Below are 72,089 nucleotides of genomic sequence, written 5' to 3' on the forward strand. Positions count from 1 at the left end.
CCTTAGGGTTGATTTCTGTGTTTATGGTTTTAATTAAACCTTAACCCTTATTTGATAAGATGGAAGGGTTACAAGTTCTGAATACCCCTAGAACTGTAATAATAAGTGAAATGATATTTTCTCCTGGTAGGGTCAGCCATTCCATATAGGTCAAAGACTAGGAACCAGATGAATGGCTGTTCACTGAGTGTCTGTTCCTCAGTCATGTGGCAGCAAAGTATCTGAACCTAGTCGGGTAGCCATTGAATGATCGTGTTATGTAAAAACCACCACCTCAGTACCTCATCTCTAAAATTGAAGGGTGCTATGGAGAAAATGAGTCATGGTAACTACAGGACTTCACCCAAATAACCCTGTGTAGTGCCGTGAAACATGGGAGACAAGCTTCCATGATTATCATCTCATGAAATCCTTGCAACACGAAAGTAGCAGCACAGAAGACGAACAAATTAGTTACAATAGAAATTTTGAATGTAAGCTCATTGTTGATGACAGGAAAGTTTTGAATAAAAAGCAAGAGATGGATAGAGGAAATAAGTTGTTTTAGGCTGTGCAAGGTGAGATGGAAGAATAGCATGGATTACTGGAGTGATAGTTATAGAAGTAATATACAGTGGCAGGGAAGAGAACCAACGAGGGGTTGCCATAATATTGAATAAAAATGTAGGAAGAAGCATAGTCAACATAGAGCAAGCAACAGATAGAATATTTATAGTAGAGATTAAAGCATAACTGACAAGCTTCGCCATTGTCCAGGTTAACATGCCACCAAGCACTCATAAGGAGAAAGAAGTCAATAGGGTACATGATCAGTTAGAGAACATAATCGCATGTGCTCTTAAAGGGAAACACTTGATGGGGGATTGGAATGCGATGGTAGGCAACAGAAGACATGGTGGTGAGGTATGAGACTATGATTTAGGTAGAAGGAATGGCCATGGGAAAAAGCAATGGAGGTCCTCACGAGACAGGGGTTAGTTATCACCAGCACTCGGTTTAAACAGCACAAAAGGGGTAAGTATACATAGAAAATGTCAGGTGACTCAAAAAGGTATCAATCAGATTATATAATGTTAAGGCACAGACTTGAGAACAGTATGGTCAATTTGCACAGCTTTCTGGGAGCAGACGCGAACTCTGACCACAATTTAGTTGTCATGAGGTGTAGCGTCCATTTCAAAAAGATAAGGCATGGGTGGATTAGAAAATGGAATGTAGAAGCATTAACTGGATTGACACGGAAGGAGTATCAGCAGGCTGTAGAAAAAATTATGAATGAGGGAAAAGAGTTCAGTGCTATCTAGGAAAAATGAAAATACATCATAATATGGATATCGAAAGCCACAAAAGAAACTATTAGAACCATTAATGGGAAAAGGACAAGAAACCATGGATCACGGATGAGTTAATTAGACAAACAAATGAGAGAAGGAAATGGAAGAATTTAAATACAGAGTTAGGTAGAAGAAGGTAAAAGGAGTTAAATAATAAGTTGAGACAGGTAACATAGAGAGCAAAGGAAGCATGGTGGAAGATGCACTGCAAGGTTATGGGAAGTTTATAGAGAAAGGGTGGAATTGGCATGCTATACAAGAAGTTTAAACACTATCGGGAAGTAAACAGAGAAGATCTGTGATAGCAGTTTTAGCTAAGCCAGATAAGATAATAGTTGAAATAGATAAGATCCAAGAGAGATGGAAGGAATATATAGAAGAACTGTATGGTAAAGAACTTAGGTTAACAAGCTTAGACATAGAAGGGGAATATGATGTAGACACCTTAGGTCCAGGCATACTGCCCAATGAGATAGGCAGGACATTAAGGGAGATGAAATCAAAAAAGCTGGAGGTGTTGAGAACATTCCTATGGAACTACTGAAAGGCTTGGGAAAATATGGTAGGAAGAGACTATATGGACTGATTAATAGCAACTATGACGAAGGAATCTGTCCGGAAGACTTAGTGGGATGAGTGTTATTTCCTATTCCGAAAAAGGTAAAGGCTACATCATGTGAGGACTATAGAACAATAAGTTTGATTTCCCATGCAGCTAAAGCGGTTTCCAGGATCATCAACTTGCAACTTGGGAGGGCAAATGATTGCTTAGTGGATGATCAGTTTGCATTTAGGAGAGGGAGAGGCATGTGGGATGCCATTGCCAACGGGTATGTTGAATAAGGATGCTTAGAAAAGACTCATCAAAACTTTGATAGGGAGCATAATTATATACGACCTGGAGACTATGGTCACTGAAGCAGGATGATAGACATAGACTGAAGGTTTTTGAAATGTGGGTGCGGAGAAGGATGGAGACGGTGAAAGGACTTGCAGTCACCTAATTAATGTTATGGCATTATGTCCACCTCGCCCCTTTTGAAAAACAAGTCTTTCATCATCAAACCTATGCATTCATTTTCAGTTATTTTTACTTTTGTCAATGGCTCTGAGTTCTACCTTACCCTCAGGCAAAATCATATTTATCATCCTATATACCTCACTTATTATTATTACACCTTTCTTTATGATGAGGGAATGCTAACTAATGTAACAATGATTTCCAGTAAACTTCTTCAGACGAATTATTCAATAAAACTATAACCTAAAAAATTTATTATTAATTAAATTTATAAAATAAATTAAGAATTTCCAATTAAAGTTATCTCTACTGCTAGAGATACTCTAATGCATAAGTAATGCCACTAAATGTATTGCTAGCACCAGATATCACAAAATTGTACAATTAGAAAGTAATGACCATGAGCACTCAAGTCATATTGTTGAAGCCAGAGAGAAAAATACAGGGATAGGTCCATTAAATGAAGAACACATTGTATCTTTCTACTGTTCTTTATTTACGTACAACTAGTTTCAACACTTAAGCGTCATAATCAGGTACAGAACAAAGGAAAGATACATTGTGTTCTTCATTTAATGAACTTCCACAAGTTGATCCGGGAACAATTGAATACAGGGGTAGGTCTTCTAGCAAACAGGAAGACTAACTACCATTTTCTTCCATGTTAGGCTTTAGATTAATAAAAATCGCATGCACATTAAAAATTCAATAAAATTTTACCAAATCACAGCGTAAGAGATCACCTACACCATGTTTCCAAGATCGCAATAATCACTGCATTATGTACACATACAGTATCAAGTAATATACCATCGAGTAAAATGTTTGCTACTTTTAAAATGATCCTAATGATACTATCTGAATAAAAGTACTATAATGAATACATTGCGGAAGGAAAATGCTGGCAAATAAAAGCTTACCTGAAACGCGTAAGTTAACATTTAAGAACATGGCCACAGCAGACAAAGAATTCTTTCGGTCAATTTTCAAAATATCATCTCCAAACATCGCCAATCAATATTAATAGGAATCTTGAAATGAAAATTTTCCTTCCAGACTCATTTTTTCGGTATTTATCAGAGAAACGCGTCGCTACATTTCTTCAGCAGCTTGAATTACGAATTGTCTAATCACACATAATTTCAAACTTCTTAGAACCTTCCGCACGAGTGCCACCCCATTGGTCGACACGATCTCACACATGATTGGTCTTGACGAAAGAGAGAGGTCTTCCAGTTTTGAATTGAAGTTCTTACAACAATTGAATACCTTAATCCAGGGTAAAAATGACTTTTAACTATATTAAAGTTTGGTAATAATATGATATAAAAAATCATCACAAGTGCTATTCAAAGTTATTTTCGAGAAAAGCGAAAAATTCTTTGCGGTCGTTATTTGTCTTTCCAAAAACAAATTAAAAAATTTACAGAATAAGAAAGGAACTCCGACATTTTGAAAATTTCCCTTAATTCCCTTTCCCCTTAATTCACGTTATTTTTACCATACGCATGCATTTATGGTACATGCGATTTACATATTTTAGGAAATACATATAGGTATACATTACCCACTTCTTTACTCATAGAAAACGGTAAAATAATTATCATCAAACACCCAGAATATTTTATACATACAAAACCAACAGTTGCACACAAACGGAAAACAGTGATAAAAAAATGGTACTAATTTGATGGTCTAATTAAAATATTACCATTTTTTGGCTCATAGTCATCCATTACCATCATCTTCAAAGAGAGAAATATAATTTGAAATTGCTGAATGACTTCAAAAAGAAACAACATTTTTACAGGGCTTAAAATAATACACTCACTCCATTTGGTACTACAATGCCACACTTATACTTCCACTACCTCACTTTAATACATTCTCCTCATGATTTCAGTCTTTAACATTCCCTCCCAATGAAAATATTCTGCATCCACCTTTCCTGCCTCTCAACAGTCCTCTCACACCATGCCTAGCACTATTTCTATCCATCATTTTCCATATCAACGCCAAAAATTCCTCCAACCTATACCTGCCATCTTGCTTCAACATCATATAAATTCACACTCCATTTCAAAATGTTCATTATTGTTTTCTGATATCCTTATTAATTGTTCCAGTCATCAACTCCCTTCTCCTTGGGAAAGTTTCTTCACTCTTCTTCTGATGCTCCTACTTCTTTCACCAGGCACAAAATACTGTATAGCGGTATATGGCTCCACCCTCTATAATTTAGCAGTTAACTTAGGCTACCTTCTCCTCAAAAGCCTCATAACTCTTAATTTTTCATTGATTTTCCTTTTGTACTGATCATGGTCATCCCACTCTTTTCAGACAATGAGAAGTGAAGCTCAGTGATCTAGGAGAGACGAAAAGAGAATTTTGCTAGAAGAAGGGTGAAAGTGGTGATTATCAGAGTAAATTTTGTGGTGTACAAGGGAATACCACTACTGAAGTTAACTGACCCATGATGAGCCCAAGTAACTATTAGCTAAAACCAATACATTCCATCACACACCTACCAAATCAATGATTCAATAATTTTCTCCACTGACTACATTGATCCCAATCCCTCCTAATGAGTGTCACCCACATCAAAATGGTCAAAACTAACATATCCTCTTTTACAATTCCATGTTCCACAAGGAATGTTTAAAATCCCAGAGGAATCACTTCACCCAACACCACTAGCCACACATCCCCTCTACCAACTTCCTATCAACCAGACCAAACTGGTCTTTTCATGCAAATTCAAGGAATGAAAGGAGTACTCAAATGACTCTGATCACTAATATTATTAACCACTTTATGACCTAAAACCTTGATGTGATGGAAAAGCTTGCAAGGAAATATGGATGTTTTAGGTCCGTATGAGGTGAGATGGATGGATATTTTGGATTACTGGAGTGATATTTGTAGAGCAATATACAGAATATGGAATGAGAGCCAGTGAGGAGTGGCATTAATATTGAAGAAATAGTAAGAAAGAAGCATAGTTAACATAAGAGCAATGGAAAGAGCATAGAGGATAATATTAGTAGAAGTGAAATCTGAACTAACAAACTTGGTCATTGTATACATGTCACCATGCAATCATAATTGTTAGGATATACATACAATCAGTTAGGAAGAATAATTGAAGGGAAGCATCTGATAGTGATGAGGTAATAGAAGGAAATCATAGGTGAAGGAAGGGATGGTATATAGTTGAGGAATATGGTTTATTAACATTGAATGACTTTTGGGAGAAATCAAACTAGTTCTGCTCGAGACAGGGGTTAATCATCACATACACATGGCTTAGACAACAAAAATGTTGCAGGTATATGGAAAATGCTTATGGATTCAAGAAGATATCAGCTAGACTACATTCACACAGTTACCTGGGAGTGGATGTGGACTCAGATCATAATTTAGTAATAATGAACTGTAACATGATTCAAAAAGATAAAACAGTGAAGATGGTATAGGAAATGGAATTTGGAGGCATTAACAGGAATAGCAAGAAATGAGTACTTCAGCTTTATAGAAAATTGTGTGAGGACAGGGAATACAATGTACTATATAGAAAATCATGGGAACAAGTAAAAATAGTTACATCGAAAGCCACAAACTAAACCATAGGAACTATAAAAAAGAAAAGGACAAGGAAACCATGGACTACAGATGAGTTGCTAAGAATATCGATAAGAGAAGGAAATGGAAGAATGTAAATACAGAATTAGGTGGGAGGTATCAAGAGTTAAATAATAAACTGAGGCAGGTAACAAATAGATATGGGGAGTTGGCAGATGAAGGTTGAATCTCAGTCGGGGGGCAAGAAGGGAAATCTGTGTTAACAATCAATAATAAGTCAGGAGCCAGAGGTCATTAGTTGAACTAGGAAATAGCCATGAGAGATGGAAGGAATATATGGAAGAGCTATTGTATGGTAAAGACATTAGACCAGGGATGCTGGATATAGAGAGAGAATATGATGTAGGTGATGATAGCTTATGTCCATGCTTACTTAATAGCAAGAGGAAGGGTGGGAGGAATGTTATGTGAGGGGAAGGTGGGAGGAAGTTTGCATGAGCTTATTGGTAGCATTTATTAGGAAGGAATTTCGCTGGAAGAATTCATCAGATCAGCATTAGTCCCTATTCCAAAAAAAGTAAAGGCTACTGTATTCCAAAAAAATATGTGGGGACTATAGAACATAAGTTTGATTTTGCACTCAGCTAAAGTGGACCTCAGGATCATCAACAAAAGGATAGAGCAGGGCATATGATTACTTTATGTATGATCAGTTAGGATTCAGGGAGGGGATATGCATATATGATCCCATTGCGGCATAGATGAGAATGGGATTGAGCAAAGATGTCAACAAGAGGCTCTTTAAATTTTGATATTGAGCATAATTACTTACAGCATACCTCATCGTCATTGAAGCAGGATAATAGGTGAAGAATGGAGGCTTTTGAAATGTGTTTGGAGAAGGATGGAGGTAAGTAAGTAGAAAGGAAAACAAATTAGGAAGAGCTAGGTATGGCGGGATAGGGGAAGGTATTGTTCAGATAAATCAAGGATACAGGAAAAATGGATGCAAATTATGTTGATTAGCAATGGAATGTTAAAGACAGTGATAAAGGGGAGAATGGGGAAGGCAAATGAGGAAGGGGTGGGCTTAGGAGATGTTGGGTGGAATGAATGGAGGAAGGTAGCAGATGAGGATGAAGAGGGGCTTGTTGTAGAATAGAATGTTGGGTTGTATTTGTTATGAGAGATAAGAGACTTATTAGGTAGTTTGTGTCCATCAAAGACCTACCTTAACTGGTAGATTACCTACAAAAAGAATATACTGAAGGCAATAGCACAAGATACTAAGAAAAGAATAATGAAAAACTTTAAATAGGGAGTAGTATTGTATCGCTCAACTGTATTTCAGTTGAATATCCATCTATGCCCATGAGATGAAGATAGCAGAATTGGAACATTAATATTTAACGACAAAAATTCCATCTATATGAGAATATTAAATAACAAAATGAAGTTTAAGGGCCATACAGAAAAGATGCACCCAGGTACAAAGAGGAAAATGGCTGACCCCTTGATGCCTCTCATTAAAAGTTGGCTAATGCCGATGCCAGTTTTCTCTCCACCCTTCCTCCTCTCACATCCATCCCAAATGGCACAAATGACCTTAGCTGTTGGTTTCCTCTCCTAAAACTACTACAGCTACTAGGAAAATGTTGACTACAGGGAAGTTGAATAAAAATATCATACACATGTAGAATATGTAGACAAAGCAGTTATGGCAATACTAAATAATGGCAATAGTGCTACTTCTGTCCCCAACAGCGTTCTAATGAAAAATTCCAAGAAACTGAGGGAGATGCCACAACAGTAACTATAAATGGAGTCACCCATTAATATGCATATCAATGGAACAATTTCAGGGAGTAAAAATCATTTGCCTTGACCTGGATGTGAATGATTTTTACACTCACTGCATTGACAAGCATTCTAATGCCTCAGTATTTTGATTGTTTGGTTTTTATTTTGAATACAAATGAAGTACCTGTAGGAAACCTCATCTATAGACCAATCCACTCTTTAGTAAACTAACACCTTCCAGGCCTAATATTCACTGTGATATTTTTTTGGATACCTGCCAATGCTGAAATCTTTCTTATTTTCTAAACTATAACAATGGAAAAGTATTTAAATTTAGTAATTATTGTACCAGTCAAGCAATTTATTTTCACGCAGGTATGTAATTAGAATGTGCATGGACCTCCCAATGAGTTGGGAATATGGTTTACATGCTATGGACCTTTTTATGATTAACTATTTGTTATGATTGTAAATTATACATCAATTGGTCAGTTATTGAGCAGAACTTAGAAATTCACACATACATGTAACATGCTGCAAAGTTAGGAAGCATCAATAACATGTGTATAGAGGAAGTTTTTCATCATACTGACAAAATGAATGGTTTTACCATGTATTATCACAAAAGAGTTACCAATGGAATATTTCATTACCAACAGTAATATGTCATTACATCAGGTACTCCCTATTCCTAAGTTATGATACCCACATTATGATTTGCAACTTGCCACTGAAGATCAAACCTGGCTTGCACATTTTCCTGGACATTACATTCAGATCTCCTGGTCCCTTAACACATGCTAACAAGAGCTTACTCTAAGCATTTTGTACTTCCATTGATATTAAAGTCTACTACACATATCCCTGGACATTCCACATCAATTTCGTAATAAGATATTTTGAAACTTCAGACACTTTTTCCCATGTTAACAATTCAGGCATCAATGTAGAATCCTTTCAACAAGGAGTACTAAATAATGGTGCATCAACACCATCATTGAAGTGGCAAGGCACAGAAAAAAATGACATGGCACCTGCAGTTAAATTATTAATATTACAACTTACTAGAAATAATCAACAATATTCAATATGCTATTATTCTGGAAGAATACATCATATAAATGTTTTCCACCTGATATAGGTTGCCATTAATATACTTATCAACAAATTCCAATGCTTCTATCGAAAGTATTATTGAAATAATATATCAGCTCCCAAACTATCTAATTATATAAACCCTCTTAAGGCTACTATACAACCTGTCAAAAAATCATATTCAATAGAGAGTATTTTTGAAATGAGATGATGCCAGATCCCTAATAAATCAATCTAGTTATTACATATTATCTAAATGGGTTCAAATCCATAGGTGTCCTTTCATTTACCAACTCCAAAAAATTTCTATTGCTGTCATTTGTCATGAAATAATTTTTCAATGCAGTAAAGGAGGGAGATGGCTAATGCCAGATTTTGAATTTTTATGGTTAACTTCAAGGTATGGTTAGGAAAAATTTTTTACAGATAAGAAGAACACACTAGTAATAACTAAATTACATTTACTGATGAAAATAAATCATCTTTGACATTTGACCATGAGTGAGTTATTTTCAAATGCCATACAACGAAATTCTAAGCAATAATAACCTAGAATTTTTATGAGGTCACACTTGCAACTGAATCCATCCAAAGTATATGCAGCCAATGTAAGTAATCTAATGTACAAAACTAGATATACACCTATCTTTGCAGATGAAGTAGACCCCATTACAGATTACAGTACTTAATTTTACTTTACAATTGCCACAGGGGAAAAATATTTCGCAATGAAATATTTTTGTTAATATATGATTACATTAACTATAAAAATGCACAACAGAAACTGTGGGCCACAATACACAAATACTTTGGCTTGCATTTGGAATCATAAAATATGTAGTTGACATAATGCTGAATTACATCCCTATAATTCTATCACTTAATCTTCTTTCATCAGCAAAAAATAACAAAGAGTCATAATTTGCCACTAAAAATTCATTAGTACAAATTTGATCACTTTGACCCACATGCTAATCCTTTTCATCTAAAAATAGTGAATCATAATGGCATGTGATGTCAACATCTTAACATGCACTTTTTTAGGAAGAGAAAATTCCCATATGAAGTCAAGCAATATCATCGCTTCATTTCCAGAGCAACACTGGTATGAATTTATAGATCCGTGCAGATGGAAACTGAATCTATTCCACCATTAATCCCCAGTTTAATGGTTCACTTGATGATTGTAGTCAAGTCAAAAATGTTTCTGAAAGGTAAATCCACAGAGAAGCAGCCACTTACAAAAAAAAGTTAACTTTTTCTCTGTTCAACTTCTTTAGTCGGAAAGGAATACACATAAATAGTTGAAAGGCATGAAGTGAACACACAGTGAGACATTTGTGGTACACTTTAGGCACTTCAGTCTTTGCGCCTCCTCTTTTCCTTATCGTCTTTCCTATCCTTGTCAAAGCCACTGCCACTTGGACCTCCACCCTCCTTGGGCCTCTTGCTTGCTGCACGCTTAGCTTGTGTAAGAAACTGATCCAGTCCGAATGGATCTTCTTCCTCCTTCTCAAATTGAACTGGACCACTTCTAGATGCAGCTGCTGCTGACCTGTCTGTTCCACTGAAATCTTTATCCGGAACAAATCTGAAACAAAAACAGTCAAAACCCTTCTTAGATAATCATAAATACATTCCTTTCAAGAGTAATTAAAAAAATTAATTCATTAATTGTCCATAAGAGGTATTCTTCAAACCTATGCAGTATTCACATCAAGTGAAAGGCTTTGTATGGAGACACTTATTCATTTAAAGTACTGCCCTTATCATTATCATCAAAACCATCCAATACCTGTCAACAATTGGATTATACCATCTACAGACATTTGCATCATAAATACAAGAGATATGTAGTTCTGGATTATATCAATCATCAAAAATGTTATTAACTGTGCAATAGAAAAAAAGTGCAATAAAAATCAATGAAAGATGGAGGTAAAGGAAATACCAATATGAACTAAAGGGGGTATTGGTAAACTCTACTTATCTATGAAACCAGCCAAAAATATGATGCTCTGGATTTTAAATTGATATTAACTTAAAAAAAAAGGAAAATTTTAAAATAAAAAGAAATAAATGTACCAATTAATTTTATGTTAAAAATATAATTGTTGAAAATCTTATGAAGCTTAAAAATACTTTTCAAATAATGAATGCAAACAAATGGATGAAAACACATTTGTATGGTTCTATTATTGAGATGCTACGAAGTACAACAAATTTTTGTTACATGAAAGTGAGGTCAAATTATAGAGTATATATTAGCATCCATAGTTCAATTAACACCCTTTCCAAAACACTAAGATGCACAGTAAATAATTTTGAAAACAAAATAAGGCAGATGGAATATAAAAACAAGATCATGGTACAGTTATCATGTCCAATAACCTTCCTGTTTAAATTCTAATACTTTTCATGAAGTAATAACACTTGGACATGAAAATTTGGAATCCGCAAAATACTGACACATTTAGAAAGTTTATTAAAAATATGGAAATTTTCATCTAGGAAGAAAGTTAAAAATTGCTAAACAATAATAAAGTTGGAAATTTGGAAAATCAGGATTTATGTTTTATTACTATTTAAAAACATTTTTGTGGGTCTTGTCAACTTTTCTACTACTCAAACATAAAAACAGCAGATGAACTATCTAATTTCTACTTTTTTCACTACTTAAGTATTTTTATGCAAGTTTTCAAATTTTAGCATTTCCTTCAAAGCTTAAAAGAATATTGAATTATTTTAAAAAGATGTATTCAATGTCATGGATGAACTGCACACTTAGTGGCAGTAATATAAACTGCCAGAATTAAGAATTTAAAATTATGGTACAGTACTAACAGTGCAATTAGGGGCAAAATTTTTTAATTTCAACTCTTCACTCATAATTGCTGAATACTCTAGAATATGTAATGGGTGAATGTCACATTTATATTGAAATGATGTTGCATATGGGGTCTTGATATGGAAATACAAAACAATTGGAAGAGAATATGAATATTATTGTAAACAAATTAACACTTGCTTTGAATCAGGAGAATTTCATAGTATAAAAATCATTTGCCTCCATTATGATTGGAAATCAGTCGTTCATATTAATAATATACACTAGTATACTTATTACTTCATTTACTGAGATTTAAAAACATCATAAGAATAAGTGTAGACTTAAAAGGCAGTTATTACAAATAAAGGAAGTTATGCCAATATTTTAATGACCCAAGTCCAATTTTCCGAGTAAAAATTGAAAAGGTTTCATCACATTCAGAATAACCTACATCATGAATCAATTTTTCTGAAGCATGACATTTGAAACACTAATTTTACAATGTAAAAATGAATACTAATGGTATGCAACAAAAAATACGGCTAAAATTGTGAAAAATATCATAGCATGTTAACATGAAATATATCAGGGTAGCCACTTGATCAATGATTTTAATTTCCCTGGTATATGTTGTTTATTACTTGAAATGCCAATGTTTCTTAATGGAGTCATCTTAAGGGCCATAAAAAAATGATATATTTCTGCTTAACATGACATTTCAATTATTTTTGAGTAATTGTCAGCAGGGAAAAGACAGTTCCCAAATGAATACTTTATTTTGAATAATACTTAAAACTCCATAACTTTTATTTACAAGAATCAAAATTTATTTAACTAATTTGAAGGAAATATTAGGTTGAAGGTACTGACATTTTTTTCCTAATTATAAAAATTTAGGAACCACGTAAATTTTCTTGCAAAAAAATGTAGAGTAATTCAAAGATTTATTTAATTATCTCAGCTGTCTTTCAACACTAGTTAAATTGTCCCTCGAAATTTTGACCAAATTAATACACCAGCTATTAACATTGGCATTTAAAAAGTGAAAAACATTTAATGCATCTTAAGAGTGTATGATTTATCTTCTACAGTTGATTATCAATTTGTCCTTGCTTTCTCTTAGTATTTTACTATCAATACAAAGGTCAGCAGCATATATTCAACATCAAATCTTAAGGAGAGCAAATTTTTCAACAAAATTTTTTATAATCTTACTAGCATCAAGATACAGCATGAACAGGCTTCACATAGAGGATAAAATATTACCAATTTAATGCCTAACTCAAAATGCTGTAAAACAAAAAATACCACCAAAAATGTTACATATACATCCATAGAGTTTATACAGACAAATTTTGAATTTTATTGTTCTTTAAAGTTTGGAAATGGAAAGGTTACTAAAGATACCAATTTTCCATGCAACTGTGGTCTACAGAGAGAAAAATATATTTTTACCTGCTAGTTTTGACCAGCTTCTCCAAATCCTCTCCATATGCATCCCGATCTCCAGCATTCCTTGTGGGGCGGTAAAGATGCTGGCCAAGTGAACCAGCCTCCCTCCATGGTCTATCGTAAACATTATAGCTCTCATCATCCCCAAATCCACTGTCCATTCCCCTCGTTTGATTCAGCAGCCTCTGATCAAACTGAGTCTCACCCGCAGCACCTCCTTTGGAAGGCATACCGAGTGCAATCTGTTCACTAATATCACGTTCACGCTCCCTCTGCAGTTTGGTCCTGAAAATGGTTTTGGTAATAATGAACAACTAATGATGAATTCTGTAAAGTTTACTTGATTTACAGCATGACAATGTTTCTGCCTTTTCAATAGAGATGAAAAGATTTAATGCCAGACTCAAATGATTATAATAATTAGAAGATTAGATTAAATTAACATGGTTCAACCAATTATTCATTTCTCAAATTAAGACTCATAAATATGGGGAAAAGACAAAAACATAAAGCAAATACATGATTAGAGAAATAGGTCCCAGAATCAATAGAAATTAAGCCCTCTTTTACTCATATTACATGTTACGGAGAGGTTTTAATCCCAATTCATTCCCCGTTCTAAATCTCTTTTCTTCAAATGTTTTTACACTATGATAAAAATCACCAGATGTCTTACGAGATATAAACGTAGATAGAGGGAACATGAACTCACCTTTTATCTGGAGCGGCTCTGGCCAGATTTCTATCCCTCTGCCTATCCTTATGCCGTTCATACCGAAGTTGGTCTCTCTCCCTCGCTTCTTCATCTTTTTCTGGAATGAGTGAATATGTATTAATTCACTTGACAAAAACAAATGAAATTTGCAGTCATGAATCATTATGGTAAGTACTTTAATTTTACATATTGGAATTTGAAATTTATGCATTTAATCATTTCTGGCGTAAATATGTGGAATAGTTCCATGATGAATAATGTCAAAATAAAATTTTGTTAATCACATGAAAAATGAAGTGTAATGCAACCCAAGTTTCACTGCCATTCAGTGTCATCAAGCCAGATGATGCTGCACCACAGTGAAACCTGGCTCACATTTAAGTTTATTCCTCACTTGGATTTACAAAGTTTCATTTTGGCATTATTCATCTTAAATTTTATGCACCACCTCAATACCAATTAAAGAAAAGAGTGCTGCAGTTGTGGAACAGTGATGCCCTGATGTAACTGGGATTGCATATATTGACACTCAAATGCATGGAACAGTTTATTTCGCTATGAATTACATGCCAAGGATATTAGTAATAGTATGGCATACATATTTTGCCAACAGTAAAAGTAATTCAGCATCAGTGCTAAATCTAAATCATACTATTGTATCAACAAATTATGCTTGAGCACATGGTAGTATACTACTGTCTCCGCGTGTTTAGTTATAATTTCCCATGACATCTATCAAATTTAAATGAGCATTTAAATATTAAATTTAAAAAGGTGAAAAGCAAGAAAAACTTTAGCTGTTCCTTCATCATCCTAACATCCACAACACATTTTTGGCAAAAGACCATTGATTCTCTGAAATTCTAACGTTTTCAAGAATTGAAGGATTTATGGCCACCCTGATGTGTATAATGAGAGCTGATTTCAGCAAAAATTGAGGTGATAAAGCATTGCAGGCTGGATTTTGGATTTATACCTCTCATTTTTCAAGGCATGTACTTACCAACAGCTGCCAAAGTACGTATTCCTGCTCTTTCTTCTCTGGCCTTTTGAGCAAGTGCCCTGAGATTTTCTTCCTTCTTTTCCTTTTCTTTCTGAGCCAGCTTCTTTTCCAGTTGTGCTCGCATTTCCACAGCTTCCCGAGCCTAATAGGAGAAACCAAGACAACTACAGAGCACAGGTAATTTTCCTATTTGACACATTAAGTAACTCCCCTTTGCTCAGCAGAAAATTTGAATGATAGTCTTTTATCATTTTTCAGGACAGGCAAGATTTTGGGCTTAAACACTAAAATGAGAGGATTTTTACTATGATATTTAATTTTTGGTTTAATTTTGATTTTGAACACTAGCTGGGGTGTTAATAAATTTCTGATAATCATCAAAAGAATTTCACATTAGAGAATACAAATTAATGATAGTAACTTAACTCTTAATAAGGGAATGTTAACCATGCAACAGAAAAAATCTTTGTGAATTACACACAAAAAGAGATATGAGCTCTCAAGTGATTAAACTTAATTGGGATTATATAAAGTGATCTTCTACAGTACAATCCCACCCTTAGATATTTAAATTAAATAACCAACCCGGATTATAAACAAAAATTTCACAGAAAATAAAAATTCAATCACCAAATCAGTTCGACTTTACTGAAAATTTTTTGGGCAACAAAAGACTGAAATTACCAGAAAATCATAATGAGTCACAAGGAGTATGTTCACTAATTTGTAATTGTATTAAGTTAAAATGCAAAATTATCACTCTTTAGTGACATAACTCCTGATTATTTTTATTTTAATGACATGCAAGAGTTAAAAACATGAAATTTTACTTCGTCACTGTCTTTTTCAAATTTCAGAAATTTTCAAATAAAAGCTTGATCATTGCTGAACTCAATACAGAGCCTGTTATGGGATGACAAAAGAAAATGAAGGGAATGAGTTTTGCAAGAAATAGGCTGGATAATTTAATTAATGAAATAGGAGGGTATGAAATAGGGCAAGTAAAACACTTCATTTTTGCATTCAGTGCTTTTGATAAAATTGGGTTGCAAGAATAACATTAAAAGGAGAATCGCATTAGGTAAAGAAGCTTTCAAAAAGAGGAAGTAATTGCCGAGTGTTCTGAAAACTCCTCAGCATATATGTGCAGACCTGAAATGAATAGCCTAAAAGTCACGTTGAATGTTAAACTAGAGGAAAAGCAATATTTAATGCTAATATCTAATTTCTAAACTGTAGCCATACATGATTTTGAACAAATTGAGGAAAATGAGTGAGGAAATCTCACAAAAATATCTTCATAAATAGCTTCATCAATTAATGCCCAAAATGCCATATCCTTTTCTCTCCCCTTATTTATCAAGCTTTATATCACATCTTTATGGTGATAGAATCATTAAAATCATCCTAACTACCATTAATTCTAAACTTGGTTACAATTGAACAGATATTTATTTAACATCCCTGAATGTGCCAAAAGATTACACTTACTTTTCTGTCAGCAATATAAAGAGCTTCAGCAAGTTTTGCAAAATTCTCATTGATATGGACTTGCTGCAATCCTCTTCCATCAGCCGCCAGACGTTTATCCAAAGGGATGGTGTATCCCTGTAAAGAATCACAAAATGATCTGAGACAAATGCTGTTAAAGCGTTGCTAATATAATATGGCAAAATTACCTTTTCATAAGAGAGCACTTATCCTATTTCAATTAAGGCATTTTACCAATGCAGGTTTTGGATAGTCCCTAACCATTATTACGTTCCACAATCATACTCATATGCACATTCTAGGTTGGAATGAGTTGTAAAAACATGAATAATAAAAGAGCATGTAATTAGAGGATAAGAATACCAAGGTATCCTCTTACACTCAGTGTACACTTTGGATTGTAAGAGGATGTCTCAGTAGCCTAATTGGCTAAAATACTTGGCTGAACATCAAGGAATCCTGGTTCATATACCAATGAAGGTGAACAATTTTTGAACTTTAAACTGTTGCATTGGGTGATTATATTATCGAAGTAGTGTACCTTGTGTTACTAATAGCACAAGAACATACACATTTTGTTCTTTTAAATATATTGCATTAGGTAAAGAAGCTTTTATGAAGAGAAAGGAATAGCTGTGTGTTCTGAAAATTTATTAGCATATGTGTGCAGACCAGTGGTGAAGTGCCTAAAAATCACGTTAAAGCACCCTAGATCACATTTATTATAGAAGTAATTAAATAGTATAAGGTATGATTTTTAAAACAAATATATCGGATCACTACATAGTGGATTTGAAACTTGCAAAACAAAATACTGTTTTGCAAAATATGATAATGAGATCAAAGAAATAATATGTGCCAAATCAGTTACTAGTTTACTATCTCAGTATGATTGTGGTGAATTGATATTAAACTCAGAACCTGACTCACTCCATGAGGGTACTGTAAATGCAATGCAGGAGTGGATGACAAATAATCAGCTAGCAATGATAACATAAAAGGATCAATTGTTCAAAAATTGGAAAAACTCACCTCCTAATAAAATATATAGAATAAACTACCGGAAATGTAGCAACAATGTCAACAATGAAATACGAAAAACTAAAATTAAATTTTATAGAGATAAATTTAATGAAAATAAGGGTAGTCTAAAGAAAATATAGAGAGCTATAAACAGTTTAACAGGAAGAAAAATCGGGTGCAATACAGATCGAGACCTAATAAGATATTTTGGTCACATAAATTCTGTTAAAGAGAACACTTCCAGATTCTCTAAACATTTCGCCAAACAAATAACTTGCCCGAAAGATCATGATAATTCCACTGAGTTCGGTAAATACAAAGAACCAAGTAAATAGCATAATAATTAATTTAGCAAAAAGGATGACATACATAAGATTATTAACAAAATGGATAGAAACCAATGGGTCACGGTGGTATTGGAATACTGGGCCTCAAAAGGTGCCCTATCATACCAGTACTAAAAAATATTGTAAATCATTCAATATGCAATGCAACAATCCCCAATGGATTAGAAAAAGCTGTCATTCGACCAATGTACAAAGAATCTCATAAAGGCTTGCATAATTATCACCCAAAATCAATACTACCTGCCATTTCAAAAATCATGGAAACTGTTATTGCAGACAAATTGCTGAATTTCCTGGATAAGAATGAAATATTATCAAAATTTCAATTTGGTTTCCAAAAAATAAAGGAGCCACAGAAGCAACTGAACTAGCTGTGAACAGTATCAGAGATGGAATGGATAGAAGGCTTAACAAGGTATTAACATTTATAAATCTTAGAAAAGCTTTTGACAAGGTAGATCACAATATATTGTTTAAAAAATTACACTGAATAGGAGTTCATGGACCCAGCAACCTTTGGTTATCTAATTATTTAAAAGATAGAAAATTAGTCCCTAAAATAAAAAATGTATGTAGAGAAGATCACAAGATAGAATCTACTCATAATTAATATAAATGACATGCAAGTGCTGTCATTTCTGCAAGTTGATCTTGTATGCTGATGACGCAGTACTCGAAATATCGAAACATAGGGAACTAATTGCAGCTATTTAGGGCATGAAACTTGACTTAAATGATATCAGTAAACGGGTACATTATAATAATTTTGCTATCAATGAGAAAAAATCCAAAGTCATGTTTGTGAAACACTAAACCTCTTGACATCATAGATATTCAATTACAGATTCATTCACATTACTGCCTACATTAAACTACCAATAACTGTAATTACCCCATGCTGGAGCAAGTAAATAAATATAATTACTAGGGGGTAGTCATTGATCTATCAACTTTGGTGAACTAATTTAAAAATGAATTACAAATTAAATTACATCCTTCACCAAGTTCACTACATTATTAGTTTAGTAGTTTGAAAGTCATCAAAATAGTGTGTTTGGCACAGGTTGAGAGTGCTTTAAGATATGGTATAACCTTTTGAGGATCCATTGGTTCTACAAAAATTAATTTACTAAAAGATAAACAGCAAAAAATCCTAGAGAAAATGTCTGAGGCTAGATAAAAAAATACAAATATTCTAGATGAAAGAAATATCTTTAAAAAATTAGGAATTCCGCCTGTACACAGGCTGTATGGACATGCCATCATAATAGGAAACAATTTTTATGACAAATATAAAATACCCGATTTAAACAAAAAGGAATTACCATTAAGGGACAATTTTAAGTATATAACAAAAAATTCATACAAATCAAGGTAGAAGAAAATTGGAGGTTACTGGGCCTCCAATTTTTAATGAAATACCTAAAGATTTAAGAATATTACAGTCAGTAAATGCTGTGAAAGGGAGAATAAAAGACCGACTATTATACAGAATGGATTAGGGCTTGAAACAAAACATGACACAAATGATGTAGCTTTGTCATTGCAACACTATAAGCTCTCATTTTTGTTTATGTGGCACCTGCTGTAAAGCCAGAACTGACTGGCTCAGCAGGACCAGAATGAGTATTCCATGTATAAATTTTTCATTTATACCACTATTACATATTATAAAGATCATATCACTATGGTATGATAAATATTGTCTGTAATTGTATGTTGTATTGATTGTCTTAATTATTTGTAAATCATATATGATGACGATTATACCACCATTGTAAAAAATAAATAAATAGCAATTAAGAGATTAGATACTAAAAAAAGACAAGTTCTATGATATCAACTGAAGACATGAGAAACAAGTTAAAATAAAAATTACAACAAGAAACCTTCAATCTATAATTTATGTCCCATTTACCAGCACTGAATTAATAATCAAAAGAAAATAAATACATAAAAAGTGATCATATAAGATGCAGGCATAAAATACTTTAAAATGACAGATTGCCCCAATAAAAATCAGCAGTGAAATAAACAATTTAATTGCTTTTCCGCAATGCCTATAACTGGAATGCAGGTATATTACTTTTGCGTTCTTCCAATTGGAAATGCATGGTGGTATCTTCCACTCCTTCTGTTCTTTTACTGTGACTTTTCGTGTTGGTGAATGCATCACAGGAGCTGGAGGGGAAGGTGGGCCCCTTGGAATCTTCTTGTTAATTCTACAAATTAAGACAGAGTGAAAAGCATTAGCAAGGAAGAGATCAAGAGCACAAAATGGTTGATCATCATGGCATGCATGAACTCTAATAATTAGATACATATTTCTGTAGGATGCTACAGTCTTAAAGACCCTTTTTTATAGGTGAAAGCATTTCAACATTTACAAATGACTATGCTTCAGAAAAATAAGAATGACATTTAACTACTTATTAGAAGAAACATCTAATATGAATATTTTCTGCAATTAACTTCTCCAAAGATTACATTAATTTTATCACGACTCAATTGATGGAAGAAGAGAGAACTGTATTGATAATATCAATACATTTCTCCTTCTTTCATTGAGAAGGATTTCTACCATGTTATGCCCGAAACTGTATAATTTAATTGACAATAGTAATAATTTACAGAAACCCTGTTTTAATACTATGTTCATCATCATGACAATTACTCCTCTTAAAGACTAATATCAATGACATGTAATTCAGGCATGACAAGACTTTTCATTGAGCAGTAATAGCATTCACAAAAAGAAACTTATTTTTGCTTGTTATAGATGTAATTTAATGGAATGAGAAATATTTTGAACATCATTAGGACTGATACCACGGTTACACTACATTAGCAGAGTGACACCCGTAAGCCTCACATTGAAACTTATGAAGAAATTTGTTGAATCACAGATATATTATTCAATTACATTCAGTTAAAAAGAGTTCTCCATTCTTTAAGGATTGTAACAGTATATTGTGAAATGCCCAAAATCAATTTTTTTCCAAAGATAACAAAAATGCATTTTCCTTCAAAATATATGTAAAAAATAAATAAATGTTTAATGAGAATTTCCAAATTATAATCCATTGACATTATATGTACTGCCTTTACCAATTGTGCAGTCTTCCCCAGCTCTTGATACATAGAACACATCTCCTAACTATAAAATTTTCTGCACAATCATCAAATTCACCGTGATAATAATGTGAAGTGAACCTTATCTACTGTACTTGTATTATGATCACAAGTTTCAGTAGCATAAACAGAATTCTACTTGAGATTTGTTATGAACACGAGATGACAACATGCTTCAACCTGAATTACAAGCAACTGAAACATTGACACCTGCTTGTAATTTCAACTGTTTACTTATTTTTACAAAAAATAATGGTTAATAATAAGGTACCTAGAATAAAAATGACCCATTTTTTAGAAGGTGAAAAGATGGACATGACTTGGCTGATCTGCAACTTCAGACACAGTGAACACAGATGTGATTTTGAAAACTTTCACTCTGAGGGTGAAATGCTAATCTGTTGACTTGAAGCCCTGTAATTTTTACTAACTTTAAGCAGCAAACAGTTGGAAAGTTGTCATATCTCAAAACAGTGGAATGCAAGTCCTAATGAGTGTTGTAGGAAGCAATTTGTAAGAGGAGTGTGTCTATTTGTGGAGCGTGAGTAAAAGGGACACTCTCTCCTGGCAAGGAATAGAGTTTGAGGCCATGTATGTAAAATGGGACTCATGGCCCTATGGCCCTTGAAACAGTAGGCATTCAAATGTAAAATAAATTTTCTCCCACAGTTGGCCGTTTACATGTACACGTTTTTTACAGTTTAAGGGCTACAATACGCGGAGAATACTTTTCTGTGGATGTGAGATATGGACAATGGGAGTGACAGAGCAAAGAAGATTCCAGACTATTGAAATGGGGTAGTAACAAAGAATGATTTAAATGAAATGGATTGATAGGTAACAAATGAAGAATTAATTTGAAGATAGGGTGAAGAGAGAAGACTGTACAGGGTGTGGCATGACAAAATTCAATTTGAAATTCTCACTATTTTATACAACATGTAGAGGTTACCATTGGTGCCCAAATAAGCTTGACATATGTACTGATCAGTCATCACCTCAAAATGGTTACAATGCTGAGAACAAATGAGGAGAATATTGAAGAGCCATGATAATTAAAAGTGTACATGATGGTCGCTCGCCAACAAAAATTATTCTGCTCTTCAGGTACCCGAGATCGAAGGTATACAGCATATGATGTCATCGTGGAGTATACTGAGTCAGAAAAGGCCAACAATGGTTTGCAACACCCATGAGGAAAATTCACTCAATGGCATTTTGTCAGGATGCCCGACAGCTGTCAGGGTGATGTCATGCCACTGTATTTCTTTAACAAAGGGGAAAATATCAACATAGTTGATTTGCGTGTTCTGACAAATGTAGTGAAGCCATGGAGAGAAACTATCATCTAGAAGGTTGTATGTTTTCCAGCAAGATAATGCACCAACCAATACGAATCATTTGGTGCAAAATTGGTTACCGGACATGTGAAAGTTTTGCTTACAGTTTTCTTCGAGTATATGGGCGTGGTGCATTATGAGTTCTTGCCACAGGGTAGAACGGTAAATAAGGAATATTAACTGCAAGTTATGCACAATTTGCACGTAGCAATCCATCACAAATGCCCGGAATTGTGGAAGAACAAAAATTGACTTTCGCACCATGAAAAACCCCTGCTCACACATTGTTTCTTGTGCGTGAATTTTTGGCCAAAAACAAAACACACTAATGATGCCACAGCCACCGTTTCCCAGACCTGGTCCCCAGTGACTTTTTCTTGTTTCCAAAACTGAAGAGGCCCATGAAAGGACGACACTGCACTACGATTGAGGAGATAAAGACTGCATCGAAGGAGGAGCTGAACAAGACGCCTCGTGAATAAAATGTTGGCACCAGTGTATAATATCTAATAGGGATTACTTTGAAGGGGACAAATCTTATCAAAAATTATTTATTTATTCATGAATAAATAAATAATTTTTGAAAAACCACAAGGCACAATACTTTTCGAATAGACCTCGTAAATGAAGGGTAGAAATTTTCCTAGTGCTTTTAATGCATCATAGTGCTTACAAAATGGGGCTTAGTAGTCCAGGGGTAGTGTGATGGACTACTGATTACTGATGGTCCAGGTTCAATTCCCGGGCAAGCCTCTCTGGACAGCCTCATCTTCACCTAAGCTATTACTTGGTACCAGATCTTCCTGGGAAACCATAACCAGCAAATGGAAAGTAACAGGCCCCTTACCCTGATGTGAGGATTTTACACATTGTCAATATTAGTACTGGGTGTATTCTACCATCACCTTGCAAACTGACCTTCGGGTGATCACTGTGTTTAAGGTTTTTAATGATCATGAAATTGAAAAAATGTACGAAGTATGCGTATCAAATGTGTAACATGAGCTAGAGAAATAAATATATTCATTTCTCTCAAGGTGTGTCATTCACAAAATTCACATTGAATATTTAATTTAAATTTGAAAAATTACAAAGAATCACAATTGTTTATGCAAGAGAAAGTATGAGCTAATCTCATACTAAAAATATTAACTCCTGGATTGATAATACTGTCACATAAAACTAAGAAAAAAGAGAGACTAAAAATTGCATTAAATGAAAAAAATCCTAAATACTATGTCACTTAGGTTTTTATGGTGTCTAATTAAAGATTTTTAAAAATGTGAGCGCCACAATCTGCATATTTTGGCACTACTCACAAACCTCCAGAAGATACACGAATTACCTGAATTTGGGTGGTTCCATTGGATCTTTCTGAGCTTCAACCATCCTTATCACCCTCTGTTTTGCACCTGAATTGAATGAAACACCTTGCTGTGATGGTGTGTATCGGATGTACTGAGCAGGACCCTGAAATATAATATTCAACAAATTAGGCACGGAAAATGCGAAAAATGCAAATATTTTCAGAACAACTTCTCAGCATATGAAATTGTTTACTAAGCAAGTAACATACCAATTTTTCAGCAAGTCTAACAGGCATTGCTGCGGTAATCTTGGAATTAGTAAGTTTCTCCAGAGCCTTTCTCGTCCTCTCAGTATTTTCCTCAATTTCTTCCTCTGATGGTTTTTCTAATGATGGGTCATCTTCTCCAACAACTTCCAAAGGTAGCAGGTCACTTAATTTGGAATATATTATCTGAAATTTTAAATGTTGGAATTAAATCACTCACGGAAAAACATACATTTTGAAATTGAAATGCATCAAAGTGCATCTTTAGAGTACCTTTCTCAAGAAAAGTCCTGAATTTTATAATTTCCTGATACACGAAACATTCCCTAAAATATGGACTGCTCCTGTGAGCCAAGTATCCTTAACAAAGTACCTTTAACCCTGTGAATGATTGCAACTGTGTTCGAGTGTTTGGGTCTGTAGTTGGTCACTGGCGAGGAAGTAACATTCCCACAAAATACTTCAAAGGGGTGTTCTGGTTGAGAGGTTGCAGTTGATTACTGTCGTGGAATTTCTTTTCCCACAAGCCATTACCACAAAAAAAATTGTTTTCATTGCAGGACGAGTGGTGCTAACTTTCATTTTAATTTATCTATTTTATTACTAAACTATGTGGATGGATCATAACTGCCAAACACTAGCGTAAAAACTGTCATATATATGTCGTTTAATGAAATAAACATTTCCTTTTAAATAGCATCATAATGTTACAGTTTACTGGTGAAAACGATAAAATACTCTCACTTTACAAAAATGAATTCCTTTTGCAATCATTTGTTGCTTCAATGATAACGAAAAATGCATCTCACGCAAGAATTATTTCAAATGTCAACAAATAAACATAATAGGAGTTATGGCTATTATTTTGTATTTTGACTAGCATCCTATGGCTTACCCCTGTCAGGAATTAAAACACAATTGCTGCAGTATCCACTTATTTCCCCTTAGGAGAGGGTATAGGAAAATATTTGAGCAACATTTGTGTCTATGACAGGAAATTATTTTGTCCCACCAAGTCTCTTACCTTGTCTTTTGAGTGTCCTTGCCGGGCGATGACATCGTACTTCACCTTTCCCTGGGTGTCCAGCTGTACAGCTAAAGCATTTGACGTACTTGGGGTGTTTTCTTTCGCCATGCCAAGAGGGTGCTGAGCAACATGTATCTCCGGGAATGCTCCACCATCTCCGAAATCCTGATAAAATCATTGTTTACATTTAATTCACGGATAGAAGACAATAATGGGAAAATGGATAAATACGTACTTCTACCGTCCTGGGGACCCATCCTCCTCTATGGCCGTAGGGTGGGATATGATTATTTACAGGAACAACAGCGGTGACTGTTTGTCTCAATTTATTTCTTTCCTCATCCCTATCCCATATAGGTTGAGTAGGTGCAGGAAGCAAGCTAAGACACGAATAAATGAATAATTAAACCTTTTAACCAAGCTCCTGGCATACAGTAAACAACATTTAGATAAATTTCATAAACACATACACGTCCGCTGCTCAAAAATAAAAACTATTCTAAATAATTATGGAAAATTAGATGAGTTAATTTAATTTTTTTAGATATATCATTCGATGGAACATATAGTTAAGGCTCACTTTAATATATATATTTAAATAACTCACCTCGTCAGCGACGCCATTTTGAATGACTTCAGTTCGCTCAGCTCACAGCAGGGTTCGCTGAAATCGGATAATGAGATTAGATAGTTTTCAATTCTTAAAAGTCGAGGGCAGCACCACCTAACAAGCATTCAAAACAATTTACACATGTACTCTAATTATATTAGTTGGGAGTGATGTTATCAATTCTAATCCTTGCTTACTGGAACTCCTCCAACGGCAGAGTAAGAAAACCAAATCCCATTGCTTAATTAGTGTCAATTATAATACTCAACTAATGACTATCAAGCATTTTGATCTCAGAGTATTTGGGAAGTTAGTTTTGTTTTACTTTAAACTAGTAAGTGTATCATATATATAGTATTCACTCGTATATATACCTATATTATTATATAGGTACATATATACTCGTGTATATACCTATTCCATATAATAGTGCGTTTTGATAATATGTTTTGTCCTATGGTTTACCATAAAAATCATACAAATTTGCAGTGAAAAGTTGAGAATAGGTGGTTAACTTGAGTAAATAAGTATTCACTAAATACACTGGCATTATAATACATTCAATGGTAAGCATAAGCCTACACTAAATAGTTGAAATGATGTTATTAGTTCAGGATGCATTGTTCTGAAAGTTATCATGTGGTGCTGGGTTTGTCTGTTCCAATTTGTAATTATTTTAAGTATTTGATGCTGAAAATAGCATTGTGTTAGACAAATGGTATATTATTTATGTGTAGGTGCGGATCGTTCATCTCGTTGACACGTCTTGTTTTTTCGCTAGTCAACTGTATTGTCAGGGCCTTGGGCCCTCTTACTCTGCATGGTACCTACTTGAAAACTCAACCACAGGACTTTTCTATGCAATTAAAATCTTGTTGTATAGAGCATTCTATTGCATTTTATCTTATGAAATTTAGTTGAATAAAAGCTTTAATTACTTTTTAAATATGTCTTCACACATAGATACTTGTAAACTTACTGCATACCATTTAGTTGAATGATAATATTTTTGTAAGTACCTAAACATTTTCATCCAAATCTGTTCCCGGGAGAAAGAATGTAATTCTATGCAACCCTGCATCCGTTGAAGTGATTTGTTGGATTACATAATGTTGCCTCCTACATAAAAGAAGTTTTAAGGCTAGTTGAAGAAAAGTGTATGTTTGGAGTGGAAGAGTGGAGAGACGTACGTGTGAGAGTGAAACAAGTGGAAAGAACTTTTATTTAAAATGAAATTGTTTTGGACAGTTTCCATAATAATATTATAATTAATGAAGGAACTGATGAAAGCGACAGTGACTAGGGAATTTTGTTAATTGATATATGGAAAAATTAAAAAATAAATAAATGTAAAACAATTTCAAATTATTAATTTCCTATAGTTTTTAAAACAGTGTTAATGTACTGTGGAATATTGTTCCATTACAAAAATGGCTGAGAGTAAAACTCGAGCGTACTCCTGGCGATGTCTCCAAAGCTGTTCGCAAATCCTTCCGCAAATGCTTCATTGGCTGCACTGTCCCTGTTTCGGAAACAGGCTCGTAAAACTTATGCATTTTGTTGAGAAAGTTGTATTTCAAGCTCTTAGAAGTTTGCAGCTCTTAAGTTTCTTGGAAATCTTAAATAAAATAAAGCTAATGGTGAGTCTATTAGTATTGGTAGTCTTTAATAAATTTATTGTGTCAACAATTTGGGAGGCAGCCATTTGTAATTAATCAAAATAGGACACACGAAACAATTATTTGTGAAGTATATGGAAGCAAAAATTTTTACAAATACGTGAAATATTCTTTTCATTTCACCAAAAAAAACCACATGCACAGTAATCAACCCGAATTGGAAACGTTAAGGGCTAGGAAACCATGGATCACAGATGAGATGATTACAAAGATGGATGAGAGGAGAAAATGGAAGAATGTAAACACAGAGTTAGGCAAAATGAAGTACAAAGAATTAAACAATAAATTAAGGTGGGCAACAAGTAAAGCAAAAGAAGCATGGTGGAAGACACAGTGCGAGGATATGGGAAGTTTGCAGAGGAAGGGTAAAATTGGTGCGCTGTACAGCAAAGTTAAATCCTTATTGGGAAGTAAGAAAGGAAGATATATGCTAACAGTAAGAGATAAGCTGGGTAGTATAATAGTTGACACAGGAAAGATCCAAGAGAGATGGAAGGAATATGAACAGGGTCGCACCCGAAAGTGGTAGGACTGATTTCTTTACAAGAATTTTATTGACGATATACTTATATCAACTTAATAATCTTCAAAGGATGCTCCTTGAGCTGCTGCACACTTAGTATAACGTTGCTCCCATTCCCCGTACGCCCACTGGAAATTTTCTTTGGGGATGCCATTGATGACCCTCGTCGAAGCCTCTTGAACGGCCTTTAACGAGTCAAAAAGTCGTCCCTTGAGCTGTCTTTTCATCAGGGGGAAGAAGAAGAAGTCCGGTGGTGCCAGATTGGGAGAATAGGGCGGGTGTGGTAACGTGGCAACGCCGTATTTGGCCAGGAGCTGTCTGACGACGAGCGAATTTTCAGCACTATCTTGGCGCACAACTTGCGCATGGCCAAATCCTGTGAAATAATGCATTGGACGTTGGATTCAGACAGACCCAACTGGTCTGCAATTTCTTCATTGGTTAAGCGTCGGTCTGTGTTCAGCAGTGTCCTCACTCTGTCCACATTCGTGTCGGTTCTTGCCGTCGACGGCCGTCCGGAGCGATGGTCGTCTTCAACGAGCTCCCTACCCTCTTTAAACAACTTGTGCCACTCAAATACTGTGGAACGGCTTAAGGCAGTGTCCCCATAATCCTGCTTGATGATATCGAGGGTCTCAGTTGCCGTCTTCCCGAGTTTCGCACAAAACTTCACGGAATAACGTTGCTTTAAATTCAGATTCATTTTGTTTTTCATTGTGGACAAAAAACTTGCTTTACTAAAAACGGTGTCCTCACTCAACGACAGCCTGCAGGTGACTGAGGTTGGTGTCGGTCTGTTGCTAAGAGCCCCCTCTACCTTACCCTGCCAGGCAGACCCTCCTCCACCGCTCCGTTCGCGCCAGAGAAAATCAGTCCTACCACTTTTGGGTGCGACCCTGTAGAAGAACTGTATAGTAAAGAACTTAGACCAACAAAGTTAGACATTGAAAAAGAATATGACAGAGAAAGATAGCTTAGGTTCAGGCATACTAGACGATGAGATAGAAAGGGCATTAAGGGAGATGAAACTAAATAAGGCCGTGGGGGTGGATGACATTCCCGTGGAACTTTTAAAATGCTTAGGAAAATGTGGGAGGAAGAGGCTATATGGGCTGATCCGTAGTATTTATGAGGAGGGAATCTGGCCGGAAGACTTTGTGAGATCAGTTTTAGTTCCTATTCCGAAAAAGGTAAAGGCCACGTCATGTGAGGACTATAGGACAATTAGTTTGATATCCCACGCGGCTAAAGTTGTTCTCAGGATCATAAACAAAAGGATAGAGAGTAGGGCAAATGATTACTTAGGGGATGATCAGTTTGGGTTTAGGAAGGGGAGAGGTACGCGTGATGCCATTGCAGTAATGAGATTATTAATCGAGAGGAATATAGAACACAACCAGGAGGTATTTGCCTGTTTCGTAGATTTCGAAAAAGCATTTCATAGAGTGAATTGGGAAAAACTAATGAGTATATTGCAGAAAATAGGAATAGATTGGAGGGAAAGGAGGCTAATCCGCAACCTGTACATGTCTCAGAATGCTCAGGTGCGGGTGGGAAACGGGGAGTCAGGATGGGCAGTGTTAGGAAGAGGTGTAAGGCAGGGTTGCTCATTATCACCGATGCTGTTCAACCTGTATGTGGAGGAAATGATTAAAGAGGCATGGGAAGAACTGGAAGTAGGAATGAAAGTGGGTGGGGAATTCGTAAAATCAGTTAGGTTTGCTGATGACCAAGTTTTAGTTTGTCAATAAGCCAAGGGGTTGCAAGCAGTGCTGAGTGAATTGGAAATTCAGTGCGTTAGATATGGGATGAGAATCAATATTAATAAAACAAAGGTTATGCGGTTTTCTAGAAAGAAAAAGGCTAAGCTAAACATTAAAATAGGAGGGCAAAAACTGTTCTACCTGCAAGAGCAGGTAGAACAGTTTATGTAAGTGTCTTGGACCAACAGGGTCAGAGTAGTAGGGACGTAAGGAGAAGAATTGCGCTAGGCAAAGAGGCTTTCACAAGGAGGAGGGAGTTGATGACAGGGACTTTGAGTAAGGATGTTAAGAAAAGGCAGTGGGATGTTGAAGACTGTAATAGAGGGAAGAATGTTAGGCAAATGGGGAAAGGGAAGGAACAGGATAGGAATGGTGGATGGGATGAAAGGAGGAAGGAAGTACTCAGAGATGAAGAGGGACCTGATATAGAGTAGGATAGTGGATTTTGTGTTTTGTTAGGAGTACAAAATATTTATTTGGTAGTTGTGTCCATCCAAAAACCTACCTTAACCGGCAGATTATCAAATAATAATAATTAGTCTACAAATGTACCCCCTCAATTGGTGGCATAGTTGGACTTGTGTAAACCAAAACCAGTTGCTGCATATAACATCTAGCCTGCAGTTTATCATAAATTTATCTTTATTCTGCCCTGATTTTCTATGTGACATCTTTGATCAGGTCATTGAGAAAGAAATGTAGTACCTGCATGGTAAATAAAATCAACCCTGTCTCACCCAGTCTGATGTAGTCAGCCAAATACAGGATGGATATGACTGGATTTTGGCTATCTGGATTAGCTCATCTATCTTTCAACAATCAGAAGTATCATCTGGAAAGCTGGCTTTGATAGAGCTCTCCTCAAACTAGGTCTTTATGACATGTACATGTTACACATCAACAGGAGGGGCCTGCTTCTTTTCCTGTTATGTCTATGATTTTCGGTTCTGGTTTACATAAAATCAATGTCCCCATCAATCCAGACTTGAACCCAGGACCTTCTGGTCAGGAACTTATATTCTAGATTTCCATACAATCTCTTCTTTCATTCATCTCTCCCAGTCTGTTCCACATATGTCTTCTTAGGTCTTTTTAAAGGGATATTATTTTGCTCCTAAAAATTACATGATGCCTCTAGCTGTGGACATTTTCCCTGGTTCTTCCATGCTTTTCTTTTCTGTGCATCCCATTTTTATTTGATCCATTCAATTGATTACCAGCATCAAATTTTGAGGAAATTGAGTGTCCCTCTCCGTATATCTTTTTCATTTAAAGATGGAATTTGTCGTGCCTACACTCAATTCCATTCTGAGCTCAGCAATTGTCCCGTCATCATTAGAGACAATGCCTAACATTGCTTCTTCCAGGCATAGTTAACAGTACTGGTGAGAAATTGCAGCCTTGCAAAATACGATTATTTATCAACAGCTATGACTATGATAGTTTAACAGCCTTCAATTTTAGGACATTCTTAACACCATTTTTGAGCACCGAATTAGGCAGTTTCCTTAGCTTTAGCTACAAGTTAGTTTTATATTTATAATTTTTATAATATCTCTCCCCAAATTATGGTATCTATACCAACTTCTCCCTTCTGATTACATGATTTTACTTTCCTTTCTGTTATTTTCATAACATATCCCTGTGCCTATCATTAGAAAATTATGATAATATCCTAGAATGTTTTTGATAATCCACTTATATAATAGTCATGCTTGGTCTTATGTTACCCCTTTTTGATATGTACTCAGTCAAGAAAAACTTGATGTTAAGTAAGACTTAACAAAGGGAGACTTACTCTGTTTAATTAATTCTTCCTTATTGACCTAACCTAATCTATCTTTCACGTTTATGATATTGTTCTTTCCCTTAAACTTCTAACATTCCTCACCTTGAGAGTTTCTTTGATCAATTCACCTCAATCACTTTGCCCACTGCTTCCACCCCACCATATACTCCTCTATTATATATCTGTTTAGTCATTCAGCTCTCATGATTTTCTTCACAAGACAAGACAAGATCCTCACAGCACCTTCTTTTGTACTTGTCTATTACCATTTCATCCAATGCAAATTATTTAATTATCCACTCAATCTTCACCGTAGGTCCCTGATTTTTTTATCACAATCAGGTTCAAGAACCACCTATTCATTGCATTTATTTGCCATTTGTTCTTACATGTATTCTCCCATAACTAAGTTTACTTCATACAATAATGTGGGAAGCAGCACATTAATATATGCTCTCATGTTTGTTACCTTTGACCAACATTCTAATTTCTTTTATATATTTCCCATTCATTATCCTTTTCTGGTAGAATGCTGTAGTCCAGGGGGTAGAGCGTTGGACTGCTGACCGGAGGGTCCCAGGTTTGATTCCCAGGCAAGCCACTCTGGGCACCTGCAGCTCCACCCAAGCTATGAGATTTTTCAGGTACCAGATCTTCCTGGTAAACCATAATTGGCACAGGGAAAGGAATATCCTGATGTGTATAAGTAAATTTCACGCGCTTAGTACTGGGTAAACTCTACCAACACCTACCAAACCGGCCTTCACATTTCAATGGATAATTAAAATGAAGACATAAACTTCACATTAACCAAAAAGTAATTTTTAACAATGAAAAATGTTTTCACTTACTTTGGAGATGAGACTAATGACTTTTTCTGTCATGACATATTTTTACCAAATGTAGTTGTTGATTTAATGCCATCATTATTCGTTTAAATATATATTAAATTCTTATGAAAAGGTTGGAAAATCTTGCATTTCAATTTTATTCATGTATTGGTTTTTTAGAAGCATAACTTGCTCAACTAAGGTCATCCGATTGAACTCTTCTATGTACAAGACTGTGATATCTAAAGTTGGTTTTTGTTATTTTTTTGTGATGTGAGTTTCCACTCCCTATCTCCAAAAAGATAGTGAAAAGAATCATAAAGAGATATCGTGGACAGAGTAGTATGCTTCTCTCTTTTGATGAAGCTGACTATGACAGTGCAAATATTATTATGTGTATGTCCTTTTTTTCTTTGTTTGACGTTAGTCGCATATGAAAAATATTCTGCTTGTATGATATTGTGCTTGTATGATGTTGTGCTTGTATATATAATTGGCAGTTTTCGATACATGCATATTAATAGGAAACTTACACCTTCATTAAATTTTATACAATATATAATCTTTGTGTGATGTATATGCGTAGGATATGCGCCTATGGGTATGGCATTACGTGCACTGCCAATGTGCGAATCTATGGAGAATATATGGATATGACTATAATTTGTTAGGCTGGTTTTCATTCGGGCTTTGGTCTAAATTTGATCTTGGGAGTTCAAAAATGACCACCATGAATTTCCCGCTCAATTCACGCCACCATCGGAGAACACTTGAAGTTATTTTATTTTCTATATTCAACAAAAGTAAGAATTTTTAGTACTTTTGAAATAGCATATACGGTAAAAAGTAAATTATATATCGTAACGATTCTTTATAACTCCATTTCAAAACTGAAAGGCCCTCTCTCTCCACTCGACCAATCAGAGGTGAGATATTATCGACCAATGGGGTGGTACATATTTAAGCGGTTTCAAGAAGTTTGAAATTTCTGTGATTAAGGGCGATCCGGAATTAAAGTTTCATGAGCATTTGATGCGTTTATCGGTATTATTTAAAAAACTGATTTTGAACTACAGAATTGATAATAACATAAGTAGTTTCTTTAAATGAGCGATTTGTAGACAGCAAAATTAGTTAACTGTAATGCAAAAGTTCGTGGGAAGAAATATTTACGTTCATCTGATTCGGTGAAATTCTTGAAATTTAGCATACATGTTCCAGGTAAGCATTTGATGTTTCAATGTTGCAACAAAGAACATTTTAAATTAATTTTAATCATAATACATCCTTGGGAAAGTGCAAAGGATAATTCTCATAAACAAAATTCCGACCGCCAATTATTAATTCTTATATTTCAGCTCCGAACAAAATTCCCAGTTTCCAGGTTCATTCCAGAAGAAATAACAATTTTACCTCATGCTTAATCTTACAAAGGGTAGCCTTAATGCTTTGTGCTTTGGACAAGTTCAGCATTGGGAAGCTTTGGTGAATGCCGTCAAGGGACCACAGTTAGGTGAGTACACATAGTATGGAAATTTAACTGTTTCGGAAAATCCTTCTGTATTAAATACTTTGGTATTCTCTTTGAATATTTATTTTCCTCCTTAACTAGAATGTGAGATATGCATGCTTAGGAATGCTCTATGATGTTACTCAGTTATGAACCTTTAATAGTTGAGACCCTCATAAAATGTAGAATATTTCTATGCGAACATTTTATTGTTAAATTCTAAATATTAATTATTTTTAAAATTTTCAAGAAATATCTTAGAAAGAGTTGATAGGCCCATTAATTACAATTGTGCGACAGGAATTTGGCCATAAGACCTGGTTAAATCAATCATAATTAGTTTTTGCTGACCCTGTTAAGGATTGAATCCAAACAATCCCGAAAAATTTGATATGAATAATTAATTTGTGAACTTTTACAAAACACTAAGGGAACCAATTATCTTATTATCTTAATAGGGTTATGCACAAATGTATCAAAAAAGTTTCAACTTTACTAAGACTTTACCTATCATTAACTGGGTAATTATCATAAAAACGCTGTAATTTCACAGCATTATCATCATCAGTATTTTAATCCTAAGATTGGTTTACTGCAGCCCTCCATTATTCCCTATTTAGTGTTAATTCTCTCACCCTCTCATAGGTTCCTCTTTTACATCCTTCATAATTTTCCCTATGTACTTGTCTCTTGGCCATCCTCATGGGATCTTTCCTTCAATTTTTCCTTCTATTATGTTTCTAACTAATCCGTTGTGCCTCAAGGTATATCCAATCCATGTAGTTCTTCTCTTCTGTAGAGCTCACTTTTCCATTATTACATGTCTCCGATCCATAGAGTGCCATGCTCCACATGATCATTTTGATGAACTGCTTCCTTGTTTGCAATCTTATGTTCTTTGAACAAAGTAATTATCTCTTCTCAATGAACGCCTTCTTTGCTTTGGCTATTCTTCACTTGATGTGTTGCTCAAGCTTCCTCTATCCCAAGTTATACTGCTGCCCAAGTAGATGAAGAATTCCAATTTCTCCAGTTTCGCTACTCGAATTGTGATGTCTGTATTCAACTTCTCTCTTCCACACGCAAGGATTTTCATTTTCTTCTTGTTGATGCTCATATTATATTCCTGAAGTACTTGGTCCATAGTATTTAGGTTCGCTTGCAGGTCCTCTTGCATTTTCCCCACTACTGCGATGTCGTCTGTGAACCGCAGCATGTTAATTTCTTTGCCATTCACCTTGACTCTTTTGATGCCCAATTCTTGTGCTTCCTTATTGCCTCTATCAGGCATATGTTGAATATTGCTGGTGAGAGGTTGCATCCTTGTATTACTCATTTGTTTATTTTGGCTTCTATTTTCCTTCCGGTTTTCATTTGCATGGTTGTTACCTGATTCTTGTAGAGGTGATGGATTATTCTTCTGTCCTTGTAGTCCATTCCAAGTGCTTCTAGTATCTTGAACATTTTGTTCCTTTTGACATTGTCGAAGGCCTTCTCCAAGTCCATGAATGCCACATATAATGGCTTGTTTACATGGATCAATTTTTTGGCCAGTGCCCTCAAACATTTATCCTAATATATGCCTTTGCCGCCACTGAGGAACAACAGACCCTGCATAGGCTACCTTTTGTCTGGCTCCTAACCTTCATCCTATTTGGCATCGATGACCCTACCAGGAGCAATTATCGTTACTCCCACAAGCACGACTCTAGGGGTCATCGGAATGCACTAGCCCTTCTACCACGTCAAAGTTGTAGTCCATGGGACTTTTTATTATGCAGAGGCAAATACAATATTTCTATTATTGGAGGGTCGCGGTAGTCCAGGGGGTAGAGCTTTGAACTGCTGATTGGAGGGTCCCGGGTTCGATTCCTGGGCAAGGCACTCTGGGCACCTGCAGCTCCAGCCAAGCTAAAGTGATTTTTTGGGTACCAGGTCTCCCTGGGAAAACCATGACTAGGAAAGGCACTGGCCCCCCTACCCTGATATGTGAATTTTCACATGCCGTATAGGGCTTAGTACTGGGTGATCTCTACCATCACCTACTAAACCGACCTTTGGGTTGATTACTGTGTTTATGGTTATGGTATTATTGGAATTTAAGTTTTCTTAGAAATTATAACATTTATATCATATCCCATTAAATGCCCTGTTTTTCGGACGTGTGTTTGAATATTTAGACAATTTAATTTTCAGTTTTCTTGCTACATGTGTCACTATGTACCTGTGTAAAAAAAATTCACATTCCAAAAGAGTTACTCATGCATATCAATAAATTATGAAAAAAAAACTTTTTTGACTTAGTTTTGAGATGCACACTGATAGAAGACGAGAGAGAGCAGTAATGCGAACGTTTTAGGGAATACTGTAAACACGGTGGGGTAACTCTCGTACAACTGCCACTACTGATCGAACTTTGAACTACTTAAATTCAATCTCAGTCTGCATGACTAGGAGTTTGTTGCGTAATATCTATATTGGAAGAACACCTGAGGGAAATGAGGCAAATTTCTTATGTAATTGCCAAGGCTGAGACTGGTAGCGCAGATGATGTTGTACTCAGCCCGCTATTATCTGACGGCTCTTCATTTTTCAAGTTATTATTCTTTTTACTTAATATTGTCATGGTATGTAATTTATTGGAATTAATTAGAGTTCAAATTTTTTACTGCATTGAAGTTGGTACAAATTTTGAAGGAATATTCTTCAAATTCCTTCCAAAACATGGACTGAAATTATCTCAATATGACCGTCAAGTGATCAAGAATGCTAGCACCAGAATGCTATGGTAATTTCACGTGGCCCAAATAATAATTTCAACTTAAAAAATACTTTGCACTCTTTGGGGGTGGATTAAGGGAATTTTACTATCATCAAACAATGTTAATAATTGAAATCGCTCATGTAGGTGATCATTATTCGCTTAAAAATTCATGAACATCTGAGCATAGTTTGGAAAAGTTTGAATTTTTTCATTTGTTTTTTTATAAGATCCATGGCTGGCCTAACTGAGGTCATCCTGTTAAATCCTTTTCAGTTCAAGACTTTGGTTTGATATTTATTTTTTCATTGTATTGTGTAAATTATTGGTGTCTAAGGGGAGGTGACTATTGGAATTACTGTTTTAGTGAACGACTTTATGTCTGGGTGAATCAAATGCTCTGACTTGCCAGATGTATGGTATCTTATGGCTTCTTACCTAAATGATACTTGTGGATTTTAAGAGCATTTTGAATGAATCCATAGAGAAGTAGTTATCACATGGCCACCAGGGGAAAGAGGTGCCTAGGACTTGGGTAAATATTTCAGCAAAGTGACTGTCAAGTGGTAGGCTAAAAATTAATGATGTTTATCAATGGGCTATCATTATATTATTTTGCCTTTTTTGTAAAATAAATACCCATTAATACATTGGTACTAATGCAATCCATTATACAGGTATATACATGTGTACATTATTATATGTTCATACAGGTGCCTGTATGTACACATCACACATATGTATTATATATACAAAACAAATATGCATAAAAATACACACAAATATACAGGCATGTCATATATGTAAATGCGTAGTGTGAGGACAAAATGTTAAGCTAAACAGAACAAAAATCACTTCAAAATTTAAGCCTAATTAACATTAAAAAGGATCATAATAAGAACACAAAACTTACCTTATAGGCAGTATACTACATTTTTCAAGGCACAGGAAGCTTGGGAATGACTACTGGAATGGGAAAAGTAGTTTGCGGGAAGGAACAGAAGGCAATGCATACATTTTAGATCATGACATGGCAAAAAGTGCAGTTGAACAGCAAGTTGGTGAGTGGTTAATTAATTATATAATTTAATTTAAGAATTATCTCAAGTTTTCAGGCTATTTTAGTTGTTAAATGGGCGATAATTTTATTTTAAATTTCAAAGTTATTTGTCTGGGGAAATGGAAGTAGTTAGCTGTTGAGTGTAAAATTTTCTGATATGATGTTCCTGGGTATCCATACTTTCAGTGGGCATTTGCAAATTGCTTAAGTATTCGAGTAAGGTGGATGCTTTGTTGCAGAGTGTAGCATATTAATGATGAATGGGTAGTGGAAAGGGGATTGAGCTTTGATATGGAATGAGTGGCAGCTGTTAATATCCCTTGTCCCTCTTTAAATCATTGCATGGGGATATAGTGTTGGTGATAATAATAATACATTTTTGTTGCCCAAAGATCATATTACAAAATACTAGCTGGGTAGTGTATAAGGCACCTCAAAATGAAGTACAATGCATGCAGACTCAATTGAGATACACATGTGGAACTAACAATAACATTGGAGCATATACACAAATATCTATGTATTAAGTCACGGAGCATTAATATAAACTAGACTAAAAGCATTACAATAAACTTGTAGTGGGGACTTAATGATCAGGAATATTGAGATATTCATCTATAGAATATTACATCGTATGTTTATTATAGGTAATCTACCAGTTAAGGTTAGCTTTGGATGGATATTTGCTACAAAACAGTACAGCGACAATTCTCTTGTCACTCTCAATAAAACTCATGCAACCTTTACTAGGCCCCTCTTAAAATCTGAATACTTCCTTCCACCTTTATACCGTCAACATCCCTATCCTACTCCTGTCCCTTTCTCACTTGCCTGACATTCTCCCCTCTATCACAGTCTTCAACATCCCGCTGCCAATATATATGCTTTGCATTCATTTTTCTCATCCCCTTATGATTTCTCCCCACAATCTCCTCTCCTCCCCCACCATACCTGACACTTCCACATTTCTTTTCCTTTCTGTCCACTGCACCTTCTCCATCCCTCTCCACATCCACATTTCAAAGCCTCTAATCTTAGCCTATCATCCTGCTTCAATGGCCATATTTCCATGCCATACTTAACTGCTGTGCTAAATATCCTTACTCAAAGTTCCCATCACCATTTCCCTCATCCTTGTGAAAGCTTCTTTGCCTAATGCAATTCTTCTCCTTATATCTCTACTATTTGGACCATTTCAATTCAAAACACTTCTGAGATAGGTAAACTGTTTCAAGTGCTCTAGTTTTTACCCTCCTGTGAACATAATAATAATAATCTTAATTCTTCCATGAGATATGGATGTGGATGTCATCAGACAGTACATTGATGCAACGAGATGGCAAGCAAGTAAAGGTTGGACAACAATACATCCAAAATACAATAGTTTCAAGTCTAACTTGAAATATTCATTGATTGAGTTGAGTGAGTAGGTGCACAGCCATTTTTCAATGACATATTTGTACCTTTGGCAGCTTACTGAGTAGGCCTTGCTTGGTATTTTGTTGAAATATTTGATTGACAAGTTATCAGATTGACAGCAGCTCTTAGGCAGCCTACACAGGTTTATATCGAGATTGTAATCTTTTGTCATGTGAGGGAACTGAGACTGAATTGGAAATAGATTCAGGTTTTTTTCAAATACACATGAGGCTGCATAGCACAAAGTAGATAGTCTGAGATTTCCTCTTCCAGAAAACCACTTATCTTTTTTAAATATATGTTTGAATGCAGTAGTTGCCTAAGTACCTTTTATACTTTTATACAACCCAGTAGTTTCATCTTTAGCATCTTATGAGTAAAGTATGCAGTCAATTGTCTGATTCATGGCAGTCATAGTAGATTTTCCAGATCAAAACACATACTGTGAATTGAAAAGTAATAAATATTTGCCTAAATAAGACATTATTTGCAATATATGGTATTTTCAAATATTTTAGCAAATGTATTTTGATTGGCTATCAGTCCATAGATATTTAAATCATCAACACAGTCACTGTTTTTGTGCATGGGCAGTACTTGTGATTATTTTGATTAGGATGGGAAAATTACTTGCATCAAAGAGAATATCAATTAAAAATAAAAGTGGGGTTATTATCCCTTGAAAACAATGAGAAACAGCTTTACCATGAATTTCACCTTGGGTAGTACTGTATTTGTTTCCTTAGTTTGAAAACAATTTTTAGATTAGCTTCAAATCAGAGCTTGAGAAGTAATGATGAGGGTTACCATTCAAAATGTACATTAGCTTGAAAGGCAGTTGAGCAAGGAGCTACTATGTAGTGCCTGTTAAATGCATTAGCTGGAGATGTGTAACTTGTGGAAACGTAATTGTCAGAGTTACTAGGTTTTGGGAGAACTACAATTTTTTCTTACCTCTGGATGAATTAATAATTTCCCATACAGTCTTGAACTTAGTGATAGAACTGAGTCACTTAGAACCATTATACCAGGGTTATTAGATAAAGTTCTTGGAATCGAATAGGAATAAATGACTTACCACTGTGAATATTTTTTATTTTAAAAATATATTCTCCCGGTTAACTAATGCACTCCTCCTTTATGAGTTGCTTGCTCTGTGCTCACCACACTTCTTCCAACCTTTTTGTTCAGTATTATGGCCACCTGTCACTGACTCTCCTCTCTTTTACTGTATATTACTCTATCACTATTACTCCAGTATTCCACACTCTCCTTTCATCTTACCTCACATAGATCTAAAACATCTATATTTACTGTCTTCACCTACATTCTCTAATTTTCCTGCCTTCAGCATTGTTGTAACATTCTAAGTCCCTCTCCTAAATAATTTGGTCCTCCTCTGTGCTTGACTGTCGCTTTTACTTTGCAATGATTTCATAAGAAAATTACCACAGAAACCTTGCCTCTCCCGCTGCCAGACATGACACTCAGCTGATTGGCAGAGCTCCCTAGCAGGCAGAACTCATTCTCATAATGGTGTCTATTGTGAATGTCTTGGGATAAATAAATGAGTTGGTTTCCTATAGCCTTCCTGTAAAGTTTTTTGAATGTGACACCATCACTCAATGGCTGCCCCACTGGGGTCAGATACCTTTTTGGCTTCCTCCTTTAGGAACAGATGCTACATGGACTACCTTTCGTCTGACTCCTACCCTTCCACAAATCTGGCATGGTTGATCTTACCCGGAGTAATATCAATATTCCCTGCAGCACAGCCCTACCATCAGAATGCACAAACCTTTCCACCATGTCAAGGTTGTAGGTCATAGGGAGGATAATTATAATAATGATCCATGTCATTTGAGAACTTTTTTCCTTTCTTGAAAAGACCAGTTTGGTCTGGTAGATGAGGAAGTTGGTAGAGGGGATATGTGGCTAGTGGTGTTGGGTGAGATGATTCCTCCGGGATTCTAAACTTTCCTTGTAGGGCATGGAATTGTAAAGGAGGAGATGTTAATTTTGACCATTTTGATGTGGGTGACACTTATTATGAGGAATTGGGATGAATGTAGCCAATGGAGAAAATTATTGAAGCATTGATTAGGTAGGTTAGTGATGGAATGTATTGGTTTTAGGTAATAGTTACTCAGGCTCATCATGGGTCAGCTACCTTCAGTAGTGCCAGTATTCACATTCTCTCATACACCACTGTAATTTTACTCTGGCAATCATCACTTGCACTCTTCCTTCTTCTAGCAAATTTCTCCTTTCCTCTCTCCTAGAACACTGAGCTTTACTTCTCACTGTCTGAAAAAAGTGGGATGGCTATGGGAATATGAAAATATGAATGAATGTGGCCTTTGTTGTAATCTATTCATTGCTGGAAGTATTACAAAATCAGTATGAGAGGAATTCTATACAGAATTTTGAACCTGGTGAAAGTAGTAGAAGCATCAGAAGAAGAATTGCATTGGGTGAAGAAACCTTCTCAAGGAGAAGGGAGTTGATGACAGGGACTTTGAATTAGGATGCTAAGAAAATAATAATGATAATTTTGAAATGGAGCATGATTTTACATGGTGTTAAAGCATGGTTAGTGAAGCAAGATGGTAGGTATAGATTTGGAGGCTTTTGAGGTGTTGATATGGAGAATGATGGGAAAGGTAAATTAGATGGAAAGGAAAACAAAAGGAATAGTACTAGGCATGGTGTGGGAGGTGAGAGGATTGTTGGGAGAAATTCCAAGGAGGCAGGAAAGGTGGATGCAGAGCATTTTAATTGGGATGACATGTTGATTTTCAGTCCAATTTACCTTTTCCATCCTTCTCCACACCCACTTTACAAAATCCTCTGATTAATGCCTATCATCCTGCTTCAATGGACATGTTTCAGTCCCATACAAAACCACATTCCATATCAAAGTTTTGACGAACCATTTCTTAGCACCCTTACTCAATGTCCCTGTCATTAATTATGTCTCTAATACTTTGTACATTTTCCTCCAGGACACTTCCGAGATATGTAAACTGGTTTACCAGCTAAAGTTTATTAATTCCTGTTTCATATTTAATCTGGCCTTTCTTTTTCTGGAAAACTGTATAGCCCTTGTTTGGCTTACAATTATTCTCATGTTTTACCGATCAAGCTGACTTTCCAATGCACTCAGCAATGGTTGCAACCCCTTGGCCGACTGACAGAATAAAGCTTAATTATCAGCAAAAAACTTATTTTATGAATTCAACTCCTACTTTCATTCCCATCTCCAGTTTTTCCCATGCCTATTTAACCATTTCCTCCATATATCTTGAACAGCAAGGAAGGTCATGGCCACTCCTGTCATACTCCTCTTCCTCACACCTCTCATCTGGCCTCTTCATCTGCCACTCATACCTGACATGTACATGTTGCTGATAAATCCCCTTTCATTCCAATCATATTTTTTGTAATACATTCATTGTTACTTCTCCAATTTAATCCGTTAAATGCCTTTTTTCAATCTACCAAGCAGACATGTACACCGTGGTTGCATTCTATCTTCGCTCTAATGGAGGGATCATTACTGCTATCACACATGCCTCTCCCCTTCCTTAATGCAAAATTGATCATCTCGTCAGTAATCATTTACCTATCTCTCTATCCTCTTATTGATGAATCTTAGAACCACTTTCACTGCGTGTGATATCAAACTTATTGTTCTATAGCCCTTACATAGGGAAGCTTTTACCTTATTTCAAAGTGGAGAAAACACTCATCCATTAAAATCTTTTAGCCAAATTACTCTCCAATAAATGCTGACAGTCTATGAAAACTGTTCCTCCTACTTTTTCCTAATTCTATAGGTAATTCTGAGGAAATGTCCACCCCACAGCCTTATTTGATTTCAATTCCCTTCACGCCCTTTCAATACCAACATTGAGTAAGCCTTGACCTTAGCTATCCTCTGTCTGTCATATTCTCTCTATAACCTTGCTGGTCTAATGTCTTTACCATACGGCTCTTCTACATATTTCTTCCATATTTCTTGGATATTATCTGATTCAGCCAATACTTTTTCTGACTTAACTTTGATTGTTTGCAACGATTATAGCTCTTTTTCCTGACAGGGTTTTAACCTTCTTCTGTAGTGCAGCAATTTCATCATCCTCTGCAAACGTTTCATATCCATGCACTGATAATTTGGTTTTATGGGGAATGAATTTTTGAATAAATGTATACATATTTTTGATTCAAGGCAGTTATTTTTTGATGAAAAAGAATATCACTGAAGGACACTTACTTGCGAATAGTCATGGCTGTCCAAATGCTATCTATTGAAGGATGAATCCATCATATAGACAAACTTCCACCTCTGTATAAACTTGTTCATGTTTTGGGGACATGGTAGTCCAGTGGATAGAGCACTGGATTTATGACTGGAGGATTGGATTTTGACACCAGGTGAAACCCCTGGACACCTCAGGTTTACCCAAGCCATTTGATTTTCAACTAACTAATTTCCTGAGAAACCATAAGCGACAATAGGAAAGGAGCTGACCATCCCAACCTGATGTATGAACTTATCAGTCTACAAATGTTTATGCACGACATGAGATTACCCTCATCACATCAACCTCTAGGTTGATTAATGTGGTTATACACCTTTAGATGAAAAATAGGAGGATTTACATTGCAAAGTATTTGTGCCAGATGCTTTTGCGTTTCAGTCGCTATCTTTCAAATCTTTCAGGCTGCAAATCTTTGATGGGCACAAGTCACAAACTTATGTTACATGGGAGTGGGCTTCTTTAGAGACCGTGGCGGGTGACGAGTTTGTCATAGGTGCTTTTATACGCTCGCTTAGTGTTTCATCGGTCAACGTTTCCCACCTCATCTTTCTCCCTCAAGGCTTCCCTGTGATATGCATGGGAAAGGCGTATTAAACATGAAAATCGTCAAGAGGCTTCCCCGTGACGATTTTCATATTTGATACGCCTTTCCTATACATATCACGATCGGGAGAGCCCATGGGAAAGTGTCGAAAATCGAGGCTCTTTTTTAGTAGTAGTTTGAGGGGAGGCGCTTCCGGGATTTGAACTCAGGCCCTCTGGGTGGGAAGCATGTACTTTAGCCAACGCACCATGCTGATCCCCCCGAGGCTCCTTATTTTCCCAACTGCATAGCCTGACTACTGTATGTAGGCTGGCTCTGTTTCCCTGGGGTTCTCTAATTATATATATATATATATATATATATATATATATATATATATATATATATATATATATATATATATATATATGCTTTCATAGACGTAACACGGAAGTGCCGAATAGTACAATACACAGTAACACATAATATAGAAACACAAAATACGTGTGAGTGTTCTCTTTTTTTGTGTTTCTATATTATGTGTTACTGTATATATATATATATATATATATATATATATATATATATATATATATATATATATATATATATATACCCTGAAAGCTACCGCCAGGGTGTGTGGCAGGGGCTGAATACACATCAGAATAATTTAACCCGAGCATGACCCCACTGCGATCGGAAAATATTATTATGATCCCTTATATCGTTCGTGGAAAAAATGATATCTTAAATCTATTTGTTCTACACTTAATATCTCTAATTTTATTGACATGATCTCTCCTACCATAGTACGATGGAACTAATATTACGTTATCAACATCATTGCTAAAGAGACGTCCTTCCGATTTCTGCAATAGCTTCAATCTGTAATTTGACTTTCCCTCCGTGGGCGATTCCCAGCCTAACTGCTCTAATATTTTGGATACCCTACTAAGTTTATCATAACAACGTTTTAAAAATCTAGCTCTCTACGATGCATGCGATCCAATTCAGCAATTAATCCAACTTCGTGAAGATCCCATATTCTTGCAGCATATTCTAAATAAGGCCTAACCAACGACAGATAACATTTCTCTTTGACCTTTTCATCTCGTTCACCTAGTACCCTTTTAAGGAATCCTAATTTTTATTAGCTTGTCCACATATTCCCCGTATGTGTTTCATCCAGGAGAGTTCATGAGTGAGGGTAACGCTTAGGTTTTCAATTCAGTCTACACATTCTATTTCGGTGTTCCCGATGCAGTAGGCGTTCGGGAGGGAATCGCTCTTTTTCCAAAAATTTATGACCACGCACTTTTTTAAGGTTAATTCTAATTGCCAAGTGTCGCACCAGTGTTGTATAGCATTAAGGTCATCTGACAAAGCTGCTGTGTCCTCAGGATCACAGATATCGTGGTAAAACACTGCATCATCGGCATATAAAAGTATCTTACTAGTGTGTACGGAGTCAGAGTCGTTAACGTAAAGTAGGGATGAAAGAAGTCCGATAACACTTCCCTGGGGAACATCTTAAGCAACTTCTACTGCATTTGAGCTTGGCTGTCGCAAATGCGAGTTAATTAAAAGCCAAATCTATCTGTGTTTTTTTTTATTTTACCCCAGGCATTATGAAGTGTTTCGCGATCTTAGTTGTCTGTGTTTCACAATCGCTAATTTTTTCCGAGCTATCTTCATATTTATCTGTAATAGTAGCATAGTTTCTCATGGATAGTTGTTTCTGAGCTGTAGAAACTATTTAATTCTTTAATATTGCTCTTTTCATAGTTTTTGGCAATGACTTGTGTTTTATGGCCATGAGGATTGTAATTGAAATTAGTTTATCCAGATGAACGATCACTTGGGCTAAGATGATGAGCTCAAAAAATTTCTTGACGTATAATTATTCTTGATAAGTTTGGCTAGATCTTGGAGCCTGGCTCACAATGCTTGTGCGGTGACTTATTATATTTTTTCTCGGAAAATGAGACAGAGACAGCCCCGATTTGACGACTGAGATTCTTCACTGAGTGTGATGCGTTTCCGACAGAAGATGAAATTTAGTTACGAGGGTGTGCGAAATGCTGAACATATTGGGGGAACTATCCCATTATCTTGGAGGCAATCCCGAGAACGTAACTGACATAATAATATTTTTGGAAACAGAGTGTATTTTTAACTAGTTATTATATTAGAGCGTAGTACTTTATATATGTCAGTTTTATGGATATTTCCGACATCCTCGAGTAATAAGGATGTACTGAACTTATATCAGGCTGGAATTGGTGCGAAACAACAAACTCTGTCGAGGCACCCACTAGTCTATACATACCCAGCTTGGCTTACAATGGATTCTACTTACGAGTATAACATATAAAATATTCCGGGATCTTGCTCTCTTCCCCGCGCATATGCGATTAGAATAATACAATGCAATAAAAATGAGACAATCTTGATAGCGCTCTGGCAAGGAGGATATCTAGGATACGTAATCAATCTCCCTGCTTCATATTTTGATTTTAACAGGTCTTATCAAGTACTTTTACATCTATTTTGACCTATATCAGCATCGCAGTCCTCATATATCTCAATATTTGAAAACAAAATAATTTTTTATTATATAAAAAAGAAGAAGATTTGTGTTCTCACTGTTTTGTAATGTTTAAAATGCTGCCCACTTAATGGGAAGTGCCTCTCCGCACGAAAACCGAAATTTTTGAAGAATACTGAAAAAGTATCTCTTGTATTGCCGCAGTGTTTGATTAAAATCATCCTCTAACTCGGAACTCCCAGCGTTTGTATATAGGCAGTCTAGCAGAATTACGGAAAAAGAAATCGCATGTTTGTTGCCGTTTGCAGGTGAGCGTACCAATTATAACGAAATATGTTGAGCAGGAATTGCAAACGTAATTATTTGCTGTAGATAATCCCTAAAAGTTTAATCTTGGTGTATAGAGTGGTTATTTCGGTGACCCATTCACATGCGGAAAAAATTATTCCATCTTTTTTCGTTTCTGACTTTCAAGGAATCCTGGGCACCTGAGGCTGTTAATGTAGCGCCTAAAATACTCTCTTTTGAGGATTCCCTCGGGGATTTCGCTGACGTCACGCCTTGTCCCTTAAGCGTAGCGTCATCTGGCGAAGGGGAAGAGAAGAATGAGGAATGATCTCCCGTTCGGCAGAAGTAATCTCAACATCCAAGGGTCGCACGGGGTTAATGCGTACAGTTCCAAACAGATTTCTCTACCGTTTGGGAAAGGCAGAACGGTTTCCGCTGTCACGTATCATCTCCCTTAATAGTTTGTTGTTTCTTTCCGTCCGTGCGTGTTCCATGCATTGGGTATGGCTTCGTGTCTTTGGCGGGAACATTTGTTGCTTCATGTACTTCAATGAGTATAAAACTTTGAACTTTGAAAGATGAATGAACGTAGTTAAAGGATCCAATTATGCCTGAAAGCGGGATCTCCGCCCTAAAAATCACTTTACAAAGCAAACATTTGATCAGAAACGGAAGGTGGAGACTAAACTTTCGTTCGCAGACTTCGAGAGGATATTAAAACCTAGGTATTGCGGGATTAACTCTTCATACCTCTTATTTGCACAGCATCTAAACAAAATAAAAAGATATTTTGAAGCAGAAGCTGTTTTCTAAGATCTGGATATAGTGAAATACTGTTTGGTATATATATATTAGGGAGGGTATGGTAAATGAATATTTTTACAGATACAGGTACACATTTTCATGCAGAAGTCGTGAAACAGTATCCATTAATGTTTACGCGGGAAACTCTTCGGATACCGCGAGGTATTTTGCTTTGTAAGGGAGAGATCGCTCACTATAAGTTGAAATAATTGCCGATTTAGTCGGAGTATTCTGAAAGACCTCGGTAATATAGAATTGATTTAATTGATGTGTATTGTCCTGGCACATGCATCCGGCAAGTTAGTCGTAAAATGTAGGATCAACCAAAAAAGTTAGATATTTTGAATGCATTCTCGTACGTAGTTAAGGTAGGGAGGAATTGAAAGCGGAACATAAATTGAAAGCAATTTCAGGAGGACATTGAAGGTCAAAGAGGAATAATCCTGCAGGCTTTAATTGAAATTTTGTTCAACAGTGAAACTCATGTCATCCCAGAACAGAATCATTCATATGTTACATGAGTCTGCGACGACACATCTCGATCATTAATTTATTGAAAATATAGTATGTTGAAATGGGAGAAATATACTTATTAAAATGAAGAAAAGAAACGAGGAAGGGAAGGGAAGGGTGTAATAGCAACTCTGTGCTGCTTGGCGATTATCGACATCTCCGTTCCGAGGGTTTTTACGTGGAGAGAAGGTCATTTGTGTTATTTCGTTGACGTAGTTAAGAAATATTTCAAGAATGCTGAAGGGCGGGCAATAGCTTTCAGGGAGTGACCTAATTGTTACCATTCTGACGCAACTAGGAAGTGTACTCTCAAGTAGTCATTAAGGAACGAAGAGCTGAGGTCGTTTGCGCCGTTACAAGATAAAATTCTAGGGCCTGTAGGGGGAGGGTGGAGCCATTAGACTACTTGTAATGAAAGGCACTGAAGGGATCTGCACTGTGGCGAATGATAAAGGGGGGGGACTGTGTGCTGTTCAAAAAAAGACGGGAAACTTAGTGATCGTTCAAAAAAAATATCTTTTTGGCATACTTTAAGAAAGAACGTTCTCTCTTCGTTATTTTGAGCTATGTTCACTAGTACTTATGGTGGCAATGATGCATTGTTATGCCAAGTTTTACTTTTCTCTGTGGTAATTCTACTTGTGATGCCTGGAGGATTCTGGTCGTTATTTAAAGAAAGTGTGAATTTTTTTGTCGACCTTGTTTTCTTAAAAATAATTTACTTGGAATTTTGAATAATTTTCAGATTTCCAATTAATTGATTATGTTAATGAACTTTTATAACAATACAGTGGTAATACCACCAACTGTGCTTCCAATCTTGTTCGTGCCATTTATTTTAATGAAAAATTTACTTAGCAAAAGATCATGGAAACTTGAAAAATTGCCCTAACTATTAGAGAATTCAGCAAATTTCTGGGCGTATATACATCGTAGATGTACTAAGTGTCTGTGTACTCGGGTGAAGACAAATATTTTAGTTGCTAAAGCTAATTTTTCAAAGCATTCACTTCCTTCTGGTTTCATAATGTAGTCAATTATTTTTTCCTCAGCCTTTCACTCTCGCCCGTGCACCTCCATGACCCATGGCATTATTGTTTCATTTATCATTCTTCCTTTTGGAATTTTGTGAGAAACTTTTCTATTTTATATTTATCGTAGTACGATTGCATTTGTATAAATAAATAAAACAGTTCTGTATCATCTGTTACACTTAAACAATGGGCTCAGCTTGGACTTTGAGTATAACCTTAGTAATCTCGACCTCAGTTTGTAGAGATACCATCCTTTTCTCTCAAAACACTCCTCTGAAAATTTTCCATCAAATATTATGAGTTCAAAGAAGATATTTGACGTTGATTATAATACGCTTCTCTATCTATATGAGTAGGAAACAAGGAAGGAAATAAAGTCCCTGAAGTCTGTTTGTTTATGCCAAGAAATTCAGCTAAATATGCAGCAGAAATGCAACCTAACGAACTCATTTTGAACTTTATGGTGCATTTTCGTGGAAATGGGTGACGAGAAGGCTGTTCCGCCGATCTGAGGGAAAGGTTCAGTCGCTCTAACGGGCGTCCATTGAACATGCAATAAATAGAGACGCCTCATATTGATCCAGATCAGCCAATTTTCGTCCGTGTTCCTACTTTTCAATTATTTATATTCACATATTGGTTTTAAATCCAACTATTTTTACTCCTGACTTGAATCAGGGGTACGAAACGAATTAATTTTCGTCTGAAATGTTTTTGTGTTGTGAACCAAGCTTAAAGTCGGATGTGCCACTTAACAGCGCTTGTGCAGCAAAAAAACCTTGGAGAGGAAAAAGCATATTTTTTTTGAAAGGAAAATTACTTTCCAATAATATTATATAAATCAAGAATATATTTTAAAAACTTAATTTAAACCATAAAAGGTAGAGGATTGATAACTTAAGAATGATAAGTTTGGAAAACACACTTGGTAATATGAATTTGGGCGTTTGAAGTTTTATGATATAAAGTTAAAAAAAAATTAGTTCAGCGTCCCACCGTAGGAGACTGCTTGCTAGGATTGATTGCTAACGTTTATTACGGAATCAAATAAAATTAGCGTAAAATTTACGCAAGTGCTAGAAACAGTAATATTTTAGAGCTCATGCAAACCTGCACTGGCTCTGAGGCTGTTCTTGATTATCCAAGTAAAGACGGATATAGAAGTTGTCTTCGAGGGAACAAAAGGGCCTATTCGTAAGCAAGTGGGGCCTGTATCAGCCGCGGATCTGGAAAATATTTACGGGGGCATGGGAAAAATTTTGAACAAAAATAATATTATTACTTTTTCTGCGCATACAGATGAAAATTATGTTAAATTTGAAACTAATCTCACAGATTTAGAGAAAGCATTGCGCCCTGTAGTCTATAATTTTATGTTTGAGAGCATACTGCATTTAAAAGTAGTTTTGAGAATATAAGTAATATTAATTTTGAATTCTATTAAAGACAGAAGTATTCCACATTGAGGCCCCCCGTAAATCCGTCTAGTTCCCTGAACTAGATAAAAGTATACAATCAGTTTAGCACTAAACGTCGGGTGAAGAATACTCTGGAAGAGACAGCGACCTGTTTATTTCATCATTTTTTCTCCTGTTAATGAGATGCAGTGTAGGGCAATGTTTTCCAGCCTGTTTCTGATAGTTGCACCCAAAAATTAGTAATTTTATTCTTGCGGCACTTTAATAATATAAAGTTAGCATATTTATAATATGCTGTTTGATGTAATTATAAATCATTTTAAATGCGCATAAATTAGTTCATATTATGTATTTTAAATAAATAGTTTCCAGGATATTTAAACATTGTATAATTGTGCGGTTATAACGCTTGTCATACTTTTACGCTCATCACCATACTATATTTCGAGTAATCTGATTGTCCTGGGATGTGGCGAAGATTACCATATGTGGAAAGTACGACAATCATCAACTTCGGTTTTCCTACCTAGATATATTAAGCTCCAATTTGAGGAGACTCTAGAACCTATTCGAGAAGATGTCCTTTTGGGGAAATTACTCTATGGTGGCCTAATGAAGTTCTTTGCAACGGGCTGCCTCTAGCAGTCACCAATTTTAGAGTTCAAATCTTCTATTCCCATTAGAAAAGTCTGTACAAAGTACCGACTAAGCATGCTGTTACTAGATTACTAGATTTACTAGATTACTAGATTTACTAGATTACTAGATTTAAGCATGCTGTTACTCTTAGATTTGATCTATTACCCCTCCATGGTGAGATACTTTGTTTTGAATTAATCCTAAATTTGTAGCAAGATGAATGCCAGATATTTGGTGCACGTAGAAACTCCAGATGATGAGAAAAAATGAGGGCACGAGATAAATTCAGAAAAATCAGTCGACACTTTAGGAATGTTGTAAAGGAGAAATATAGATAAGCGAATAATGGAAATAAAACAAATTTTCTCTCTCGACCCATCAATTCCTTCAGCCATCGAGTATCAACGTAATCGTAATTCTCATCGTTCTATTATGCGATAATCGCATCAACTTGGACGCATTCGATCGACTGAGAGAAATTTTGAAGGATACTCTCCGGCGTATGTATGATTGGGACAAAATGTCTGGCACTGATCATAAACTTCTCTTTGTGAGCAGCACCCAAAAATTGTCTATCATGTCATCCTTCCTATCAGAGTTATGCTCTAAGAACCATCTGGGTTCTGGTGCAAAAATATTTGTTGTCCGTGAGCACTGCAGTGGGTAACGTTCTCGAATCTTCACGAATCAAGGCATTTTCCGAAATTATATGCTTGCTTTTGATCCGATTATCTTGGTTTTTTGGTTCATTAGGCCCCCTTAGGAAAGTCCTCTCTATCATGAAGTGATTCAATTGCTAAATGATATTGACACACAAAAAAAAATCCATCTAGCTAAAGGAATAAGAGTGAGAATAAGATGAAACCGTGCTGTGTGTTTCTTAATCTGTGCTTGATAACTGTAAAATTAGCTCTGATCTAAGCAATTTGGTAGCAGCACAGATAATAATATAATTTTATTTATTTCTTTTTAAAGAAAACCGCACCACTTGAATATTCGACGGAATTTTCCCAAGCAATCACATCTATATACAATAACATCTACATACCAGTTTTAGCTTAAGGTCCTCCTCAGCAGCTTAATTTGTGCCTGTTCGGCTACCACGCATCCAAGGGAGCCATCTGCGGTAGAGGGCCACCTGGATGTCTCATCTGACGGACAGAGACTTTGCGTGCCCTGGACACGGTAAAAATTCACCACATTTGCCAATCGAACTTGGGGAATGGGGACATGGAACCCGGTATACCAGCCATCGCAACAATCCGATCCCCAAATATGGGCTTAGGTGACTACTGGTTACCGTACAGAGTATGCAACATAAATTTATTAGAAAAGAAGATAAGGACTTAGTGATACAGCCGCGAACCTCCCATTTTTCCATATGACGCTCTGATTATTTTTTAGCGTTTTCCTATTGTGTCAAAAATAAAAAAATCTCATCCCTAACCCATAATAAACCTAGCAGGAATTCTTATACCCATTGGCATAATTACTTCCAACACCATGTTGAAAAGAGAACAAAGTAGTAGTAATAGGTTCTAATTCGTGGAAATTAAACGGATTGCAAAATAATCAAATTGTAATTTATTGCAAAGATTCATTGAGTAAAACGCATTCCAGTGTCATTGGGTCATTTGTAGGTGTACAATACTGTGATCCTAATTGTGTATGCCCCTGAAGACGATATATTGGCATTCAGACACGTTTTCTACAATACATAGCCGTAGAAATTCATAATTTTATAATTTCACTCGAGAGCACGAAGCTCTAGTTTTGGACATATTGTTCACGCTATATTAAAAAAAGTTAAACATGGATTCCTTATAAATGTTGACAAACATATTGAAACCCGGAGGAGGGAGTTGATGGCAGGGATGTTGAGTAAGGATGTTCAGAAAATATGGGTGAAAACTTTCAAATGGAGGGTGGTTTTGTACCGTGTGGAAACTTGGAATTGAAGAAGTGTAATTGGGTTTTTTGATTGGAATAATTGGAGAATTTTGAAACGTGAGCTTGGTGGGGGATGGAAAAAGTAAAATGAACGGAAAGTAAAACAAACGAAGACGCTCAGGGCATGGTAGGGAGGATAGAGGATTGTTGAGAAGGATAGATAGCCGTCTTTATTTTGAGGCGAGATTGAGGCTATGGAGTCTCTTCCATCACCTAACCCCTCGTCATACATTCACTAGATAAAACTTACAGATAAATTTCACAAACTAAGCATTAAAACTTACAGATAAATTTCACAAGCTAAGCATAAATAGCAATGAAATTAATACATACAATATCTTAAGACTAACATACAGTTACAAAATACATTAGTTGCCTTGTTTAATTAACAACTATAGCACAATGAGGCAGGAAAGATGGGTATATAGCGTTTTAATAGGTATTGGAGTGTTGAAAACTGTTATAGAGAGAAAAATATTCGGCATGCGTGGAAAGGGAAGGAAAAGGATAAGCATGTTAGATAAAATGAAGAGAGATAGAATGTATGGTGCATTGAAGAAGGGTTTATTATAGGTTTCTCCCTGGGATGAGGTTAAGGAATGGGGTGTTAAGTTAGTGTCTGTCTAAAATCTACCTTAAACGGATGGCCGCCAACTAATAATAATGCTGAAATAGTAGCTCTTAGAAATAAACGTAAAATGCATTATTTCAACCATATTTCTTTAGAGTTTCGGTGATTGGAGATGGGTGTCAATCAAACCTCAAAAAATTATTCCGTAAACTATACGATATTCGTATGGACATAATGGGTGAAGTAGACCTTAGACCCTCTCCTTTCTTATGCACCTTCATTTCACTCTTGCCTCGCCCTGAAGTGTTTTTATGAAGTCCCCAAAGTACATGTAGGTAAGTAGAACTATTGAAAACAACGCTGACAAGCGTCTTCTTGTTTAATATTGTCAGTCGGTCGTTCGAGTCAGAAGCATGCCTGATTCTCTCGATTTAATTTTTCTCACGCTCCTCACACTACCGCTGTTCGGTCGTGAGGGCATCGTTGGACCCCAAGGTCGTAAATTTAGATTACCTAGCGTCGGAGTTCACGGCAGAGCGTTTGAGTTTTTGCAAAGGGAATGAAATATCGCCGTCACTCCCTCCCCTCTTTCAAGGATCATTCCGCCCCCGCTGGTGGGCCCCCCGCACTCAAACCGTCCTAACGGGTCAATGCTTTGGGACGTACAAAGTGGCAGTAGGGTCATTCAACGGACGGAACAGACAAGTGTGGGGTTGGAAGCGTGAGATTGCATCAACAAAGGGCAACTGTTTCCACGATACCGTATTTGTAGGATGAGTGGCAGGCTATAATTCCCCTATTTGCTGTTAATTTTTTAAATAACTAGAGTTAACACCCTTTGAACATTAAATGTTGATTATTTTTTTAACTTTTGAATCATATACATTCAAGAATTTCCCCTCCGAAACTACAAAAAAAACAAACGTTTTATCTACTTGTGATAATGTTTTAAAAAACAGTTTCGGCTGGATTTGAGCAGATTATTAATGCTGGAAAAGTTTTAAAATAAGATTCCGACGAAGACTTGAGATAAAAATAAATGTGCGAAACGGTTAGCGACTTTGTTTTTACAAATTTGAGTCATAAATTCTGGAAAATGTGTGCGAATGTTTGACCATTGGTTATCGTCCTTTAAGAATTCGTGTACCCTGTGCAAACTGTCAGATAGGACCGTGTACACTCAGCGAACAAAGTTATATAAATGAATACTCAGATATTATGTAGATGATATTGTGAATTTTAGAGGTTAATGCTCATTTTATCCAAGGGAATTATCTGCGGAGTTTACTCCATATAGGTAGACCATTACATCTCCTGTTTTAAGTTACGACAACTATCTGACTCTATGAAAATGATCAGGGTCTAACTCCTTGAGAAATCCTTAGATTTACGATTCTCGGTTGAAATCGGAGACAATGGCTGGTTCAGACGGGGATTTTATCACTCTTGTTCCTAAAATGAAAGGCTGAGAAATATTTTTCCACAGCGGGAGGAAAGCTAATGGCTAATGTTGAAAAACATAAAAAAGAAGGAAAAATAATAAGTTGTTAAAGTCATTTTAATGAGATTAAAAATATGGGCATTATGTCATCATCACCTTATAAAGCTTCGTCTTCTGCAATACGATAAACGTCAAACATCATTTAATTAAGTCTAATAAATAATAATATAAAAGAAATAAATAAAAATATATGTAAATCAACTTTTGGATTTATCCGGCTCTTCGAATACGTATATCCAATTAGATGCCTGATGCACTGCGCTTTCGGTTTTCGTCTCTTCTCAAACATGCTTTCTATTATCGACGAAAAATTATCCCAAATGTTACCGTTTGAAGAGGCTCGCAGTTCAATAATTCCAGTCCTGGAAAGCATGAAAGTTAAAATAGTCCTAACATTGGTGAATAGTTAATACAATGCAAACTCAAAGCCCCTTTATATTTATTCCTGACATGTTTAAAAACGGAGTCTTATTAGCTTACGAGCCACTCCGTACGGGCACATCCTTCCTCGTTTATAAATATGAAAATGTCTTATGCTACTCTTACGGACAAACTAATAAATATTTTGATTTGAAATTTTTCAATAGGTATAGATGGGCACCTACTTCTATGCATAGTTAATTTTAATGTTTTTGATGGTATTTAATGGGGAAAAATGTCTCGTGAAGAGCATTTTCATTAAATTACTAAATATGAAGTTATTAAGCTACATCCCTGGGTCTTATGCTGAAATAATAATAATTATTAATGGTATTTTACCGGCGAAGGTATTTTTGGTTGGTTAAAGATTATACGATGGCATAATAATGCATGTCCTTGACTCTCCTAACGGAACACTACATCTGGCATCAGACACTACTATAAACAGTTCTTCAATTTCCATACTTCCTCCATTCCATCTAAGATACCTATCCTACTCCTACGCCTTCCTCGCTTGCCAAACGTTTCCCCCTCTAAAGTCTTCAACATACCATTGCAAATCCGAACGCTCCGCATCCATATTTTCTCCTTTGGTTTTCTCCTAATATCCCCTCTCCTCCCCCTCCATGCCTATCACGTCCTCGTTTATTTTCCTCTCTGTTCATTAAACATTTTTGTCCTTTTCCACGCCCACAAATCAAAAGCCTCCAAGTTACGCCTATCGCTTTACTTCAAAGACCATGTTTCTGCGCCGTGCTAAACCACGTTCCATATCAGAATTTTGGCGAGCTGTTTCTTAACCTCCTTTCTCAATGTCCCTGTAATCAATATCCCCTTCTTGCGAAAGTTTCTTTGCCAACAGCAGTTCTTTTTCTCATGCCCAATGCACGCGACTGATAGACGCGACTTCCTCATTCTGTTCTTTCAATAGCTCTCTCAAATTTGGTTAAATATATGATTTAACGTGAATGTTTCCACATTTCCTTCAATTTTTCGAGACGTTGCTCTACGGAGACACCACGGACTTTGTATGAAAATTATATTGGATACAAAAATAAATATCCACAGTTCATTGAATTTTAGGTTTCAAGAGCAAGCAAACTGGTGAAATAATTACAGCATTACTAGTTATCTAATACAGATTAATATGACTCTGATTATGCAGCCAATAATGGAGTACTTTGATAGCCTAAAAAGGTGGAGTCTCAGTTTTTCTTCCTCGTCTCTGGAAGTAAAATAAAATAGTATTTTATTTCATTCAATACATGGACATTATTTCATTTAAACTTTATTTTATTGACATTATCATTACTAGCATTTGACATTATCATATTTCGCATACACAGAGAAGTATTTCACCCTTAAATTCCGTGGTGCATACTCCTGTAGTTAACATTATTTCGATTATTTGAGATATTTTTATATATTTTGAGATATTGGTAGCAAAAACTAAGTAAAGCTGAACTGTAATGCTTCCTGCCCGTGTAGAATCACCTTCTTCCACAACTAAGAAGTAAGAAAATTTTTATTGTTGATGTTCAGGTGCCGATGTACGTAGTGCTCGAAAGCTCTTCGAGCTTTCGTGTAGAAATGCAGTGCTGTGTAGAGCATATCTGAAAATATCGTTTGTTGTACGCTGATGCGAAATTATTGGTAGAGGTCTTAAATTTTTTGAAGCCGTTGACGCATTCTGTAGTTGGATGTTTCATCATTATAGATTTCTTATTTTAGTCTCGCTTAGTTCTTAAATCTTAAGTGATTTTAGATGACATTGAATAAACATATTCCTCTTCTCAGGAATGCTTCTAAAGTTTTTCTTAAGTTAAAACCCATGCCATTTCAGTTTATGTTACGACCTCTGAGTACAGTATGAAAAAATATTCTTACTGAACGATCGCAGTTTTGGTGGTAGCGGCCTTTAAACGTCAGAAAAGAGCTATGGGACTTCATTAGTTGGAAGAAACGGGAATAGAGTTTTTCACGGCATGATGATGTTGCGTCGCAGTGAAAACTAGGTCGCATTATAGTTTATTTTCTATGTGGAATTATGAAGTTTTGTTTTTATGTTATTCATCAGGAATAGAGTTTATGAGACACTGCCTTATTTGCGTTGAAGGAAATCTCCAAATAATAATTTTTTTATTTATATATACCCTGAAAGCCACCGCCAGGTTTTGTGGCAGTGGGTGGCTACACATTAGACTAATTTTATCCGAACATGACCCTACCGCGGTCGAATAATGTTATTATGATCCCATATCGTTCGTGGAAAAAATTGCATCTTGAATCTATCTGTTCTACACTAGTAGTTCAAATCTAGATGGTAATATGAAAGATTAACGTCTCAGTTTTTCAAAAACTTGAAAGGATGAAAGAGACTTCAGCAAGTGAATGGGTGAAATCATTGCGACATTACCGATTTTCTAATAGTGTTTCATGTGCTTCTGATTATGCAGAAAATAATGGAGCACTTTGCCCAAGAAGCTGAGTCTCAGTTTTTCTTCCCCATCTTCGGGAGCAACTATTGTTTGAATTCTTCGTCATCCGGAGCGCTCAGCGAATCCTGTGGTTCTGGTGGGTTCATCTCGTGCGTGATAACTTATAGACGCGGGAATTAAAAGTTTTGTGCGACCCAACGTTCTACACATGTACTACAAACTGCATAAGTCGTTGTGCTTTATAGCTAACTGATCTTGTTTTAAGTTAAGCGTTTGCATTAAAAATATACATGGGTGGTCTGAAAAGTTTCCGACCTAGCAAAGATACAAGACATTTTTTTTGAAATTTTCTGAGTTCGCCCTCATATATTCATGAATGTTTAAGTCATCATCACAAATTTGTTTATAACAGGTCTCCAAACTACATGTATCCTGTTCCCTGTCACTCCCTTCATTCCTTTATAGCTCCCCCCACTGACCTTGTTCATCACTTCACTCGTGGTTCAGCCTTAGACGTCCTCTGTATATTTTTCCATCTACTTTCCTCTAAAATGATCTATAGTATGCCAAACGGCCTTACGATATGCCCTTAATTTTTATCTTCTTGTAAGAGTCCCATGTAGGACTCTCTTCACCCGCTCTTCGAAGTACTTATTCATTTCTTTCTATATCTATCCATTTTGTTTTTATTATTCTTCTTGAGCACAACTTTTCCATGGCCTAAAATCTAGTATTCCCTGCTTCTCCTAATCCCCAGGTCTTACTTTTTAGTCTTTAAAATTATACTCCATGTTTAAATTTTAATGAATCGCTTCCTTACACCGCTACTGATACGATTGTATTAGTAATGGTGTAGTTGTTTCTTCTGCTGCAAACCTTTTCACCACTGCTATTCCGCTTTCTATATCTCTCTTTCTTCTTTCCAAGATAGTGATATTGCTAATAATAGATAGTATAACTCCTTTGTCTTTCGTTGTCTTCCCCGGCCTTACTTGGAGGTTACCTTCCGTAGTGCTCGTCTTAAATTTTTAATCTCACCTCCCATTTCCCCACCTCTTCATATTTTATTGTGTATTAATGTAGGGAATGGCATGGCTTCTTTTGATAATTTTACAAATTCGAATAAAAAGACGGGTGCCTTTATGCGTAAGTAAACAGGTTGTATTATATTTGCTAGAGTGTTAGTGGATACTAATACGGTGCTAACGCTAGATTAAGTGGACACTACAAATCAGAAAGAGATTTCGATTTGTTTCAAGCCATGCCTCCGAATTAAGTTACGAGTTGATATTACAGGGTCTATATCTACGTTACTCCTCGATTATTCCTCTAAATTACCTCTGGGGACATCCTTTACATATTAATTATTATCAAAGAGGGCTAAGTTTGCTTATTTTTTGACGGTAAGCAAAAGCGGGCCCAGGGATTGTTTGGCTTTGCTTAATTTAACGTATCTCAATTTATTAACGGTCGCTGAGAAGTGAACTAAAATATTTTTTTACGATACTTTAGAAGAATAAAGTGGTGAGCTGGGTCGCATAATTCGTTCGTGAGGACTGCAAAGAAGTTATTACAAACTTTTTTGCTGGATGCGTGTTATACTTGGGTAATCGTGTACTCTTTCGTAGTTTAAAAATAATTAGAACTTATATTTGAAGCGGAAATTTAAAAAAAAGTCACTCGGATAATTTTATGCATTAAATTTGTTAAGGTAATGAAAACATATTTAATGTTGTGATATATATGTACAAATAAATAAATGAAATTGAATCGGTTCCATAAAGTTACGCCAGAAACCATTAATTATGTACAAATAGTTTGAATTAATCTGAATATTAATTCGCAAAATGAAATAATCATTAATCTTTTAATTCTTGCCATTTTTAATGGATGAGCAGTCGATTAAAGTATCGAAAAACGGCCTCATTATCAACTTTTCAAAACCTCTTTCGGTGTTAACGAACATCCACACTAGTTAAAACGATTAGATATGTGGTGAAATCGTTCATCACTAAATTATTGTGCCACCATTTTGGTGCCTTAACAAACTGAAATAGTCAAGCTTTTTCAAAATGGGGAAGTTTATTGGCTGATAACAAATGCTAAATAAGAAAAGAAAGAAAGAAATATCCAGATTGCTGACTGATTCTAATGGCGTTCATGCCTCCGGTGCGGCCGCATGCACTGCCCTTTCACGGGGAGGTTAGGGATTGATATTTGCTTATCGAAGGAAGTTGGCTATGCGCAAAGTCCGTCTGGTTTTTTTCACTTAGGCAATGCTCATATTGTTAAATAAAGCTTTGCAAATGTAGTCCGAAATATTTCAACAACAACATAAGCGTAAGTTGGAGGATTTAGGTCTGGAGAAGAATGGAAAAAAATTAAATCTGTAGAAAAAATGACGACATTGTAGGCATACCAAGGGAAGAGAGAAAGTTGTTGGGAGAAGGGGGGAAATACTGAGAGGCAAGAGGGATGCTTAAGCCAGTATTGGCAGGGAGATTGTGGGAAAAGCGGGGAAGATGTAGAAGAATAGCCATGTTGGATGACATAAATGTAGGTAGAACGTTTGTAGAGCTAATTTACGGGTTATTGTGATACGCAATATGGGGTTTCAGGACCTATTGTGCAATGAGAAGACGAACTCGTAAGCGTTTCCACTGAAAATGATGCAAAAATATTGATCAATTTTTTTACCGTAGTGATCGATTTTCCTTGGAAACTTTTAACAACTTTTGGACTTGCGTCACAGTCCTTAAAAGGATGGTCGGGATGGATGGGGTTGAGTCTGCTGCGGAAAGAGGAAATAGAGTGCTGCTTCCCTCCTCGAGACCCCGTGGCCACGGTGCTTAGGTCGGAGCTCCGGCACATCCGAGCGCTAATGCCCAGCTGGTTCGTCAGAGAGCATGTCGCCGTTCACCCCTTGACCGAATACCGGCGAATCTACCCCCGGAGTCGGAAGGTGGCCACTAAGGGACTCATGGAAGGGGCTTGGGGGGGGAGGTTGACGAGGTGCTGCAACCTCCCGTAGGGGTTAATAGTAGGGCGAAGGCGGACACCTACTAAAGATTCGCGGCTCCATCTGAGGACGTTACAATGGGGTGCCTCCATGGCTCCTATCGCCTCGAGGCTCTCCCTAAATCCCTATAGTAGGGAATGCAGATGTGAGGTGAGGTAAGGGTATTAGATATAGGTAGCTTCAGCCTCCGGCGGATAATGCATCCTTTACCTACTCACTGATGCGGAAGTAGCGGACGATAGGGTAGTTTGAGGAGCGTATATTAAGGAAGTTTTCCAGAGATAGTTGGAATGGCGTCCAATGTTGTCATCGTTCTACCGATGACACTGATATATTAGTCGAGCCAAAGACCATACGGTGTGAATTTCGGCAACAATTAATCCCACGAAGCGCATATACCGATGAGTTCGAAGAAGACATTTGTCATGATTTTTCGTGTCTGCCAAAAAAAAACTAGTGATTTATTCATTTATGTCATCTCGCAATAAATCAAATCATTTTAAAAAACCAAGGACACAGACCGTTTTTCATCACCTTGCTCAGCGTATCCATCATCACACACCCTTGTAGGTTTTCAGTTTTGACAGTCGTGTAGCCGATGAGCTTTACTCAGCGGGACATTTATTGTTTAGGTGCAATAATAGTCAATTATCATTTCCTGTAAAATTGTCGAATATGACGTTGGAAGTTTATGTTTCCCATCGAAATTTAAGTAGTCTCGGGCTAGGGTAAATATTGGTAGGGCAGTCCACTTGGAAGAGGATTTCTGATTGCATCATTTAACTCGAAGTCGTTCTAGGTATTGCATCGTTTAACGATGGTCCCCTGGAGGAATGAAAGATAGGTCGGTTGACCTGAAACCAAACCCAAATGTGATTTCAAGGTTATAAAATAAATTATTGGGCCTGAAAATATTTTGAATTTGAAAGGAACGGAATAACACATATTAAAAAAATTTAATGTACTGTAAGATAGTCATTCCCTTAAATTATATTTATTTATAAGGCTGGGGACATCGCCTCTTTTCCGTCAATGTGCATCCCAATCTTTATTACTGATTAATCAGGGGACATATTAATTGTTTGCACTTAAATACTCATCACGCGATATTCGGCTGCAGCACGATAGTCAGTCGTTGCGACCCAACTTCAGTGGTCCACATAGTGCCCGGAAAGCCAATATAACGTGCAGACTCCCGGGGCTATAGTGAACGGCTGAAGCTGGGTCACAAGATCCATGATCAAATATTATGCTTGTATCACGTTTTGAGTATTAAAGTACCCACGATTAAATTGTCTTATTACCGCACCCGTGACTCATCAGTAAAAAAGGTTTGGGATGCATATTGACGGGAGAGAGGCGGTCTCCAACCTTATTTCAACTCAGAAGGCAAATTGGCGCAAAAACAAGCTATCTTCAGGAACAAACAAAATATTCAAAGAGCAGAAACAAAAACATGCAGATGTAAAAATACATAAATACATACCTGTTTTATAGAAATGACTATCTTTCAGTGAATTTTTCTTTTTAATCATCATTATTATTCTATCTTTATTAAAGGGAATATCATTATTTTTCCTATTCCAGTATGTCTGATAGTAAAATTATTATTTGTCGTTGCAGCCTCGGATTTCTCAGTATCTACTGTCGTAAACCTGTTAGAAGAACTCTTTTCAAAGTGGAATATCGACGGAAATATATTCGTACGCACGGAAATTTTGGTGTCGAATTAACATGTACGTCCTTCAGTATTGAAAACAGAACGTCAGAATTGAAACATCAAACGTTATAAACCAACGGTGGACCCTTCAGCTCTGAAGGAGGACGATTTCCGCAGCAAAGGTAGGGTTCGTCCAAAGGGCACCCCTAAGAGGTTAACCACTGAAGATCCAAATTTACAAGGCTTAGTATTATTTTTTACTGCTAAAATCTGTAGATTGATTCATTGCATGCTTAACGGACATCGATAGTTTTTTTTCATCTAATGAGAAATTTAAACATTTTATAAAAAAGAAATTTCCATCTATCGTATCTCTATCATTTTAATTCCTACAGGTAGAAAATTATGATGGAAAATAATTTGAACCTGATTCAAGTTCATTCAATCAAACTTTTGGGCGTACCGAGGGAAATCCTCCATCCCTGCTTTCTTGCATGTTTTTTCCACAGATACTAAATGATTCTGGATTTTTGAAGAGTGTGTGTAGAAGAATGAGTAAATTCATCGAATACGAAAAGAAAAAGTGTTCCTGTTTCAAGCGTAGATATTGGATAAGCGCCCTTCACAATTAGTGTGTAAGAAGAAAACAATCGCGAACATTCGCTACAAATTAGATGATGGTCATAGATTAAGTCACCTTTATGGAACGTTGTCGGAGATTGTTCGGGGGGAAAAGAAAATAATCTAATTTGAAGAATATTTTTTTCTTCTTTCAAATTTAAATTACTGATATAACTTGCCTATTAGCAATGATGCATGCTTATTCGTAATTTTTCATTAGTATTCTCTTCTATTAATTAAATGAATTTTAATTTATAGCCACAATTGTGAGCTTTTTGAGGTATAGAATATTTTCAGGAATATTTCATGAAATTGTGAAGGAAACTCAATGTCCACGTGATGCCGGCTACTTCTGCCTCACTAATCAAATGAGTTTCCTTTGAATCATCTCCAAAGTCTAGGTAAATTAAATTTTGCGATTTTTTGTATTTTTCCATTAAGAGGAATTAGCAATGATTTATGGAAAAGGGAAGGAAATGGAAATGACACTCTACAATGGTTTATCTAGTTGCAGAAATCGATGGAACAAAACCTGATAGTGATGTTTTACTATGTCGACATGAGGATGAATCGGGGATGGTAATCAAAATATAGGATTTTCGAGAGGCGTCCGTCAAAGTATGCCCTTACCAGTATTGTTGATCAATTATTATCTCTTTGGTACTAAATTTGGCACCCTCTATAGTTTGTAGGATAATTAGCTTGAAGGATAAATATTTACTAACCTACTGACCTCATCGTGGGTCCGACTCCCGAACTGCTGTTGCCATATCGTTTTAATTACATTAGTACAAATCCTGCAAAATGGTTGACAGTTAAAATTTGATTATTGAGATTCTAAAAGGCAGAAGTAGACAAATTATCCTGCAGGCAGCTACATTATCGTGGTCTTATTCAAATTTTCTCTGACCCAGTTTATTTATTTACCCTTTATGATAAAATTATTTACAAAAATCACATATATGAAAAGGACATCAATTTTTTCACATAGGAATTTTTTCTGCTTGGAGCAGATGATCCAGTTAGCCGTTTTTGTTTACCGATCGAATTCACCGATAATTGTCCTTATTTTTCCTCTTTTACAAGGATTGTTTTCGTGACGGATTAGTATAAAAATTTGTAAAATAACTTCTGGCTACTTCATGATATACCTTTCGTTTAATACAGTTATTTTGGAAAATATACAAAGCGTAACCTTTCCTGTGAGCAAACCACATTCGTCTTATCATATGTACCATACGCACGACGCTACCTATGGTAGCCTCCGACTTTTATAGCGTCGTGCGTTAATTGTGCTTACCTTGCTACTAATTAAGTGCTTATTGTGTTAGTCTAGCTAATTACCACATCCTATAAAGAGGGCCTCGCGGAGGATTTAATGGACCTTGCGGAAAAGTAATAATTGGGTACCAAAATTATTTAGAAAAATTTATTTTTCTTACATAATTTATCAATTCATGCATTTAAATGCTCTAAAAAAGTCTTAGAAAACAAAAAATAATAATCTAGCAAAAATTAAAAATTATTTAAAGTAATCTACCGATTAAGGTAGGTTTTTGGATGGAACACAACAACCAAATAAATATTTTGTGACTCCTAACAAAACACAATCCAGCAACCTACTCTGCATCAAATCCCTCTTCATCTCTGAGTATTTCCTTCCCCCCCTCATCCCATCCAACAGCCCTATCCTGTTCCTGCCCTTTCCTCGTATGCCTAACATTCTCCCCTCTATTACAGTCGTCAACATCCCCCTGCCGATCAATACGCCCTTCATCCATTTCTCCTTCCTCCGTACCAATTCTCCCAACAATACCCTCTCCTTGCCCATCATACCTAGTACTTCTCCATTTGTTTTCCTTTCGGTCCATTTCACCTTCTCCAAACCCACAGTTCAAAAGCCTCCAATCAAATTTACGCTCCATATCAAATTTTTAACGCATCTTCTCTTAACATCCTTACTCAACGTCCCTGTCTTTAACTCCCTCCTCCTTGTGAATGTCTCTTTTCCTAGCGCAATTATTCTCCTTACGTCCCTGCTGCTTTAACCGTTTAGCTCCAAAACACTTCATAGGTACGTAAACTGTTCTACCTGCTCTAGTTTTTGCCTTCCTATTATAATGTTTAGCTTAGCCTTTTTCTTCCTAGAAAATTGTATATCATATGCTTTATTAATATTGATTCTCCACACAAATCTATCGCACTGAGTTTCCAAGTTACTCAGTAATGATTGCAACCCCTTGGCTGACTTACAAACTAAACCTTGGTCATCAGCAAACCTAACTGATTTTACGAATTCCCCACCCACTTTCATTCCTACTAAGTTCTTCCCATGCCTCTTTAATTATTTCCTCAACATTTACTTACCCTCAATTATCGGCTGAAATGCACGGCTAACCCCCCTGGTTTGGCACCATCATTACAGCTACGACACTGTTTTCTTTCGCAATCCAAATATAGAGGAAAGAATACGATATTATCTCTAATAACGAAGAATGGCAATGGTATTTTTTCCTTTTATCCATACAGTACAGCGTGAGATGAAAAGACGTATGGGCTCATGCACGTATTTACACATTAAATATCAATTCCGAGAAGTAGGTAAAGATAAGGTGCGATTGGAACTCCTTAACCGGTTTAATGTGAGATCAACCTGAGGAATTTGGCGAAACGAAGACATACAGGCTGTACCTGTAGATTCGGTATCCTCGAGATATGATTCAGAGAGCGGACAAACATGGGTACGCCATCATAGCTCCCACGTGAGACAGGGTGAGCTATCTCGTCATTTTTTCGCACATTTCAGGTTTTTCGAGATAATCCAAAGCAAGAGTGCGCATGCTTTCCATTCCCAATAACCCTCCTTAATGCCCTCCATTACTTCGTCATAATTACCTCTATAATAAAATCAGAGCAACTCATGGGAAAGTTGGAACTTCCCGCCCGATAGATGCGGAATTAACTTGATTTCATTATTGACACTCCTATCCCTTTTTCCTTATATCTATTTCCATCTGAATGAATATTTGTTCGCTATATGGCGGTATTTCGTGTTTGAATGTGTGTGTGTTCATACGGGGTACGGGGGATATAGAGGGGATATACGGGGGATATATATGGAGTACGCGGTATTCTAGGAGTAGAGCGTTGGACTACTGACCGATGAGCCCGGGTTCGATTTCCGGGCAAGCCTCTCTAGGCACCCTCGACTCCACCTAAGCTGTGTGATTTTTCGGGTGTTTATGGTTTTTATATATACTTGTATTGGACCTGTGAAGTGAGAGCTTCAGTTGAAAATGATCTAGTGCATCGAAACTAGTCGTGAATAAATCTGTATTTAATGGAAAATGGCAATAGTCTTCGTCTCTGTAATTATGGAACAGTTCCAACACATCACTCCTGAATCTGTAATTTAGAGTAAACACCCTCTTTCCATGTTTAGCCTATTTCATTTCTCTCGTTCCAATTGCGATACAAAAACTAGAAAAAAAGCAGTTAACCGGAGTGGCACCGAATCCTCGAGGATGTATAACATATTCCTCGTAACATTTAAATTTACCTTCAAAAATTCTTGAATCCAGCAATGAAAAACTATGAAAAAAAAGAGGAGACGACCAACCTGGGCTGGGAAAATGCTGTTCATAATTTTCATCTGGTTTTATAGTGTACATGCTGTCTTCCGAGTTGGTCTGAGGTATTTGTCTCATTTGACAGTTTTATTCACTCATTAATTTAAAAAAATCTTATTTTGACTTGGCTTTGAGCACCGAGAACTTGATTGCGGTACACGAACGCTTTCATTGGAGTTTTTCCGATGCCATGAGAATTTTTAGTGCCCTGAAAAAAGTCAATGTTTTATTTTGATATCAATGTAGTTTTGGTTTAAAAGTATTGAACTTTGTTCTATATTATCCAAATAAGTCGTTTTTGATCGTTTTATATGGCCCGAAAACTGCGATTGGAGTTACTTTGTTGCCGACAACCCAGAAATGTCGGTGAATGGCAATGTCCAGCGACCCCGATGCACCATTTCGGAATCTATAGATTTGGAATTTGTAGAATCTGATGACATATTAGTGAGATGTTAAGTATTGGAATTTCACCTAAATTGGATGAATAAGTGTGGTTATATCTATTATATCTGGCGAAATAATAAAATTCTGTCGGCTGTTGATTTTTTGGCGAGTTTGTTTCTTTTTCTAGTCAAAAAGGCGCTTGTTGATGAATGAGAGCATATTTCAGATAAATTAATTCCTTGAAAATGAAAAGCTGAATATTTGCTATCACGGCATGTTGGCCCTGGGAATTATGAAGTGTTGAGATGTATCTATTACGTGATATGGCATGCTGGATGAAAATGATTTTAGACAGCACATTTGGGGATTAATTTAATGTTTGCTCTGGATCAGGAATGAGGCAAAGTTGAGCGATGCTATTTAAGGACAAATAGCACCAGAAAACGGCAACGTATTTTGGAATGGGAGTCAGCGGATACTAAAAGTCTCGAAGAAAGATTAAATTGCTTAAAAATTTCATTCCTGCGGTTTAACTCACCTAGGAAATATTCGTCTCTCGTGTTACGTAGATAGGCGAGACAGAAGAGGGACACCATTAGAGAGATATTCAATGTAATTGTGAACAGATAGACAGAAACATTTTCCTCTCGCAAAATTTACCGTCATAGCACAATGAAAGCAAAACTTTATCAGATCAAATATATTAATCCCGCTCAAAATTTCTATCTTTACTCTCTCCTTTTCCGCGCAGCTATGGTGGATTATTGATGCGATTTGAATGATGATTTGTAAACATAGAATAATATATATCGATCGTCATGTATATATTACGTGGTATTTTTCTCAAGTTTAGACGCTCAATAGCAGTTATGTTTTGACGCATCGAGGTTCTTAGTGGTAGGTATGGGATTATTGCCATTACTCTTAACGTTGTCTACCACTACAGGTAGATTTTTGATGTAAATAAATATCAACCACTTTAACACTTTGAAGCCCCATCTAACGCAACACTAAGCACCTTAACACTAACCATAAATCATTTTTCAACAAATCATGTTTTCTGACACCTTGATTATCCAGAATTCTACCCTCTGTCAATCTCTTTAACATTGGTATAAGGGTGTGTGGAAATATGACTAAAGTAATGAGATTCTATATAGATGGAGGGCTAAATCAAACAATAAAAAATCAGAACAGAAATCAGAGATGACATAATTCTCACATTATGGGAGTGTTTTTAACGGAAACGATGAAAATAGGAATTAAAATCAGGGGAGTGGCTTTGAATGAGAAGAGCTCGAGTATTCTAGTTTATTTCTAATTCATTTAAAAGAATGATAGTTCTTGGTAAATGCAATGGTGGATAGCACTTTATGCTTTATGCTAAATCTTTGGTGCTTGAGGAAAGCAGAAGAATATATGTAAGTTGGGGATAGATGAGTTGGCACGGATAATTCTTGGAGAAAAAAAAGCTGTTTACAGGAGTTAATAGAAAGTTTAGATGAGGTGAAGGAAGGGAAGTTGATGGAAAAATTGCGGAAGAAACAAGTGGAGGAGATCTTGGAAGATAGGAGAATGTATCAAAGATTTATGTAAAAGGAAATAAGGGAAGAGGAGATTAGGTATTTTCTGCAGCTTGACGTGGGATAGAAAATTTGAGAAGCTGAATATGGAAGTGATAAGGAGAAGGCGCCACTCGTATTTGTATCTTTCGGACAATGCCGAAAGTTTAAATGAATTGAAACAGAAACCTGCCTCTATGATGTTGTGTACTTGAACGTTTTCATGTATCCGAAGCCTCTGGGCTCTGCCGAAGTCCAATCCTGCGCATTAAAATCATTTACAACTACTACCCCATTTAGTCTGAAACGGGTGAATTCTTTTTTATTTAAATAACTATCTTGCACTCTGTATCGTTTCATATTCTTCATAAAATACAAACAAATCTCACTTTTAACAGAGCATTCTGATGAGCTTCTTAACTTAAATGGTAGCCTTAAATGTACCATATCTTCGTGTACGTATGGTAGTCTATATGAGAAGGTTGAAACCAGCTCGGTTGAAGATATCGTTGAAGATTTCAATAAAAACTTTATCATAAAATTAATTTAACACCATTAAAAACTAATGGAAATTTTACGAAGATTCCAAAAGTAATAATACGATGAATACAGTGGATGTTTAATATGGAAAGGAACTAGCCCCTCTATTCCGGATTTACAACTCTTTAGGGCTTTTTGCGAGGTGAATCCCAGCACAAAGAAATACACTGAGGCGCGAACATTAATCACCATATCGCTTTAATTTATTTTGATTTATTCTGAAATTGTGGCTGCCATCCTTTTTTTGGGCCTTTCCCCTTTTGTCATGGTTCATAATACCATTCTTCCTCCCAGAAAGCTTAGTCCAACTTACAAGCTGCATTCCAAAATAAATAAATATATCGAATTTAATCCATGATATTCAATAAGCTTCACTGAATGTCTCAAACCATTTTTAAAATGAAATTGTTGTAAAATTTTTTACCATGTATCGATCTACAGTTTTACCTGGTAATTATTTTCAGGACACCCCTCCCTGATGGAGTGGTCTCAATCACACACTTTAACTGAAGCCCTAAAATTACCACTATTGTGGATTTCCCCTTTGTTTAGAACCCCTGTCCAGAAACAACTGTGTTCATTTGTAGGCACCAGGTTTATAGCGAAATCAGCAAATGCCTTTAATTCCTGCATTGGCGAATTGTCCAATTTTGTTATAATTACCTTCTACAAGTTAATAAATGTTCACATTAAGTGTCTCAGCTTTCATTGCTTTGTGCGTTGGAGGGAAAACTAAATTATCTCTATATTGGAACAGTAGGAGAGAACGGTTTGTCGATAGAAGAGATTTTATATGATGTATGGGACGTTTATAGTATAGTAGTTTCTAGTGAAATTAAATAAAACTGGATTAAAGTTTAGGTTTGAATCGTATCAGTCACGCATATCCTCCCTTTTTGGCATGTTCACTAAAAGGAAGCACTTCAAAAAAGTGCTTTTTCCTGGGATCACAGATTTTAGCTCCAAAGGGGATGTCATTTGATTCGAGTCTCGGCGATGCTCTTACTTCTTACCTGAATCCTTTTTGCTCACATGCTGTGCTCGAAAACCAGTTCGATCGTAAGCTATAGAGTTTGTATTTTCTACGCCTTCTTCATTATCCTAGGCGTAAAATATTCTCTGTTGTTTTTATTTCACACCATTTTTGACAACCAGCCAGATTTAGAATGACAAAATAATTTGGTCTTAATTTGGGTGCATTCCATGTCATGAGTTGCATTTTCCGAAAAGCAACGCGTTTTAATATAATTTGGTTGTGTTTGGTTATCATATGCAGTATTTATTTATACAAGATCAACGTAATAGGCCGTGCAAGATCTTCAAAAATGTCTTTTCGGGATCTTCTGAAGCTCTCGACATTTGGAGCAGAAAAGCTGTTGTAACTATGGTGATAGATATGTGAAAATATGAAAATATTCATGCATTTAAAGATCGTTTATGAGTTTAATCGGATAGATTACCTTCATATTGGGTGGGGAGAGAGCTCTAGATAGATGGTGCCATTTTATTAGTTTATGTTCGTTTCAGATTATTTGATGAGTCGATGCGCGGTAGCATTTCTTGAAGATCGTACATGGGAACCAAAGAAAGTATGTGCAGTAGATTAGTAAATTGAATCAATAAATAAAGCATACAGTATGCTCAGTCATATTAAGGTGGTTAAATTTATGAATTTACTTATTTCAATGCATTTTCTTTATGAATTGAAATTTTAGCGTCTATGTTGATTTATGCCAAAATGAAACATTTATTTTTTCATCGGCTTAGGCTTCATTACTCGCATATATTTTTTTAAGGTTTCTTCCGGTTAAGGTAGGTTTTTGAATGGACATAGCTACTAAATAAAACATTTTGTGACTCCTAACAAACAGAAAATCCAGCAAACTACTTTATATCAGGTCCCTCTTCATCTCTGAGTACTTTCTTCCTCCCTTCATCCCGTCTAACATCCCTATCCTGTTCCTTTCCTTTCCTCGTTTGCCTAACATTCTCCCCTCTATTACAGTCTTCAACATCCCACTACCGGCCAATACCCCGGCCCCCTTCATCCACTTTTCCTGCCTCCATAAGATTTCTCCCAACAAATTCCTCTCTTCGCCCACCATACCAAGTACTTCCTCATTTGTTTTCTTCTCTGTCCATTTCACCTTCTCCATTCTTTCCACACCCACATTTCAAAAGCCTCCAGCGTACGTCTATCCTCCTGCTTCAATGACCACGTTTCCGCGCCATACATAGCTACGCTACATATAAAAGTTTTTTACGAGTCTTTTCTTAATATCCTTACTCAACGTCCCTCTCATCAACTCCTTCCTCCTTGAGAAAGCCTCTTTTCCTAGCGCAATTCTTCTCCTTACGTCCCTACTACATTTACCGTGCTGGTCCAAAACACTTCCGAGATACGTAAACTGTTCTACCTGCTCTAGTTTTTGCCCTCCTATTTTAATATTTAGCTTAGCCTTTTCTTTCTAGAAAATCGCATCACCTTTGTTTTATTAATATTGATTCTCATCCCATACCTGTCGCACTGAATTTCCAATTCTCTCAACAATGGTTGCAACCCCTTGGCTGACTGACAAACTAAAGCTTGGTCATCAGCAAACCTAACTGATTTTACGAATTCCCCACCCACTTTCATTCCTACCTTCAGTTCTTCCCATGCCTCTTTGATCATTTCCTCTGCATACAGGTTGAACAGCAACGGTGATAATGGGCAACCTTGCCTTATACCTCTTCCTAACACTGCCCATCCGGACTCCTCGTTTCCCACTCGCACCTGAGTAGTCTGAGACATGTACAGATTGCGGATTAGCCTCCTATCCATCCAATCTATTCCTATATTCTGCAATATACTCATTAGTTTTTCCGAATACTCGCATATATAAGTGATTTAAAGATAGACAAAATTAGGATGCAACACGCTTAAGTTATTTAATTGGAATGAGAAAAAGTCTATGCCACATAAATAACGCCGTTTCATCCACGCATAC

At 36.1% G+C, this 72,089-nt stretch overlaps 1 protein-coding gene across 1 annotated transcript; it reads right to left on the reverse strand.

Annotated features, from left to right (window-relative positions):
* Positions 1 to 8,086: 8,086 nt before the first annotated feature.
* On the reverse strand, positions 8,087 to 25,395 carry Bx42 (Puff-specific protein Bx42). Its single transcript, XM_071593794.1, has 11 exons — positions 25,373 to 25,395; positions 25,001 to 25,145; positions 24,763 to 24,930; positions 23,742 to 23,924; positions 23,511 to 23,635; positions 19,780 to 19,915; positions 16,324 to 16,440; positions 14,833 to 14,974; positions 13,827 to 13,926; positions 13,118 to 13,399; positions 8,087 to 10,423 (listed from the first exon to the last, which is right to left on the reverse strand). The coding sequence occupies exons 1-11, from the start codon at positions 25,387 to 25,389 to the stop codon at positions 10,192 to 10,194; spliced, it is 1,647 nt and encodes a 548-aa protein (XP_071449895.1). The 5' UTR covers positions 25,390 to 25,395; the 3' UTR covers positions 8,087 to 10,191.
* Positions 25,396 to 72,089: the final 46,694 nt, after the last annotated feature.

Source organism: Hetaerina americana, unplaced genomic scaffold, assembly GCF_022747635.1.
Source record: "Hetaerina americana unplaced genomic scaffold, ioHetAmer1.1.p SCAF_6, whole genome shotgun sequence".
In the NCBI taxonomy this organism is placed as follows: Eukaryota; Metazoa; Arthropoda; class Insecta; order Odonata; family Calopterygidae; genus Hetaerina; species Hetaerina americana.

Bases quoted from the DNA above. Each gene is read 5' to 3' on its own strand.
- Bx42 (XM_071593794.1), bottom strand. The intron at 24,931-25,000 runs GTACGTATTTAT...TGATTTTATCAG, and splicing joins GGGTCCCCAGGACGGTAGAA to GATTTCGGAGATGGTGGAGC. The intron at 23,925-24,762 runs GTAAGAGACTTG...TTAAAATTTCAG, and splicing joins AAGGACACTCAAAAGACAAG to ATAATATATTCCAAATTAAG.